Source organism: Biomphalaria glabrata, chromosome 15, assembly GCF_947242115.1.
Source record: "Biomphalaria glabrata chromosome 15, xgBioGlab47.1, whole genome shotgun sequence".
Lineage (NCBI taxonomy): Eukaryota > Metazoa > Mollusca > Gastropoda > Planorbidae > Biomphalaria > Biomphalaria glabrata.
In genome coordinates, this window is record NC_074725.1 from 4,241,436 (window position 1) to 4,313,211 (window position 71,776).

The window sequence follows — 71,776 nt, forward strand, 5'->3', positions numbered from 1 at the left end:
TTTATAAACAAGCATTTTACTATCTATCTCTCTATCTATCTATCTATCTATCTATCTATCTATCTATCTATCTATCTATCTATCTATCTATCTATCTATCTATCTGTCTATCTATCTATCTATCGATTATTCAAGGCTTTCAAAAAGAAATACATTACCCATAGCGCATGAAGATTTGTGACTTTTTTTTAGCGGCCCCCGAGAGGGGGGAAAGGGGGGCACTGGGCATAAAGGGGTAAAAAAGAAACTTGAGGTGCACTGAACAAAAGAAATTTTTAAAAATTCTTCAAAATTAAAACTGGCAAACTACGTAGAGACAGGTTCTAGTTAGCTGGCTTCTAATTTAAGAACAGAAAACGACGTTAGAAAATTGAGTTCGGGAATCCCATTTTCTATTTTTAAATTCTTACTCTTTAGCTGTAGCTTTATCTTTTTTTTAAACAAAAAAAACATTGACAAATTGTTGTTACGACAACTCGCTGGTATGTAATGTCATAGTGTTAAGAGTGTTAGTGAATTGCCACTAGATAAAAAGTATTCCTATGTTCTACATTGAATGACTGCATTTTAAGATGAGGTTATATGAAACCAAGTCGGCTTCACGAACATATAGCAATATCCAAAAAATAATTTAAGAATATTCATGAACAATTATAAAAATCTACAATTAAAACACTATATTTAAAAAAAAACTGCAAAGCAGAATATGTTTTAGTGGCTTCTTAGAAAAATGCATAGCTTTTTTTTAAAGTCTTATGATATTGTTTGAAAAGTGATTAAAACTAAAAGTATTATTTTTTAAACATATGTTACACAAAAAAGACTTTTTTTCTGCTAGTGATGAAATTTTATTTCAAAATTGTCTAGTTATGTAGCTTATAAAGACATATAGGGAACCATCAGTGGTTAGTCAATGGCTACATAAGTAGGCCTAATATAAGTGTTTTTCTTATAAGGGGGGGGGGGGGGGCGCTGGCGGATTTTTTTTAAAGAAAAAATACGAAAAGGGGGCGGTAGGCCAAAAAAGGTTGAAGACCACTGGTATAAGTGATTAATAGAAAAGGGGGAAAGTACTCAAGATCAGGGCCAGTAAAATTAAACCATTATAACTTATATTACAGGTTTCCCGCGGCCTTCTGAAAAATAGACAGGATTGTCATATTGGGGTGTCATTTAATTACTTGAGGTCAACAATTCAGGAAGATAGATTGATCAATTTGGCAAAACTTGCTATTGCTTTTGAGCGTGGTCTATGTAGAGAAAAGTTTTGAGGATATACTGTATGATTTCGCTACACACAAGGCTCGTAAAGTTAATTTGATCGTGATATTGTACTTATTAAAGTATGAATAAAATGCAAAGACGAATTTATTTTATAATACAAAATCTTAATTTTCACATATTATATCCTTATCCCTACCCAGACTGAGCCCCGCGCAATCCGTTTCGCATAAAGCCCCGCAATTGTTAGGACAGGCCATGCTCAAGATATTCATTCTTTTCTTTTGCATTATCATTTACATACTGTTGTAGACCCGGGGTTGCTCCGATTGCCTAACTCAACGATGGCTGGGTCCAATAGATAGTCTAAGTTGTTCTATTGTAAAACTAATGCCTACAATGATCTAAACTATATAAGTATGCATTTCTTATTCAAGCCGTATTCAAACTAAGTTACTTAAAATTTGTTGGTCACTGAAATAAGCATTTTATATGATGTAAAGATGAAATCTACAAGAACGAGATAACATATAATCGCAAATCTATATAAGGCCCTATATGTTGAAGATAAAAACACAAAAAAACAACAGAACAATCTTTACACTTGAAAATGTATTATTCTTTAAAGACAAGAAAAAATAAATCACAGATTAAATCATTGTTCCATATAGACATCCCCAAAACATGTTTTGTAAATAATATAAAATACTAACGATAAATATAAATAGATTGCTATGCTCTATCACAATTTCTGCCAAAGTCTATCCAAGTTGAAATACCAGAACACATGACCATGTATTTACATTAAAGCTAGTCTTAAGTTTAACTAGATACATATATAAAATAATAATAATATCATTTTTATTTACCAATAGATACATTTGGCTCAAATTGTGTGCATCACACACAACAACAATTATAATAATAGCAAACAAAACATTCAGTACATGTTCACTCCAACATTGTGTGTGATGATTACATCTGGGTTGTATATAATGATTGGATTGCTAATGGAAACAAAAGGAGTTCTTCCGTTGCTTGTATTTGTGAGATCGGTATCTCGAATCCTTTATGCGATGAGACAGTGTTCAATCTATTTGATTATTTAAGCCAACAGCTAAATTCTACACCAACACATGAGTCTGACCCTCAAACCAACATCAGGGCTGACTCCTCTCGACTGCAACTCCCCATGCTATCACTTAATGACCACTGACTCCTCTCGACTGCAACTCCCCATGCTATCACTTAATGACCACTGACTCCTCTCGACTGCAACTCCCCATGCTATCACTTAATGACCACTGACTCCTCTCGACTGCAACTCCCCATGCTATCACTTAATGACCACTGACTCCTCTCGACTGCAACTCCCCATGCTATCACTTAATGACCACTGACTCCTCTCGACTGCAACTCCCCATGCTATCACTTAATGACCACTGACTCCTCTCGACTGCAACTCCCCATGCTATCACTTAATGACCACTGACTCCTCTCGACTGCAACTCCCCATGCTATCACTTAATGACCACTGATTCCTCTCGACTGCAACTCCCCATGCTATCACTTAATGACCACTGACTCCTCTCGACTGCAACTCCCCATGCTATCACTTAATGACCACTGACTCCTCTCGACTGCAACTCCCCATGCTATCACTTAATGACTACTGACTCCTCTCGACTGCAACTCCCCATGCTATCACTTAATATTGTTTGTTCATTCGAAACCAATATTTATAGTAGGCCTCAACACTAATCTAAGACTTAGCAACCTGTGAATACCAATAGCTTGTTGCCACGTAGTAAAGACATGTGTCGTGGCAACGAGCTATTGGTCTACACTGTCCACAGGTTTCGACGTTGCAGGTCGGTGTTCAGGCCTCCTATGACGATGGTCTCGGTTAATCTCGTAGAACACTGTCCATTTCACTGTCTAGCCCTACATTCACATATAACGCGTAGTCGAGTGGCTAAGAACGCCTGAACTTGGCTTGGCTACCTACGAAAGGGGAAAGAGGTTCAACACCCGACTCGAGCAGAGTTGTGTTCACTGAGCGCCTTGTAGACCCCTTGGCATGTTTTTCTGGCTTTCGGTAGACCCCCTACTTAACTTGTATTGAATTTTTGCAAATTCATCAAAACATTTTTAAAACAAATTTCTAACTGCAGTGAGTTAAAGAGTGAAAAAATAATTTAAAGCAACAAATAGGGCTATAGAGATCTGTCTATTTTTTTTTATTGACAAAATTCAAATTTAATCTAATTAAAAATAACAATTTATATTTATTACTGGAATCACCAAACACATTGGAAATGGGTTTTTTTTTCTTGTTTTTTTGTTTTGCACATCTATTATCCGTTGCTAGGATATTATGTTTCATGTAGGAATTTGTAGTCCTCAAACATTAAATAGTAATCAATCAATTAATTAATTAGCCTTATGTATCATTGTCAAAGTTTTCGCAAAGAGCAGTTTCTCTTGTATGTCTTGATCTTTCACGTGTGGCTCAAATTTTGGGTGCGCAGAACTGTTTTCACTAACAGGAGAAAGGGTGAAGGTGAGTACCTAAACCAGTCAGCTTTGGGCAGGAAGGGCTCATTAGACTTGGCTTGCAGCCCACCTAGCAGAAGGAAAACTGAATTCAAACTGTGCTGCCTTGCAGCTATACCCAAACATGGGAAAGGTTTCGTGGGTCAACCCTGTTAAAAATTAGGAGCCGGCGACCTTTAGGCAGTTTGCAGCACACAGGGCTACACCCTGTCGGAGCCTGTTCGCCGCTGATCCTAAACTGTATATATGTCGTTTTGAAAGAATTACAAAAGAAACTTTTAATTTTATAACTCATGCCACAAATGTGACCTTGAACTGTAGTGTTGCTTAAAGAAATTCGTTTAATAATGTCAGATGTAGATTTGTGTAAAACAGTTATTTAAAACTACAACGGCGGGTAAAATCAATGTTGTACCTTTAGCATTTTTCTTTTTTTGCTATATGTAAAGAGATTTTGTAAGACGCTCACAAACTATTATCTTCTCTGTATGGTTTAGAAGAGAGATATTATGGGTCTAGTCTGAGTGTTTGAACGTTTTTCAAATCTTTATGTATTTTGTCAGGGTGCAGGCATGGTCTCAAATGATCCTCCAGCATAATTGATTTCAAATCGGTATAAAAAGGCACTTATGGCAACCACTAGTATTACAAGGAAGGAATAAATACCAATTTTAAATAATCAGGCTCTGTACAGTCTACAATTTTTTTTAAACATTGGTTGCATGTCGCATAAAATGAAGCTAGTTAAATAAGTATTTAAATTAGATACAACAATATTTCGTTTTAATAGCAGGATAAATATTTAAAGGATTAACTCGGGTACAAATCATATATTAGTGTATGAAAGAATTACAATAATTTGAAGTTAAAATTAAAGTCACGACCTGCTTAAATGAAATCTATTATCGTAGACCCCCGTGGACATCTCATAGACCCCCAATGTATGTTTTCCCTTTCGTAGACCCCCTTGGAAGTCTTCGTAGACCCCTGTGGGTCTATATGGACCACTTTGGGAATCACTGGTCTAGATAAACTTTTTGTTTTAGTGGGATGAATAGTACCGTTATCTTTACTTTCACATAGAGCTACCATTTCCGGTTGCGATTGTGAGTGTAATTCTCTGGCTTGTGTGTTGGGTGTACGAATTGAAGTAAACAATATTGTCTTGTTATTGCTCATAGATTTCGTTGTGTTATTTTTAGTCTTTGGTGATGGTCTATTCTCAAATAAAACAACGTGTGTGCCTGAATCTTGAGAAAAGTCTTGACTGCAAGAATCATCTGTACTATCAAGATCATCTTCATGAGATGAAGAAGAAGAACTGTGTGTCTCAGACATAGATGTTTCATAATCTTTATGATCCCTCACAAGCTTTCTTCTAGATCGCTCTGGTACTGATAATACAGGACTATTAAAAAGCATACCTCCACTTTCTATGATTGTATCCAAAGAAATTCCATCAGTACAAGAGCTTTGGTAATCCTCTTCTTTTCCAAGGTTGTTATCTGTTTCAATTGAAGACAATTGTTCATAATCTTCATCATCTCTCACAATATTTCTAGATTGCTGTAGTACTGGACTCGTAAAAAGCATAGCTCCACTTTTAATGACTGTATTCAAAGAAATTCCATCTGCACAAGAGCTTTGGCGATCGTCTTCCTGTTCAAGTGTATTACCTGTATCAATAGAAGTAAAGTGTTCAGCCAAGTCTCCATAGCTATGTTTATTCATTGTAGAATCTAACTGCTGAATATCTGATGGTGGTAAATCCGTATCAGAAATAGATGAATGACTTACTTTAGATTTGTTCTTTACATGAAAGTTATCAAATGCAGTTTTGGGCATTTTCAATGAGGATATAATGGGACTCTCAAAGAGTTTATCGCCATGAGCGGTATCTGAACGTGACGATAATTGTTTAGGCAAGTCTCCACGGCTTTGTTTATTTATTGCAGAATCTTGCTGCTGAATTTCTGTTAATTGTAAATTCGTATCAGCAATAGATGAATGATTTTCTGTGGGAATTTTCAATGAGGACATTATTGAGCTTTTGAAGTATCGTTCTTGTGTTGATGAGGATTTAGCCATGGCATGTTCTCGCTGAGGCGATGTAGTTTTGACATTTGCTTGCGGTTTCATGGCAACCAGCAAATTATCTTGCTGTGTTTCTGTGGTCATGACATTTCCTGGTATTGTTGGTGTAGGTACCACAGTTCCGTTCTGAGTGGGTGTGGCCATGACATTTCCTGGTATTGTTGGTGTAGGTACCACAGTTCCGTTCTGAGTGGGTGTGGCCATGACATTTCCTGGTATTGTTGGTGTAGGTACCACAGTTCCGTTCTGAGTGGGTGTGGCCATGACATTTCCTGGTATTGTTGGTGTAGGTACCACAGTTCCGTTCTGAGTGGGTGTGGCCATGACATTTCCTGGTATTGTTGGTGTAGGTACCACAGTTCCGTTCTGAGTGGGTGTGGCCATGACATTTCCTGGTATTGTTGGTGTAGGTACCACAGTTCCGTTCTGAGTGGGTGTGGCCATGACATTAGGTTGTTGAGTTTGTGATTCTAAATAATGGGTCCTCAGTGTCTGTAATGCTTCCTAGAAATGTACAAACAAAATAGTAACTGGCTATTTGGTAATAATGAGAAAGGTATATTGGACTATTTGTCTTTGTACGTGTCTTTCGTATGTGAATGTTGTTCGTATGTGCATCTATATTGTTATTGTATTTGTACAGTAGTTACGCTGATGTTGTCAATTGTAGTCAAACTGAATTTCCGTTTGATTGGATCAATAAAAGTTATCTTATCTTATCTTATCTTATTTGAAAGGTTAGTCTGTTTTTTTTTTATATTAAACCTATTTTGAAAAAACAATGGTGATTCTTGTCAGATGAATACTCATAGGCATTTTAAAGGCTACGTTTGAGTTCAATCCAAATTAGGATTAGGATCTGAGAGAAACTTAAACGTAAATTCATTTTGCCTGAGACGAACCAAAACGTAAAAGATTTACATTTTTTAAAACAATTAAATTTAGAGAAACATCTGATTCAAACAAACAAAATAAAAACGTATTTACATGCAATTCAATGAGTGTTGCTCTGTTTTCTCCAAAACATTCCTGAAATAGGAATTAGAAAACAAGCAAAATATTTTTTAAAATACTTTTCATAAAAAAACAAAGCTTATATAAGGGGAAAAAAACATTTCTAACAATACTGCAAGATTTATTTCCCTTAATTAATAAACACTACTGTATTAACTAATTGGTCAATTTTTATTGATCCCTGTCTTGTCATCGACAATGAGTAATTGAGAGACGTTTCAATGGGAAGTGAGAAGGAAAAGGTGTTAAAGAATCCTGCAAGACAGACGGACAGACAGACAGACAGACTGAGTGCGTTAATGTAAGCTTCTAAGCATCGTAATGAAAATATGTGTAATCTAGTTTTCACTTCATACGATGTGTAGCATCAAATTACAAACTTATTAAATCGTTGAACACAATCTAACTTACTGTTGTAAATTTCACATGTAATGTTAACTAGAAACTGGGATATGAATGTATATTTGGTGTGTGCTATCGTACCAATTGTTTACTCTAATTATGTACTGTTTTTATGTGTGTGTGTGTGTGATGCACAATCGACACAAGGAGCTGGGAATAAGTGACACGGTTAGATCCCCGTGGAGAGCGAACATTAAAGAAAAGGTCCCGGATTGCAGTTGCCATACACAACAGTTGTAGAAAGAAGGTTGAAAGTGCAATGCCGCCTGGTATTTACATACGCCCAACCTGTGACTGCAGGTGTGTATCAAGGATTGGCCTCTTTAGTCACACAAGAAGTTGCAAAGGGAGAAATTCCTTCTACCGAGACGTTAAATGAAACAGCTGAAGAGCCATTCTCCTCACGAACAATAAACGATTATTATTATTATTATTAGAAGTAGTAGTAGTATAATCTGAAGGAAAAGGAATGATTGTGTGATCGAAATAGTTGATTCAAATATAGAGCAATAATATTTTAAAAACTCAAATTAATAGTAACCCTAACCCTAGCTATTAACAAACATCATCACTTACATAGTAATTAACAAACAAAATTGTTTTTTTTTTCGGCTTTGATATTTTTCAAGTTAATAAGAGAATGTATTGGTATGGAAAAACTTCAGAATTACACATTATCATTTTTTCAGAAGTGGAGCTACTTACTCTTTTAACTCTACCCTTCTCTTGGCCACCTGAGAAGAGCTGAACTAAAGTCAAGGGACCATTAGAGTTGGGTGGATTCAGACCGAAAAATCTCAAAATGTAAAATCCAAGTCTACACTGAGATTCTAACCTAGGACCCCCAGGTTGGAAAGCCAAGCTCTTAACCGCTCAGCCATCCCACATATAAATGCTTCTACCTTTAAAGCCTCCATTGCTTGTGTATTCTCCGAGAGAACATAGGTCAACAGTCTCCTGCTCTGTCTCAGCTCATCAAAGATCTGTTCGCTGCTAGCTTTCAAACGATTATTTTGGTCAGTAAATTTGCTCAGGAACATCCTTAGGCTCTGTTGGTCCTTCCTCTGGCTGTCCCCCATCTTGCTGTCCACCATGCTTCTCTGCAGCTGAAAGCAGTTAAAGCTAAATTGTCGGATCTGTACAGCAAGATGCTCAGTTGAAGGCTGGACACTGCTACGTTCAAGGCCATGTCTCTCCATGTTTCTACCAGAACTATCATCTGACTTTAATTTAAAAAAAAAAAAACACGTACAGAATCTTTTTTTTTTTTTTTTTTTTTTTTTTTGCGAAAAAAAAAAATTGAAATGAATTTAAATGGAAAAAAATTAGGTTTTATTAAAAGTTCGATTTAGTTCGATTGTGGTAGCCATTTAATCATTGAATACAATCCAACGTTTTGAGATTAACTTCACCATATCAAAGCCACTCGGTGATCGGAAAACATGAACAGGACCAAGATGCCTGTGTGTAGTCGCTGAATGAACTCTTTATGTTGTGTCTGTTGTATTTATGTATATGTTTCTAATGTGTTGTCTTTATATGAGAAAAGAGTCCTTGTAATCACAACAAATTTCCGTAAGAATCAATAAAGCAGTCTTAGTCTTAGTCTTAGTCTTCGTCTTCATATGTAATGTTTACATGAAACTGTGGCATAAACATTATAAACATTCATAAGCTATACTCTGTATGCTTCTAATGTATTGTTATCTTTATAATTTAATCGAAAGAGGTATTTTCTCAAGGATGACTATTATTACCATTATTATGATATAATATGATGATGAAGTAGTTTTGTTTTTCAAAAAATGACACAAGGTTTGTTTGAGTTGTTTGAAGCTAGTACGTGGCAAAAAATTATAACCAATAGTTTTTTCTTTCACAAACTCCCTGCTTTCACTGTAATAAACTAGCCTACTATGCTATTATTGGTGCCTTTAATAACTATTATAATAATTATAATAACAAGAAAGCGTAATTTTAAGTATTTTAGTATATAAATGTTTTACCAATGCAGGGATGTTCTTAAAAAAATATTCTTTCTAGCACCTCCATTTCTGTCAGTCTCGAGAGCAGTGGCGTAGCTAGGGTGGGGGGATGGGGGAGATTTTGAAGATCCACCCGGGCCCCCACTTGAGGGGGCCCCTCAAATGAGTGTCCGATTTTTGTTTCTAAATACATAAATTAATATATTTGATTGACAAATAGTGTCAAAGGGAGTCTTTTTTCAACATTTATGGATTAAGTTTAGAACAAAGACTAAACCTAGATCTAGGTTTATCAGTAAGTTGACTTGGTTGACATTTTAAAAATATTGTTGCCCACAGAAATCAATTTTTTAAAGTTAGTTTTAAATTTTAAAACGCAAATCTTTAAAAGATTTGTTGCCGATTTATTTTCCTCTCAAAAGAGATCAAACATGTGCTTGCAGCAAGAACTAAGAATATTTCTCTCTTTGTTACTAATACAAGATTTAAATGGCGAGTATTTTAGGGTTACGCTAATTAATCTTGAAGAAAAATGTACAGAATCGGGTATAACAGATCCAATAGTTATTCTTAATAATGGTAGAATTGTCCATTATTCGGGTTTGGCTTGTATAATTTCAGAATTAAACTTCACATTCGAGTTATTACCCCTGTATTAATTGTTCCTCAATCCAATGGAAACATGCTTTTCAAAATTAAAAAAAAACAACTGTTCTTACAGAGTGATAGAAGAGTGAATTGCAAGGGTGGGAAAATGAATCAAAAAACCTAAATGTATGTTTCTTCGTCAGAGGAAATTTCACAATCATGGCATATTTTTTACTTGTGAAATTAAAAGAATGTTATTCTTTCAATGGGAACTTCCATCATGCCGTGTTGACCAGAGTGAGGCTACAAAACAGCGAGCCGCAGAGGTTAAACCACAATGAGTGGGCGTATGTCTGGCCTGCGGATACGTACGTCTGTTAGACATAAATTCAAAGCCAACATTTCTGAACTGTGATAATCACTCTCTCAACCTAGCAACTTTTCATTCTATTGAGATAGATCCAACAACTGTCACCTTTTTAGGAGGTATACATGAATTGTTCAACTTTTTTTTCAAATTAACTTTAGAGATAGGCCAAACTGAAAGAAGATGAAGCCGGCGGGAGTTTAAAAAAAATGAGTAATACAAGAGAAGAAGCTACGTCTGCAGTTTCCTTGCATCTCGACAAAATCATCATACTGTTGGAGAACCTTTCTGAACCAAGAACTGAAAGAATGGACACTAGAAGTAGTACACAAAATCTTCTTCATGGAGTGGAAAATTAAGAATTTTTTACCTATCTGGAATTCTGGTCAAAGCTCCTGCGCCTAATTAATATAGTTCAGAAGAAACTACAAAAGTCTGGACTGCACATACGGGAAGCTGCTGAAGAAATTAGTACCCTTTCATGATGAGAAACTGACAAAAATCCAATCCATCGAAAAAGCAAAAGGTAGTGAATGCTATGGATTCCTTGTAATCAAAACAACCAGAAGAAAGAAAAGACTTGATGGGGAGTTGAGTTCTAATGAAGGACTGTCAATATAACTGCAATTTCAAACGTGTTGCGACAGAAGTGCTGGACAGATTTCATATGGAGATGAAGGGCAGATTCCAAAGGCTGGAAAGAAAATGGACACCTTTAGGTTTCTTCTTGAACCAAGACACCTGTTGGATGATGACAAACGTTTTTTCCTGATGAAATGATGAACTAAAGGCAAATCGATTGTTAAATGATGTCATTGATACACGAGCACTTTTCATCAACAAACCAGTGATTCAATCACAATTGTACTCAGAGGCGTCGTGAGCAAAACCTGTGCCAGGGGCAAATTACTTTATTGGCGCTCCCCCTCCCCATTTGCCATGAACATCACATAGAAATATATATTGCGTGTGGCGCTCAAAAATTAAACATTTCTTACCCTGCCCCAGTCCCTGCTCCCCACGTAAAAAAAATCCTGTTTAATCGTATGTATAAATCTACTCGAAGTCTTGAGTACATGGAACTTGCATGACCTCCTATAATTTATTTCTTCTTCTTCGTGTATATTACAGACAACAAAGAAGAAAATTACATTTCATGTGTCAATCTAGTCATGCATGTCAATCAATGACTTAAACCAGTGATGCTCAACCTTATTCTCCGGCGGGCCATTTTAGTCTTCAACACTCGTGTCGCGGGCCACATCAAAAAAAAAAGGAAAAAAAAAGGGAAATTATTTGGGAAATAGACAATAAACCCTGTTTATTAGAAACACATGAGTCTAGTATTTACATTAATTTATTAGAACTTTATTCTAAACAACTTTTAAATATTAGGCTGCGTAGATGAGACACTAAGTCGAAGCAATGTATAGAGATGTTCGCCCATGAGGCGATAACGCATCATAGAATTCGAACGATTCATCACTGAAAAGGTTTGTGTCCAAACTAATAATTGCTTGTAATTACTGTGATCATCCGTGAAGCTTGTTTTCGGAGATTTAGAAAAGTTATTATCAAGCAACACGGATTGTCTGCATCATTTGAAATTTGTCAAGCAGGTATGTTCTAGTTTTGTAAGCTCTGTCTGTGCATTTAATACATTGTTCGCAGATGGATTTTAGAAACAACGAATCAGTTCTGTCTGAATATTATCTTCAGATGGTCCAGACTGAACATCTTGCCACATTGATTTTGTAGGTGAACGAAACCACAGAAGATCGGTTCCATTTGACCTGACAAATTCTCTATTTTCTAATAACTTTTGCTGTCAACCATACATAAGCACCATCAGTAGTCCCTCCCATTAATTTCCAAAAGGGAGGAAGAGTCTCGGTGATGGTTGAAGCTTCTTTGACAGTGTTTCGCCACAGATGATCCGATGCTCCTAATAGCTAAAACTACACTGATTTCAATACTATTGCATTTATCTCGAATAAATACAAAGATTTTGAGAGTTATCAGATATGTCCTGAGACTCGTCAGCGGTTACAGAAAATAGACTTACAACCGAGTCATTTTGTTCTCTTTTATGTAAATATTATCAATTCTTAAGTCTAGGTCACTCTAGGTGTCATTTTACAATCTTGTCAGAAACCAAGAATGCCGCATCATTTTTTTGTGCGATTTCATAAATCTGTTAAATTTTATGTTTTTTAAAACAAAAATGGTACCAACCCATCTACCTTAACTCTTTTTCTCCGTAATTATTTACCACATTCTGGTGGAATCAACGCTGGTATCGTCAGTTAGGAGAGAAAGAGTTAACGTAGGGTACGATATTTGTTAACGTTTTGTTTTTTGTGGACAGTGGATTTTATACACTTTGTGCCGACGTTTCGGCGGGCCGGATAGAACCACGTCGCGGGGCGGATGTGGCCCGCGGGCCGTATTTAGGGCATCACTGACTTAAACTCTTAAGTTGTTGATTTTCCTGGCCGATTCAGGCTACCCATTCCGTTCTCTAATGGTACGATTTGTATACGCGTTGTCTCTCGCACACCCAATTCACGAGTCAAGTTAAAATTTTAAAGTTATTTAGTGTAGCTAAAACAGCATGAATCAATTTAAAAAATAAACCAAATAGTTAATTAATTATTGGTATTTAATTTTTTTGTTTGGTATATAAAAAAAAATGAAAACATATGTTACTTATTGAGAGATGTGGCTGTATATGTGGAGTTATTTCCCTAATTCCGTTTTCTACATGTTTTAAACAATTGGTTGACCTTAACATCATCTGCCCTATAGATTGCAAGGTCTGAAAGGGGAGCTTTACTTTTACTTATAATGGACGTTTTGTGAGAAGATATGCATTCAATAAATATAAATGAAGTCATTATTTGTCGTTGCACAGCGAGGAGACCTGACAACAGGAAATAAATTACTGTGTTGGGGATTTTCATAATAAAAACATAACAATGTCAAGGTCGCTAAAATGAATATTGATAACAAAATAATGTAAAGTTGAGCTACAAATGGGAGAATTTAATTTTGACGTGCTAAAAATAGTTGGAAAAATTAGTTTATTTATAACTTTAAAAAAACAAAACCTTATCAACACTTTCTTCACTACAAAGCTGTCTGGCCAAAAGTTTGTACACCTTATTCTCACCTAATCGCGGATCAAGCTGAAACTTTGCACGATTTTACCTTACAACACAAGAATCAATAATAATTTTAAAAAATTAATTATTGGTAATAAATTACTTTGTTTGGTATATCAAACAAGGGAATGAAATAGTACTTGACTGACGTGGTGGTATAAACTGAATTAGTCCCCTTTACATTAGTCTACCCGTCTCAGGCTTAGCGACCACAAACATGAAATAGAAACATTAGATAAACTATACAATGTTCATAGACACTTCGCTAGCAGAGTGGTTAACACGTTAGCCTGAGAAGGCTTTAGCTCTCGAATTCATGTAGTTCCCTTTTTATTTATTTTTAATAAAAAGTTTTTATATCGTTAGTCTAGATGTATTATAAATTTAATTAAATGACTGATCCCGAACTACTTAATACAAGTACGCTTAATACAAGCTTTGCTTTTTGTTTTTAAGTATTTTATTTGTTGTTTTCGCCATAGAATAAAATCTCTTATATTACAAAAAAAAAACAGTTAATGTTTAGGGCTTCGAATTTCCAAGCATATGTTTTCCTTTTTTTTTTCTCTATTTTTCAATTTCAGTGCCTAAGAAAAATCGAAAAAATCTTGGAAGACAACGGCCACCCGCTCCATCAGAACTACGCCAGGTCGTCGCGAAGTGGGCGACTGCTGTCAATCAAAACAAGAACGGAGCGGTACAAAAACTCGTTCGTACCTCACTCGGTCAGACTCTATCACCGCCACTCATTGATCAGGGAACATGAAATGCACCAAGATACCTGTGTCTAGTCGCTGAATGAACTCTTTATGTTGTGTTGTATTTATGTGTATTTTTCTGTTGTGTTTTCTTTATATGAGAAACGAGTCCTTGTAATCACAACAAATTTCCGTAAGGATCAATAAAGCAGTCTTAGTCTTAGTTTTGTTTAATGATGTAAGATAGTGGTTTCGCGATAAAAATTGTAGATTTTTTTTCTTTTTTTGTCAATAAATAGTAAATCTGATAAATTACAATTCACCGCCTTGTCAGTTAAAATAGGCCATAGGTAGTAAGGTTGTCTATTCTCAGTCAGAACTCGTGTCAAGGCCATGTGTTGATGGATTAGTTTCGCAACCCACAAAAGCAGATTATGTATTAACTCAGGGTTATGGTGACCTACATCGAAACCATTCGTTACAGAAGTCCTGCAACGTCACAACCTGAGGGCAGTTTAGACCAATAGCTCGTTGACACGTCGTAGAGTCCAAGTTTACAAGCTATGGGCTTCAAGGTTCCGGGAGGTTATCATTGCCGGAAATGGTAATGTATATAAGCACTCCACTACGGTACCTATAAAATTCTTCTCAATGACATGGGTCTAATAGCCTCTGACAACCAGGCCTGTTCTTGGCCTTCACATGTGTCTCAAATACTGAGCCTGGCGGACCTGTTTTCACTAAGGGGCGAAGGCGAGTAACTGGTGCCTGAACCAGTAAGCTTAGGGCAGGAGGGGCTCTTTAGCCAAGCATGGGCATCCGCAGGGGGGTGCAAGGTAGTACATTTGCACCCCCTTGGATTCTGAGTAGCCAAATTATAGCATTTTTTTGCACCATCAGATCAATTAAAATCTAAGTAGCAACTGAACAAGTAGTGCTTCCACTGGTGAATGAAGTACAGTTGTAGCAGACTAGTCTAGGCATATGATGAATTACAAAGGTTGGCAAAGATTCGTGAAAAATATCCAAAAGCAGACCTTGTCCGTTGCGCGTCCCACAGACTTAAACTTGTTATCATTGACCTGAATGACGTTTCATTTATACGTAATGCTATTGGTGTCATCAAGAAGACCATCTTTTTTTCTCATAACAGTTCCAAGCGGGAGCGTTGATTCTAAATTTACATCTTTTGTGTTAGACACGAAGGATTGAGAAATACACATTCGTTCAGGCCTTAGCATAAAGCATAAGTGGGCCCTTAACAGCACATCACCAGTCAAGTTCATGACATCATCAAAAAAACAACTTGACCATGCCGAGAAACACTTCAAGGATGGTATCCTGAATAAGGCGACAATGCTGGCAAACTAACCTGGTATTGAGTTGGTGCTACCGAGAGTTTGCAGTCGACAGACTAACCTGGTATTGAGTTGGTGCTACCGAGAGTTTGCAGTCAACAAACTAACCTGGTATTGAGTTGGTGCTACCGAGACTTTGCAGTCAACAAACTAACCTGGTATTGAGTTGGTGCTACCGAGAGTTTGCAGTCAACAAACTAACCTGGTATTGAGTTGGTGCTACCGAGAGTTTGCAGTCAACAAACTAACCTGGTATTGAGTTGGTGCTACCGAGACTTTGCAGTCAACAAACTAACCTGGTATTGAGTTGGTGCTACCGAGAGTTTGCAGTCAACAAACTAACCTGGTATTGAGTTGGTGCTACCGAGACTTTGCAGTCAACAAACTAACCTGGTATTGAGTTGGTGCTACCGAGAGTTTGCAGTCAACAAACTAACCTGGTATTGAGTTGGTGCTACCGAGAGTTTGCAGTCAACAAACTAACCTGGTATTGAGTTGCTGCTACCGAGAGTTTGCAGTCAACAAACTAACCTGGTATTGAGTTGGTGCTACCGAGAGTTTGCAGTCAACAAACTAACCTGGTATTGAGTTGGTGCTACCGAGAGTTTGCAGTCAACAAACTAACCTGGTATTGAGTTGGTGCTACCGAGACTTTGCAGTCGACAGATACACCGAACAAAAACCACATGTTGGATTTGGTGATTATTACAGAACACGGCTTTACATTCCGTATCTCGATTCGTTAGTTTCTTCATTAACGCCTCGCTTTTCAAGCAGTAGTACTGCTCAGTTTAACTTGTTTTGTCTACATCCTAAAATGATGCAAGAGCTGCAACGTAAAGAAAATATCAGAACTGCCAGATAAGCGTTCGTCGCCGGCTTATATGTATTAAATGTATTAAAAAAAACATTTTAGTAAATCGTTAGCAGCTTGTATAGTAGAAAACATTTAATTTATTGATAAAATATTTTAAAAACATTTTATAAGATACTTTAAAAAAAAAAGGGTAGGGTCAAGATGGCTAAGTGGTCAAGCGATGGGTCCCAGATTGGCCTGGATTTTAAATTTCGGGATATTTTGTACGGTCAAGCCAACTATAATGGGTATTTGGGTTAAATAGCGGAAGTAAAGGAGGTTGGTCATTGTGCTGGCCAGATGACACTCTCCTTAGCCGCCGACCATAGAAACAGATGCCGTTTATATCCTCTGCCGTATAGATCGCCAGCTCGGAACTGGAAACTTTACTTCTATTTTAGAAAATTCCATTTCAGTGGATAAGTAGTGGATAAGTAGTGGATAAGTAGTGGATAAGTAGTGGATAAGTAGTGGATAAGTAGTGGATAAGTAGTGGATAAGTAGAAATCTTGTCACCATGACTTTGCAAATTATGATAAATGGAAGTTTCAATCTCATTTATAGTTTTTTAAAACATAGATGGGACGAATGAACGGACAGACAGACCACACAAAATCAACAGCGGCTTTTCCCCTTTTTGTTATGCTTAAAAATTCTCAATGTTCAAATGAAATAGGGACGTGTGGCTGATTGGCTCTATCGCTTGGCCACCTATCAAGGGGTCTTAAGTACGAGATGAGTTGAGTTTGTTAAGCTCTTCTCCAAGAGATACCCCCTTTCCCCAATTTACGATCCACAAAAGATATTAAATCATTGGATCACTGCGCATTGAGCATACTATAACATGAAATATACACTACACAAATTAAAGAAATAAATCTTTAAACGGAACCAAATTGAAAACAAAAACTATAATGTATATCTAAGTGTATTGTAACTATAGCATTACCTCCCACTCTGCTCAACAATTTCCAGCCAGTCTCTAACATTTAAATCGCCTGACTTTGACATTTAAACTACTTTTAACTGTTCGATACGTGACCACGTCACTGCCATCGATAACCTATGAATCTATGTACTGCAAGCTGTGTCCTGAAAATAAAATGGAAATGAAAGAGTTTTAGGCTACGCTGAAGTTCAAACTGAAACTGAAAATGTGAAATGCATGTGCAGGTATATTTATGAACACATAGGCTTTCTATGCAGAATTGGTGAGTAGGATCAAAATCATTGAATTGAAAATCTTAAGAAGGATTTAATGTATCCACTACTAAGACCGCACAACAAATGAGGAAATTCAATTCAGGATCACAAAGGCCTTTGGCTCCTCTATAACCTACTATTTTTACCGTTTCAAAAAAAAAAAAACGCAAGCTAAGACTGTTCGGCTATATCACAAGATCCACAGAGCTTGCAAAGACCTTTCTGTAGGGAACAGATCCAGGAGAAAGAAGGAGTAATGTTCCTTTGATAAGACTTTATTGTTTTCGGAATGTTCGATTCGCAAGCGCCGCATCCTCTAAAGAGTCTAACTAGTTCAGAGATCATCTCGATAGTTGATACCATTAGTAGGCTATGTACGTAATCATCATCACTGTGTATGATAGGCGGATATCTATGTGGAGATTATCACTGTGTATGATAGCGGATATCTATGTGGAGATTATCACTGTGTATGATAGCGGATATCTATGTGGAGATTATCACTGTGTTTGATAGGCGGATATCTATGTGGAGATTATCACTATGTTTGATAGCGGATATCTATGTGGAGATTATCACTATGTATGATAGGCGGATATCTATGTGGAGATTATCACTGTGTTTGATAGGCGGATATCTATGTGGAGATTATCACTGTATTTGATAGGCGGATATCTATGTGGAGATTATCACTGTGTTTGATAGGCGGATATCTATGTGGAGATTATCACTATGTTTGATAGCGGATATCTATGTGGAGATTATCACTATGTATGATAGGCGGATATCTATGTGGAGATTATCACTATGTTTGATAGCGGATATCTATGTGGAGATTATCACTATGTATGATAGGCGGATATCTATGTGGAGATTATCACTATGTATGATAGGCGGATATCTATGTGGAGATTATCACTATGTTTGATAGCGGATATCTATGTGGAGATTATCACTATGTATGATAGGCGGATATCTATGTGGAGATTATCACTATGTTTGATAGCGGATATCTATGTGGAGATTATCACTTTGTATGATAGGCGGATATCTATGTGGAGATTATCACTATGTTTGATAGCGGATATCTATGTGGAGATTATCACTATGTATGATAGGCGGATATCTATGTGGAGATTATCACTATGTATGATAGGCGGATATCTATGTGGAGATTATCACTATGTTTGATAGCGGATATCTATGTGGAGATTATCACTATGTATGATAGGCGGATATCTATGTGGAGATTATCACTATGTATGATAGGCGGATATCTATGTGGAGATTATCACTATGTATGATAGGCGGATATCTATGTGGAGATTATCATTATGTATGATAGGCGGGTATCTATGTGGATATTATCATTATATATGATAGGCGGATATCTATGTGGAGATTATCACTGTGTATGATAGCGGATATCTATGTGGTGATTATCACTGTGTATGATAGCGGATATCTATGTGGAGATTATCACTGTGTATGATAGCGGATATCTATGTGAAGATTATCACTATGTTTGATATCAGGTTATGACCGTAGAGATCATCCACTGATGTAGTTCAGTTGTAGATAACTAATAGCGTACCTTGAAGTCAACCCAATAATCTGTTCAGCTTTTAGAGTGTTTTTTTTTAGTATACAAACAGATATAAGTGACAGACATACAGACTTGATGACTTTTAGTTCACGTGTCATGTTGAAGAGAAACTGATGTATGAACGTATATCTTGTGTGCTATCGTACACATTGTTTGCTCTAATTATGTATTGTTTTTTGTAACGCACAATTGTATTGTAAAACAAATTTTCTCACGGAAAATAAAGATTATTATTATGTTAGAAACGAACGAGTATTCATTCTCTGGCACTGCCAGGGTCGAGTTTCGTTAAAGACAGGCAAACGAGGATGTTCCTAGGAATGTTAAGGGCCTTGAAAGTATCTGTGAGGTCAGTTGTTATTATCCCCTCGGTTGGTATAACAATGGGGTAGATTGTTATTTTAGATAACTTCCATACAAATGTAAAGGAAGGGGAGACTTTTTTTCCTTGAGGCTTTGAATATGAGATTGACCCTTTACAGAACAATAAAATCAATTAGAAAATCATTATACGACATTAGTTAGGTCAGGTTCACATCTAACTTTACATTCACTTTCACCTATCTCTTGGTCTGCTGGACCGTTGGGGCACCATACAAGATCTGTCAACCTTCTTTCTCCATTCTTTTGTCAATTGCTTACGATAGAATTTCATTCTGATATTTTTTTCTCATAATATTAAAACCTATCTTTTTACCTACCTGAGTGGACCACTTCGGGGGCGGATTTCGAGTTAGTGTTTCCACACAAACTGTCTTTGTAACCTTGTTGTCCTAATTACTCTGTACTGTGTTGCTGTAACAAAGCCTTCAGTTTCAGGGTAGAGATGACCTGATTTGAGCCATGCTAAGGAAGCCGCCTGATGGTGTCAGTCCATTTGAGGATACCGGAAGTCTAGAGGAGCACTGGGACGGCCCAGCTATTTATTACAGTGATGAGGTTACTGCCAGACAGTTTGGTGTTGAGAATTTTATTTACTCTTTACTCTTTTATGTCGTTAAAAAATATAAATGGCTAGCTTTTGGTATATCCGGAGTACATAATGAAAGTTAGTGTTAATAAGCCTTTAAAACAAAATATGATCATTGATATTTGTTTTGTTTAGCATGAAAGCCTAGTTGAAAGCCGTGTGGTAGGCGCTCTGGACTGTCGTCTTGATGGACCAGGCAGGGCCGTCTTTGGATGATTGGAGGCCCTAGGCCAGGGGTTCTCAGCCTGTGTGTCGCGACCCCTTCGGGGGTTGAATTACTGTTTGTCAGGTGTCGCCTAAGACCATAGTAAGTTGTATAATTTGCATTATCATCAACTTTTTATTTTGTCAATTCTAACAAATATACTAATACCATAGTTGGTATTAAGAATATACATTATTATTTTGATGTGGCTGAGCTAATAGACCTTACTCATATTGGATTTATTCTTATAAATTATGAAACAATGTTGAGCTTTTATTTAATAAAATAGAAAGTGAGGGGGACATACTGAAGAAGAGAGATATTGTACCAGAGGATTAAAAAATAAACTTTGAGTTAATGAGTGTAACACCATTGTTTAAAGGTCATTGTTTAAAGGTCATGTTTTTTTCCATTGATAGTTACAACTTTTGATGAACAACAAAGTTGGATGCGTTTAACGCGTTCCGCTAGTTCACACTGATGTCCACGTAGTTCTCCAGATGCAAAGTTCTAAATTTTTAAAAATTGTAATCTTCGAGAAGTTTTTTTTTAAAACCAGAAATAAAAATACAGAAAATAGCCGACCTGGTAGACATCTTTGTCACCTTGAAAAATTAGATGTTTCGTTGTAAGTATCAAATACATTGTGCCTCGATTTGTTTGAAAATATCCGTTCGTCCAATTTTAAATTTCAACTTTGGCAAAAAAATATGGATGAAATTAAAACATATTTTGCCAACTTTATCTGCTTTCTATGGGGAAAAAGAGCATTGACTCTGACAGACCGACTACAATGGTAATTTATGGCAAAGAACATTTGCAAAAGCGTGTAAACTTCCAAATCTACATGACATCCTGTTAACATTTTTTAAAAGTCAAAGTTGAAGATGTTCCAGAGACATCTCAAGAAGAGTTTATTGAGGTCATCAAAAGCGATGCAGCTAAAAAATGATTGGTTTTCAATGGCAGTGACACAAGTCTGGATCACGTGTTTGTCTCATTTTGAGATTGTGTTGCGCCTTCTGCGTCCATTTCTAACAGAAGACTTATATCATTGAGAAGCAAGGTTTTCCAGCCTGTTATTAAGTCTAAATAAAAGAAGTAGACTTGATGATGAAGATGACATTCATTGTGCTCTTACAAAGACTCCCACAAGAATCCAACCTCCCCACTAACGTTGGCGTATTTACAAATGTGTCGCAATGCAGTTGACTTGATTCTATCATCCTTCTTGTTTCGCCATACTTTAGAATTGTCACACAAGTCTGTGCACAGGAATAGGGCGAATACGCAATAGAAAAGTTAATATATGCAAGTCATAAAGATAAACTTTTTGTTAGAAATTTAATTAAAAACACATTTATTTTTACACTAATTACAATTGCATAAAGCTTTTGCTATTTTCAAATTCAAACAATGAAAATGCATGTCTCATAAATCAGATATATACATTACGATAACGACTTTATAACATTAGCAAATTTCCATATATCTATTTTCCAAAAACAAAAATACTGTTGCAGGTCGCTGCCTAGTGGGGAATCGTATTAGGGGGTCGCGGCACTAAAAAGATTGAGAACTGCTGTCCTAGCCGAAGTGAATTTGGTGCCCCCCAGATGAAATTAAAAAAAAAAAGAAAGAGTGAAAAAATAAAATTACGCAATTTATTAAATACCTGCTCGTATAAATCTAAATAGACAAAAAAAATGCCATTCATATATCGCAGAATTGGACTAGGAAACTAGGCATAGTGCTGGCATAGTGCTGGCATAGTGCTCTACCGAGTTTGAGATCTAATCCGAGTTTTGCAATTTTTAGTTTAAATTTTCTTGCTTTCCTACAATGACCTAAACAGCATAAGTATTCATTTTTATTCAAGCCGTACTGAAAGTAAGTTACTTAAAATTTGTTGGTCACTGAAATGAGCATTTTATATGATGAAGCAGTGAAATCTACAAGCACGAGATAACATATAATCGCAAATCTATGTAAGGCCCTATATGTTATAGATAAAAACACAAAAACAACAGAACAATTTTTACACATATTTATTCTTTAAAGACAAGAAAAATAAATCACAGATTAAATCATTGTTCGTTATAGAAATCCCCAAAACATGTTTTGTAAATAATATAAAATACTAACGATAAATATAAATAGATTGCTATGCTCTATCACAATTTTGGTCCAACTCTATCCGGTTGATATACAAGAATACATTACCATTAAAGCTAGTCTAAAGCTAAACTAGAAACATATATAAAATAATAATAATATCATTATTACCCATGAGGGTATTTGCTCCACAATTTGTGTATCACACACAACAATAATTATAATAATAGCAAACAAAACATTCAGTACAGTTTCACTTCAACATTGTGTGTGATAATAATAATAATTTTATTTATAAAGCGCTGTTAAAAAACAAAATGTAGGCTCAAGGCACTGTGATAACATTGCAAACACAAACACTAGAGCTAAAATGACTAACTAATCTAAATACGTTTTTAACAGGTAGGTCTTAGTGTTCTTCTTGAAAGTGGTGTAGCATGTTGTCTGTCTGAGATCAATGGGGAGTGAGTTCCAAACCTTTGGTTCGAGCACTGAAAAAGCCCGCAGGCCCTAGCTTTTGAGGGAGAAACGTGGCACGACTAAAAGCGTTGAGTCCATTGAGCTCAGGGCTTTCTGAAGGACATTTGGAGTGATCAGTTCGCTAAGGTACAAGGGCCTTTCTTTGCTAATGGAAATAAAAGGACTTCTTGCGTTTGCTTGTTTTTGTGAGATCGGTATCTGGAATCATTTATGCGATGATGCATTGCTATAAGTCTACACTGCCCACATGTTGTGACGTTGCAGGTAGGTGTTCAGGCCTTCTCTAACGACTGGTGTCGGTTCCTCTCGTAGAACAGTGCCTGTTTCACCGTAGAGCCCTATTCTCGAGATACATTCACATATAACGCAGGTTTAATGTGGCTTTCGCTTTGTTCTGAAGAAGCCAGCCATTTTTCGTTTGGTACGCTTTTCTTCCAGAGGCGTATACGTACTTCATTAGCATCGCTCTCCCCATATTGACCAGCTGGTAAATACCTACAGACATTTAACTCAAGTATAGTCTAGTCATTTATACTAATATTTTTAAAATAAATTATTGTATTGACGTTGACACTTCAGTGTCTCAAGCCTAACTTTGTGTTCATCTTATCCTTCATGTTTACCGGAGACTTTAACATTTCTATGTTCAAATGGCACTAATTGAAACGGTTCTTATGAGTTTACTTTTCATCTGAATAAAAAAAAATCATTTCAATTCTGAATGCGACATTCATAAATTGTATAAAAAGCATTGCTTTGAAATTTTAAATGAACAAAAAAGATACACAAAATATATGCTAAGGTACTCAATACTTAATCAATTAGTGATAAAAATACTAAATACAAATACTTCAAATACTAACTCTTCAAATTAGCGGGCTACAATGATTTTTGTTTCCTTTAACCAAAACCAATCTCAATTTAAGAAATTATGAGCGAATGTTTTTATAGTGTATATATGTGTTTAAGCTTAAACAAGAAATGGGAATAAAAATGGTAGCCTACTATTTGTAAATATGAGAAACTAAATGGAGATAGAAAACAAATAAATACTTTACAGCTTTAAATTACAAATATGAAACCCAAAACATACATAGATATGCAACTAATACAAGTAAAAAGGACCACAAAATGTAGTCAGATGCTTTATTTTGGTTTTTATGTCCGAAGCTCTGATTCTTTTTGTTTGCCAAATCCATACCGGCTGTAAGTCTCTCTTTAGTATCTTTATTATAAGCAGTACTCTCTTCAGTTTCTTTAACAACTGAAGAGATATCTTTATTTTCACTAATATCTTCAGTCTTCTCTTTATTTTCTTTATGATCCGCATTTTCTTCATTTTCTCTCATTTTTTCAGTCTTCTCTTCACTTTCAATCTTCTCTTCACTTTCATTCATCTCTTCATTTTCAATCTTCTCTTCATTTTCAATCTTCTCTTCATTTTCAATCTTCTCTTCACTTTCAATCTTCTCTTCACTTTCAATCTTCTCTTCATTTTCAATCTTCTCTTCATTTTCAATCTTCTCTTCACTTTCAATCTTCTCTTCATTTTCAATCTTCTCTTCATTTTCAATCTTCTCTTCACTTTCAATCTTCTCTTCATTTTCAGTCTTCTCTTCACTTTCAGTCTTCTCTTCACTTTCAGTCTTCTCTTCACTTTCAATCTTCTCTTCATTTTCAATCTTCTCTTCACTTTCAATCTTCTCTTCACTTTCAATCTTCTCTTCACTTTCAATCTTCTCTTCACTTTCATTCTTCTCTTCACTTTCAATCTTCTCTTCATTTTCAATCTTCTCTTCACTTTCAATCTTCTCTTCACTTTCAATCTTCTCTTCACTTTCAATCTTCTCTTCATTTTCAATCTTCTCTTCACTTTCAATCTTCTCTTCATTTTCAATCTTCTCTTCACTTTCAGTTTTCTCTTTGTTTTCTCTAGTTTCTTCAGTCTTCTCTTTAATTTCTCTAGTTTCTTCAGTCGTCTCTTTAATTTCTCTAGTTTCTTTATTCCTCTCTTTAATTTCTCTAGTTTCTTTATTCCTCTCTTTCTTTTCTTTAGTTTTCTCTTTGTTTTCTCTAGCTTCTTCAGTCTTCTCTTTGTTTTCTCTAGCTTCTACAGTCTTCGATTTATTTTCTCTACTAAAATTAGTTTTTTCTTCACTTTCCGTACTTTCTTCAGCCTTCTTTTCACTTTCTTTACTTTCTCCTTCTTTCTTTTTACTTTCTCTACTTTCTTCATCCTTCTTTTCACTTTCTTTACTTTCTTTAGCCTTCTCTTTATTTTCATTAATTTCTTCACTTTCTCTTCTTTCTTCAGCTTTCTCTTTACTTTCTCTTTCTTTTCTTTCTTCAGCTTTCTCTTTACTTTCTCTTTCTCTACTTTCTTCATCCTTCTTTTCACTTTCTCTACTTTCTTTATCTTTTTTTTTACTTTCTCTACTTTCTCCTTCTTTCTTTTTACTTTCTCTACTTTCTTCATCCTTCTTTTCACTTTCTCTACTTTCTTCATCCTTCTTTTCACTTTCTCTACTTTCTCCTTCTTTCTTTTTACTTTCTCTACTTTCTTCATCCTTCTTTTTACTTTCTCTACTTTCTTCATCCTTCTTTACACTTTCTCTACTTTCTTCATCCTTCTTTTCACTTTCTCTACTTTCTTCATCCTTCTTTTCACTTTCTCTACTTTGTTCATCCTTCTTTTCACTTTCTCTACTTTCTCCTTCTTTCTTTTTACTTTCTCTACTTTCTCCTTCTTTCTTTTCACTTTCTCTACTTTCTTCATCCTTCTTTTTACTTTCTCTACTTTCTTCATCCTTCTTTTCACTTTCTCTACTTTCTCCTTCTTTCTTTTTACTTTCTCTACTTTCTTCATTTTTCTTTTCACTTTCTCTACTTTCTTCATCCTTCTTTTTACTTTCTCTACTTTCTTCATCTTTCTTTTCACTTTCTCTACTTTGTTCATCCTTCTTTTCACTTTCTCTACTTTCTCCTTCTTTCTTTTTACTTTCTCTACTTTCTTCATCCTTCTTTTTACTTTCTCTACTTTCTCCTTCTTTCTTTTCACTTTCTCTACTTTCTTCATCCTTCTTTTCACTTTCTCTACTTTCTTCATCCTTCTTTACACTTTCTCTACTTTCTTCATCCTTCTTTTCACTTTCTCTACTTTCTTCATCCTTCTTTTTACTTTCTCTACTTTCTTCATCCTTCTTTTTACTTTCTCTACTTTCTTCATCCTTCTTTTTACTTTCTCTACTTTCTTCATCTTTCTGTTCACTTTCTCTACTTTCTTCATCCTTCTTTTTACTTTCTCTACTTTCTTCATCCTTCTTTTTACTTTCTCTACTTTCTTCATCCTTCTTTTTACTTTCTCTACTTTCTTCATCCTTCTTTTTACTTTCTCTACTTTCTTCATCTTTCTGTTCACTTTCTCTACTTTCTTCATCTTTCTGTTCACTTTCTCTACTTTCTTCATCTTTCTTTTTACTTTCTCTACTTTCTTCATCTTTCTGTTCACTTTCTCTACTTTCTTCATCTTTCTGTTCACTTTCTCTACTTTCTTCATCTTTCTGTTCACTTTCTCTACTTTCTTCATCTTTCTTTTTACTTTCTCTACTTTGTTCATCTTTCTTTTCACTTTCTCTACTTTCTTCATCCTTCTTTTTACTTTCTCTACTTTCTTCATCCTTCTTTACACTTTCTCTACTTTCTTCATCTTTCTGTTCACTTTCTCTACTTTCTTCATCCTTCTTTTCACTTTCTCTACTTTCTTCATCATTCTTTTCACTTTCTCTACTTTCTTCATCCTTCTTTACACTTTCTCTACTTTCTTCATCTTTCTTTTCACTTTCTCTACTTTCTTCATCCTTCTTTTCACTTTCTCTACTTTCTTCATCCTTCTTTTTACTTTCTCTACTTTCTTCATCCTTCTTTTTACTTTCTCTACTTTCTTCATCCTTCTTTACACTTTCTCTACTTTCTTCATCTTTCTGTTCACTTTCTCTACTTTCTTCATCCTTCTTAACACTTTCTCTACTTTCTTCATCTTTCTGTTCACTTTCTCTACTTTCTTCATCATTCTGTTCACTTTCTCTACTTTCTTCATCATTCTTTACACTTTCTCTACTTTCTTCATCTTTCTGTTCACTTTCTCTACTTTCTTCATCCTTCTTTACACTTTCTCTACTTTCTTCATCTTTCTGTTCACTTTCTCTACTTTCTTCATCATTCTTTTCACTTTCTCTACTTTCTTCATCCTTCTTTACACTTTCTCTACTTTCTTCATCTTTCTGTTCACTTTCTCTACTTTCTTCATCTTTTTTTACACTTTCTCTACTTTCTTCATATTTCTTTTCACTTTCTCTACTTTCTTCATCCTTCTTTTTACTTTCTCTACTTTCTTCATCCTTCTTTTTACTTTCTCTACTTTCTTCATCTTTCTGTTCACTTTCTCTACTTTCTTCATCCTTCTTTTCACTTTCTCTACTTTCTTCATCCTTCTTTTTACTTTCTCTACTTTCTTCATCATTCTTTTTACTTTCTCTACTTTCTTCCTCCTTCTTTACACTTTCTCTACTTTCTTCCTCCTTCTTTTTACTTTCTCTACTTTCTTCATCTTTTTTTACACTTTCTCTACTTTCTTCATCTTTCTTTTCACTTTCTCTATTTTCTTCATCCTTCTTTTCACTTTCTCTACTTTCTTCATCCTTCTTTTTACTTTCTCTACTTTCTTCATCTTTTTTTACACTTTCTCTACTTTCTTCATCTTTCTTTTCACTTTCTCTACTTTCTTCATCCTTCTTTTTACTTTCTCTACTTTCTTCCTCCTTCTTTTTACTTTCTCTACTTTCTTCATCCTTCTTTTTACTTTCTCTACTTTCTTCATCCTTCTTTTTATTTTCTCTACTTTCTTCTTCCTTCTTTTCACGTTCTCTTTCTGCATGATTTACTGGTGACATGGTTTTCTTATTATTATCCTTTTGACTATTTCTAGATGTTTCGTTTCGTTTTTTTCTAGCCTTTTTTATTATACGACCTTCAACTTGTCTTGTTTGTGTCGTCTGCTTTCTTTCATTTCGTTCATCGTCGTCTTCTATTTTAACGTCTCCAGCTGATGCTCCAAATTCATTAGAGTGCTGGGCTGGTGGAACAAAGAGTTTTGGACCACATGAGGTTCCTATTAATGGGCTTGTTACATTGCTCTCGTGAACTAATGGTCTAGTTACATTGCTCTGATGAGCTAATGGGCTAGTTACATTGCTCTGATGAGCTAATGGGCTAGTTACATTGCTCTGATGAGCTAATGGGCTAGTTACATTGCTCTGATGACCTAACGGTCTAGTTACATTGTTCTGATGAACTGATGGTCTAGTTACATTGCTCTCGTGAACTAATGGGCTAGTTACATTGCTCTGATGAGCTAATTGTCTAGTTACATTGCTCTGTTGAGCTAATGGGCTAGTTACATTACTCTGATCAATAAATGGGCTAGTTACATTTCTCTGATGAACTAATTGGCTAGTTACATTGCTCTGATGACCTAACGGTCTAGTTACATTGCTCTGATGACCTAACGGTCTAGTTACATTGCTCTGATCAATAAATGGGCTAGTTACATTGCTCTGGGGAGCTAATGGTGTAGTTACATTGCTCTGTTGACTTAATGGGCTAGTTACATTGCTCTGATCAATAAATGGGCTAGTTACATTGCTCTGATGACCTAATGGTCTAGTTACATTACTCTGATCAATAAATGGGCTAGTTACATTACTCTGATCAATAAATGGTCTAGTTACATTGCTCTGATGACCTAATGGTCTAGTTACATTACTCTGATCAATAAATGGGCTAGTTACATTACTCTGATCAATAAATGGGCTAGTTACATTACTCTGATCAATAAATGGGCTAGTTACATTGCTCTGATCAATAAATGGGCTAGTTACATTGCTCTGATGACCGAATGGTCTAGTTACATTACTCTGATCAATAAATGGGCTAGTTACATTACTCTGATCAATAAATGGTCTAGTTACATTACTCTGATCAATAAATGGGCTAGTTACATTGCTCTGATCAATAAATGGGCTAGTTACATTGCTCTGATGACCGAATGGTCTAGTTACATTACTCTGATCAATAAATGGGCTAGTTACATTACTCTGATCAATAAATGGTCTAGTTACATTACTCTGATCAATAAATGGGCTAGTTACATTGCTCTGATGACCTAATGGTCTAGTTACATTACTCTGATCAAGAAATGGGCTAGTTACATTGCTCTGGGGAGCTAATGGTCTAGTTACATTTCTCTGATCAATAAATGGGCTAGTTACATTGCTCTGATGACCTAATGGTCTAGTTACATTGCTCTGATCAATAAATGGGCTAGTTACATTGCTCTGGGGAGCTATTGGTCTAGTTACATTTCTCTGATCAATAAATGGGCTAGTTACATTGCTCTGATGACCTAATGGTCTAGTTACATTGCTCTGATCAATAAATGGGCTAGTTACATTGCTCTGGGGAGCTATTGGTCTAGTTACATTTCTCTGATCAATAAATGGGCTAGTTACATTGCTCTGATGACCTAATGGTCTAGTTACATTGCTCTGATCAATAAATGGGCTAGTTACATTGCTCTGGGGAGCTAATGGTCTAGTTACATTTCTCTGATCAATAAATGGGCTAGTTACATTGCTCTGATGACCTAATGGTCTAGTTACATTGCTCTGATCAATAAATGGGCTAGTTACATTGCTCTGGGGAGCTAATGGTCTAGTAACATTTCTCTGATTAATAAATGGGCTAGTTACATTACTCTGGGGAGCTAATGGTCTAGTTACATTGCTCTGATGACCTAACGGTCTAATTACATTGCTCTGATGAACTAATTGGCTAGATACATTGCTCTTGTGAACTACCATTTCCGTTTGCGATTGTGAGTGTAATTCTTTGGCTTGTGTGTTGGGTGTAAACAATATTGTCTTGTTATTGCTCATAGATTTCGTTGTGTTATTTTTAGTCTTTGGTGATGGTCTATTCTCAAATAAAATATCGTGTTTGTCTGAATCTTGAGAAAAGTCTTGACTGCAAGAATCATCTGTACTATCAAGATCATCTTCATGAGATGAAGAAGAAGAACTGTGTGTCTCAGACATAGATGTTTCATAATCTTTACGATCCCTCACAAGCTTTCTTCTAGATTGCTCTGGTACTGATAATACAGGGCTATTAAAAAGCATACCTCCACTTTCTATGACTGTATCCAAAGAAATTCCATCAGTACAAGAGCTTTGGTATTCCTCTTCTTGTCCAAGGGTGTTATCTGTTTCAACTGAAGACAATTGTTCATAATCTTCATCATCTCTCACAATATTTCTAGATTGCGCTAGTACTGGACTCGTAAAAAGCATAGCTCCACTTTTAATGACTGTATTCAAAGAAATTCCTTCTGTACAAGAGCTTTGGCGATCACCTTCCTCTTCAAGTGTATTATCTGTATCAATTGAAGTAAAGTGTTCAGCCAAGTTTCCATAGCTATGTTTATTCATTGTAGAATCTAACTGCTGAATATCTGATGGTGGTAAATCCGTATCAGAAATAGATGAAGGACTTACTTTAGATTTGTTCTTTACATCAAAGTTATCAAATTCAGTTTTGGGCATTTTCAATGAGGATATAATGGGGCTCTCAAAGAGTTTATCGCCATGAGCGGTATCTGAACGTGACGATAATTGTTTAGGCAAGTCTCCACGGCTTTGTTTATTTATTGCAGAATCTTGCTGCTGAATTTCCTCTAATGGTATATCTGTATCAGCAATAGATGAAGGATTTTCTGTGGAGTCTACATCATCAATTACACATTTGGGAAATTTTAAAGACGACATTCTTGGACTCTCAAAGAATGTATCGCCATGAGCGGTATCTGAACGTGACGATAATTGTTTAGGCAAGTCTCCACGGCTTTGTTTATTTATTGCAGAATCTTGCTGCTGAATTTCTGCTAATGGTATATCTGTATCAGCCATAGATGAAGGATTTTCTGTGGACTCATTCTCAGCATCAATATGATTAAATACATATTTGGAAATTTTTAATGAGGACACACTTAGACTCTCAAAGAGCTTAGAGCCATGAGGGGTATCTGTACCTGGAGTGAATTGTTGAGCCAAGCCTCCAGAGCTTTGTTTATTTATTGTAGAATCTAATTGTTGAATTTTTGGTGATGGCATTTTACCATTAGGAGTTTGTCGGTTTTGGTTTTCAGTTACGAATGACAAGTAGTGTCTACTAGTTTCACTTCTCAGCGAGTCAACCAAAGGTGGACTTATTTCGGTTGGTGGAAAAGAATGATGTCCTTGCTGAGTTTGTGTCTGGTTAATTTTGAGATTTCGTTCTTGTGTTGATGATTGTTCAGCCATGACATGTTCTCGCTGAGGCGATGTAGTTTTGACATTTCCTTGTAGTGTTGGTGTAGCTAGTACAGTTCCGTTCTGAGTGGGTGTGGTCATGACATTAGCTTCTTGAGATGGTGTAGCCATAACATTATTTACTTCCTGGGATCGGGTTGCCATTACATTTTCTTGCCGCGATGGTGTAGCCATGACATTTCTTGGCTCAATTGATGTAGCCTTTTGATTTCTTTGATGAGTTGGTGTAGCTTTTAAATTTCGTGGCTGTGATGATGAAATCATGACATTTTCATGCTGAAATGTTTTAGCCATTACATTATCTGTAGCCAATAAATGTCCTTGTTGAGTTGGCGTAGAGATGAAATTTCCTTGTTGAATCGGTGTAAAACTGAAATTTCCTGACTGCGATTCGGTAGCTACATTTCCTTGCTGTAATGGTGTAGCCATAGTATTTCCTCGCTGAACCGAAGTAGTCAATGTATGTCCTTGGTTTGATGGTTTAGTTATTACATTTCTTTGCTGAAATGATGTTGGTATTAAATGTTCTTGCCGTGATTGTGTAGCCATGAAATGTTCTTGCTGCAATGGTGTAGCCATTATATGCCCTTGCTGTGTTGGCATAGCCATGACATCTCTTTGCTGAGTTGTTGTAGCAATGAAATTTCCTTGCTGCGATGGTGTAGCCATTATATGCCCTTGCTGTGTTGGTATAGCAATGACATCTCTTTGCTGAGTTGTTGTAGCATTGAAATGTTCTTGCTGCAATGGTGTAGCCATTATATGCCCTTGCTGTGTTGGTATAGCCATGACATCTCTTTGCTGAGTTGTTGTAGCATTGAAATGTTCTTGCTGCAATGGTGTAGCCATTATATGCCCTTGCTGTGTTGGCATAGCCATGACATCTCTTTGCTGAGTTGTTGTTGCAATGAATTTTCCTTTCTGCAATGGTGTAGCCATTATATGCCCTTGCTGTGTTGGTATAGCCATGACATCTCTTTGCTGAGTTGTAGCTAAGAAATTTCCTTGCTGATTTGGTGTAGCCATTAAATGTCCTTGAGTTGGTGTAGCCATTAAATGGCGTTGAGTTGGTGTAGCCATTAAATGGCCTTGAGTTGGTGTAGCCATAAAATGTCCTTGAGTTTGTGTAGCCATTGAAAGTTCTTGCTGTGATGGTATTGGCATGACATTTCCTTGTGGAGTTTCTGGAATACTCTGGAAATGTCCACCAGCAAAATGTAGTGTTGGGCGTGAAAACTGTCCCTGTTGATGTGCTAGTGTTTCTTGGGTATGTTCCTGTTGCTGTTCTGATCGATGAGGGATATGTCCTTGTGGAACTGTGTAGTGCATCTGTTGTAATGTAGGCCTATCTGGCAAAAGTTCATGCTGTGGTGTAGCTGGCAACCTTTGTCCAATTCTCTGTAAATTAGATGTGTCCATGATTACAGCATTTCCTAACTCTCCCTGTGGCTCTTCATCAATATGAGATTGATGTCGAGGTTCTGCCCTCCTTTGGTCAATCTGTTGCCTAGCAAACTGAAAATTAGTTGAATAAAGGGATGCATGAGCAAAGTGTTCGTCCAATGTAGACTCGTTGTGTCCAGTTTGTGTAAAGTTCAATTCTGATTGTGATGTATGTCTATCGCAGTTTCTCGAAAGATGATTGCCACTGGGTGACCTTATTGGCTCAGTTTGTGATTCTAAATAATAGGTCCTCAGTGCCTTTAATGCTTCCTAAAAATGTACACACAAAAAATAGTAACTGACCATTTTGTAATAATGAGAATGGTATATTGGACTATTGGAAAGGTTAAATTTTTTTTATTAAACATATTTTATTTTTTATGTTAAACATATTTGATCTGAAGAAACAAGTGCGATTCTTATCAGATGAATACTCAAAACAAATAAGTTTGGATTCAATCCAAATGATTATTCAATTAAGATCTGAGAGAAACATTAAAGTAAATACTATATCATTTTTAAAAAAGCATTCGTTATACCCGAGACAAACCCAAAAGTGAATGCTATACAGTTTTAAAGCCATTTAAGTTTAGAGAAATAGATAAAACACACAAAATAAAAACGTATTTACATGCAATTCAATGACTGATGCTCTGTTTTCTCCAAGACATTCCTAAAATAGGAATTAGAAAACAAGCAAAATATTTTAAAAAATACTTTTCATAAAAAAACAAAGCTTATATCAGGGGAAAAAAACATTTCTAACAATACTGCAAGATTTATTTCACTTTTCTATATAAAAAATTAATAAACAGAGATTTATTAAGTAATTGGTTAATTTGTTTATTGAACCATGTCTCGTCATCGACAATAATTGTGGGGCGTTGCAAATGGATCCGAGAGTGGGAAGTGAGATGGAAAACGTGGCTTAGAATACTGCCAGACAGACGGACAAACAGACAGACAGACTGACTGAGTACGTTAATATAAGCTTCTAAGCTTCTAAGCATCGTAATGAAAATAGTGTAATCTAGTTTTCACTTCATACAATGTGTAGCATCAAATAACAAACTTATTAAATCATCATCAGTAAGATACTATTGTAAATTTCACATGTAATGTTAACTAGAAGCTGGGATATGAATGTATATTTGGTGTGTGCTATCGTACCAATTGTTTGCTCTAATTATGTACAGTACTGTTTTGTGTGTGTGTAATGCCTAATCAAAAGAAACAGCTGGGAAAAGTGGCACTGGGTAGATCCACATGGAAAGAGAACATAAATGAAGGATCCAGGATTGCAGATGCCATACACAACAGCAGCAGAAAGAAAGGTGAAAGTGCAACGGCGCCTGGTGATCACATATGTCCAACCTGTGACCGCAGCTATGTATCAAGGATTGGCCTCTTTAGTCACACAAGAAGTTGCAAAGGCAATAGATCGTCTCACGAGACGTAAAATGCCACAACTGAAGAGCCAATGTCCTCACGGATAATAAAAGAGTATTAATATTATTAGAAGTAGTAGTATAATCTAAAGGAAAAGGAATGACTGTGATCGAAATAGTTGATTCGAATATACAGCAAAAGTTTTTTTTACAAAAAAACTTAAATTAATAGTAAACCTGACCCTAGCCCAAACCCTAGCTATTAGCAAACATCATCATCTACATCAGGGGTTCTCAACCTGTGGGTCGCGACCCCCTTGGGGGTCGATTGACGATTTGCCAGGGGTCGCCTAAGACCATCGAAAATATGGATTATTAATATTATTAGAAGTAGTAGTATAATCTGAAGGAAAAGGAATGGTTATGATCGAAATAGTTGATTCGAATATACAGCAAAAGTTTTTTTTACAAAAAACTTAAATTAATAGTAAACCTGACACTAGCCCAAACCCTAGCTATTAGCAAACATCATCATCTACATCAGGGGTTCTCAACCTGTGGGTCGCGACCCCCTTGGGGGTCGATTGACGATTTGCCAGGGGTCGCCTAAGACCATCGAAAATATGGATTGTTATTGTCTATTCTTCTATTGCTGAATGTGTGTGTGTGGGGGGGGGGGGTCGCGGCAGACTGGGGTATTGTAAAAACGGGTCGCCGGGCATAAAAGGTTGAGAACCGCTGATCTAAATTGTAATAAACAAACATTAAGTTACTGTTTTTATCGGCTTTGATAGTTTTCACATTGTCATTTTTTTGTTTTCAGAAGTGGAGCGTCCTACATTTTTAGCTCTACCCTTCACTTGACCTTCTGAGAAGAGCTGAACAGAAGGAAAGATACCAGTGGTATAGCTATGTAAACTCTTGAGCTTTATTAAACATTATGAAAGCGAACTTAAATAATGTATATATATAAGTAAACTTCCCCTTTTAGATCTTGGTGGTGTCATGTGGCCAGCACAACGACCAACCGCCTTTTTTTTTACCTTGCACCAACTAAGTCAAGTACCCATTAGAGTTCGGTGGATTCAGAGGCGACCTAAAAATCTCGAAATCTAAAATCCCAATCTTCACTGAGATTCGAACCCAGGACCCCCCCAGGTTCGAAAGCCAAGCTCTTAACCGCTCAGCCATCCCACATATAAATGATTCTACCTTTAAAGCCCCCATTGCTTGTGTATTCTCCGAGAGAACATAGGTCAACAGTCTCCTACTCTGTCTCAGCTCATCAAAGATCTGTTCGCTGCTAGCTTTCAAACGATTATTTTGGTCAGTAAATTTGCTCAGGAACATCCTTAGGCTCTGGCTGTCCCCCATCTGGCTGTCCCCCATGCTTCTCTGCAGCTGAGAGCAGTTAGAGCTTAATTGTCGGATCTGTACAGCAAGATGCTCAGTTGAAGGCTGGACACTGCTACGTTCAAGGCCATGTCTCTCCAGGTTTCTAACAGAACTCTCATCTGACTTTAATTAAAAAGAAAACAAAACAGGCACATATTTTTTAAATTTTTTTTTTGGTGAAAAAAAAATTGAAATGAATTTAAATGATAACAAATTTGGTTTTATTAAAATAAAAAAAAATGTCAGCGCGACATGCTTTAGTTCGATTGGGGTAGCCATTAAATCATTGAATACAATCCAACGTTTTGATATTAACTTCACTATATCAAAGCCACTCGGTGATCGGAAAACATGAAAAGGACCAAGATGCCTGTGTGTAGTCTTTGAATGAACTCTTTATGTTGTTTCTGTTCTATTTGTGTGAATGTTTCTGTTGTGTTGTCTTTATATGAGAAAAAGAGTCCTTGTAATCACAACAAAATTCTATAGGAATCAATAAAGCAGTCTTAGTCTTAGTCTTCACATGTAATGTTGAATTTTAACTGTGGCATAAACATTATAAACATTCATAAGCTATACTCTGTATGCTTCTAATGTATTGTTATCTTTATACTTTAATCGAAAGAGGCATCTTCTCAAGGATAATTATTATTATCGTTATTATGATATACTATGATGAAGAAGTCATCTTGTTTTTCAAAACATGACACATGGTTAGTTTGAGGTGTTTGAAGCTAGTACGTGGCAAAAAATTCCAACCAATAGTTTGTTTCTTTCATAGACTCCCTGCTTTCCCTGTAATAAATTACTATGCTATTATTGGTGTCTATAATAACTATTATAATAATTATGTATAACAAGAAAGAGTAAGTTTAACTATTTAAGTATAGAAAACCTTTACCGATGCGGGTGATGTTCTTACAAAAATCTTTTTTCTCGCTCCTCCATTTCTGTCAGTCTCGAAATCCTCTTTTTCCATTCTTGATCTATTTTCTGAGACACCAAAAGTACACGAGTTATTAGTTTTGTATAATATTTTTGTAGCTACTTGTTAAATCTTGTAGATACATATTTTTTTTTTGGCTAAGTGCAGTGAAATGTTTAGTTTCAGAAATTTGGTTTGGAACAATAGTAATTTTTGTAGAATTGATTTCAGTTAAAATCTGGCACTTTTGAATGTATTGAGCTTTTTTTTTTTCATTAAGGTCATAATGTCAAACACTATCACAGCATTTAAAATAAAATAAGAAACTTTATAAGAGAGAGAGACAGAGAGAGAGAGAGAGAGAGAGAGAGACAGACAGAGAGAGAGAGAGAGACAGAGACAGACAGACAGAGAGAAAGAGAGAGACAGACAGAGACAGACAGACAGAGACAGAGACAGACAGAGAGAGAGACAGACAGAGAGAGAGTGAGAGAGACAGAGAGACAGAGAGAGACAGAGAGACGAATGCTCCATTATGGAGCTGGTGATTGTTTCGGGACAAATTACTTTATTGGCGCCCCCCCCTTTACCCATATTCTGTGCACATCACATAGAAATATAGGCTGCGTGTGACGCCCACCTGAGGTTGGCGCCCGGGGCACCTTCCCCCCCTTTGCCCCCTCCCCTCACTATGCCTATGGTTTGTACTGGTAATAAATAATAATAACAAAAATGGAACGTTTCTAGCCCCGCCCACTTCCTGCTCCCCAGGAAAACAAAAAGTCCTGGTTAATCGTATGTATAAATCTACTCAAGGTCTGAGTACATGGAACTTGCATGAAACACCGGTTACCTCCCATAATTTATTTCCTCTTCTTCTTCTTGTAAATTACAGACAACAACGAAGAAAATTACATTTCATGTGTCAATCTAGTCATGCATGACTTAAACTCTGCTAAGCCATTGATTTTCCTGGCTGATTCGCGAATCGAGTTGAAATTTGAAACAATTATTAATTTACCTAAAACAACAAGGAATCCATTTGAAACATAAACCAATTAGTTAATTAATTATTGGTATTTAATTATTTTGTTTGGTATTTTAAAAAATGAAAACACATGCTACTTATTGAGAGATGTGGCTGTATATGTGGAGTACTTCACATAAGTACGTTTTCTAGACGTTGCAAACATTGGTTAATCAATTAGTGGTAATAAATTATTTATTTTCTTTTTATAGAAAAAAAGAATGAGCTTATTTGTGCAGCATTGAGATATACGGCAGCTACTCAGCGCTTCTTTCTTTTGTATAAGTTTTGTTTTTGTCCTTATACCTACCTATAGTCAGTCGTGGGACAGTTAATAACACTTTCGTTGAAATAACTAGATACTTTCATTCTATTTAATATTTGAATCCAAAACGACAATGAAATAGATATGCATCATATCATGCTTACACTTTCCAGAGAGGGCAAATCAAAATGTCTCTAACCTTAGGAGCAAACGTTCAAAACATGACGTTTCATTAGTGCTTCCTTAATGCTTTTCTCCACCTTATTTCTTATAACTCTATAATTAAGAAAAAAAAAAGGATACAGATTTAAAACTGAAAATCATATGCTTGTCATTATGTATATACAATTTGAGGAAATGTATTACTCAAGCTTAAATAGCTCTGATCTGTCTGCATTTATTATCTGACATACTGCGTTTTTCTAAATTAGGCAAATAGTGTTTCTTAGAACTGTTTAGCTCGCTGTCAGTGGCATATCGTCTACTCTGAGATATAAACTGAAAATGAAAATGGGATTGTAGGTTACATCTTTAAGCTTTCATCTTATTCGTTTTGCCACAGAAGCAGATGACCTTAACATCATCTGCCCTATAGATCGCAAGGTTGAAAGAGGAGCTTTACTTTACTTTTATTTAAAGCTTTCTGAGAAGATATACATTCAATAAATATGAATGAAGTCATTATGCTTCGTTGCACAGCGAGGAGGCTTGCCAACAGGAAATAAAATTACTGTGTTTGGGATTTTCATGAAAAAAAACAACAAACCAACAAAAAAAACAACAACTATGTCAATGTCGCTAAAATGCCCTTTAATAGTGACAATAAATTGACGTAAAGTTGAAATACAAAGGGGAAGAACTTCGAGAATTTGATTTTCATGTGTTAAATATAGTTTGAAAAACTAGCATATAACTTTAAAAACAACAAAACTTATCAACACTTCCATTATTACAAAGCTGTCTGTCTGTGTTTCTGTCTGTCTGGCCAAAAGTTTGTACACGTTCTGTGACGTTATTTCTCTGACACCCAATCTCGGATCAAGCTGAAATTTTGCACAATTTTACCTGACAACACAAGAATCAATAATAATAATAAAAAATTAACCTATCAGTTAATTAACTATTGGTAATAAATTACTTTGTTTGGTATCTCAAACAAGGGAATTAAATGGTACTTGACTGACGTGGCGGTATAAACTGAATTAATCCCTTTTCTATAAACAATAGATATTTATACAATTTTCGCCAGCAGAGTGGCTACCACGTTAGCCCGAGAAGGCTAAAGCTCACTAGTTCAAATTCATGTCGTTGCCTTTTTATTTATTTTTTTTTAATGCTTTTTTTTATATTTTTAATCTAGATCTATTACAAATTTAATTAAATGACTGATCCAAATTTATTGATACAAGTACGCTTAACCAAAATTTTGTGGGTTTTTTTTATAAAGCATTTGTATGTTTTTCTTGTTCCTTACACCGGATGTACCAAAACGCCAACTATTATAGTTGTTGGTTTCGACATAGAACAAAATCTCTTATATTACAAAAAAACAGGTAATGTTTAGGGCTTCGAATTTCCAAGCTTAGATTTTCAACTTTTTTTTTCTCTTTTTTTTTTTTTTAAATTATCAGTTGATTTTTGTTGTTGTTGGATGGCTGCCTGGTCGTGCGGTTTGCGCGCTGGACTGTCGTTCAGATTCATCGATGGCCCCGGGTTCAAACCCTGCCCGCTCCCATCCCCGGTCGTCCTGCGGGAGGTGTGGACTAGGAAGTAATTATCTTCAACTCTGAAGGAACATCCGAAACATGTAAAACATTTTACAAACATTTTTACAAACGAAAGTGGTTACGCGATAAATATTACAGATTGTTTTCTTTTTTTGTCAATAAATAGTAAATCTGATCAATTAAAATCCTCCGTCTTGTCAGTTAAAATAGGCTATAGGTAAAAAGGTGGTCTTAAGGCCATGTGTTGATGGATTAGTTTCGCAACTAGGTTACGGCGACCCACATAAGCAGATGATATATTCGATTAACTCAGGGTTATGGTGACCTACACATCGAAACTATTCGTTACAGAAGACCCGAACACTGACCTGCCACGTCACAGCCTGAGGGCAGTTTAGACCAATAGCTCGCTGCCATGCCGTAGAGTCCAAGTTTACAAGCTATGGACTATGGATTACAAAGTTACAAACATAGGATGAATAATGAGCTGTAGATGTCAGGGGAATGCGTTTCTGCAGTGAAAAATGCAAGAAAACGCTAAAAGCGCTCCCCCAGACCCCTAGAGAAAGGCCTCAACATGACTTTTTAAATTCTCATATACATATATAAATATATAAATATATATATATATATATATATATATATATATATATATATATATCGGTACGTGACGTTTTGGCGCCGCCGTTTTGGCCCCGCCGTTTTGGCGACGGTGCTTTTTGGCGCGAGATAATTTAATAAGCACGTAACTTTTATAATAATGTTTATTTCACTCTACCATAATATTGTATGTATAGTATGAATTCTAACACCGTTCAGCGAATTGTTTTTTTTTTAATTATAAAGGTTTTGCTTATTTCATGAATATAGGCCTATAATATGTCAGATTCATGAATGGTAATGACATGCTATATGTGAGTTCTGCTAATCGCACTGGATGATATTTTTGGATTTCTTTCCAAAAGATTTTGTTTTTTATTTGACATTAGTGTAATATACGAACTAGCTAAGTGTCACACTGTAATATAACAAAAACCATGTTAACATCTAAAGCTCTATTACGCTGAATGACGACAATAACTCCACACATAGTAAAGATCAAGACACGGAATGTGGTCAGTACAAACTCTAACGTGAATCCACAAATATAAACAAACACTAGGGGCGACAATAGATAGAAACAAATTCACGACACTAAGATACTTTGAAAAGATATATTTTGAGAAATTGGGTAGGGGTGATTTGGGTGACACATCTCGCATTGACGCAGGTAGAGTTAAACAAATGAAGACAAGACCAGCACCGAGCACTGGTCGTTGGCGTCATGCGTCCGGCGATCATCTCCTTGGGAATGGTCATTACATGTGACACCTATCCCGCCCCCTCTCTTCTGCTCACATTTCACTCCTTGTATATACTCTTTCCTCCACCCCTCCCCTCTCTCACGCGTAAGACGATAATCTGTTTCTAGCACTCCACTTGAACTCCCTAGGTGCGAATTTATAATCCTTAATCTTTAATTCCGAGAGCGGTCCAAAGTCTACCCCTTTCTCTCAATCTCTTCGCCCCTACGTCTTTACAAGCTCGCGTAGTTTGGACCATTCACTAATCATTTTATCCAGTACGCAGACAGACTAGAAAAACTTTCGCCATTTCATTCTATTATATTTCTAACTGAAAACCTGGTGGCAGTCTATATAAACAATGGGAAAAGTCCAGTCGAAGCGAGGAAAAGACAAAATTTCGCATGAAGGATATCTCTATGTTTTCGATAAGTTTAGTGCAGACCACTCTAAGAAGTTCTGGCGTTGTGAACTTAAAAATGAATGTAGAGCTCGTCTACACACAGATGCTGTAAACAAAGACCTTGTTCTAAATCAACTAGGCCAGCACAGCCATGGAAGTGTTGCTGCACAACTTCAGGCTGCCTCTATTTTAACAACAATTAAAAAGAAGGCTGCTTCTTCCACAGAGATCCCATCTTGTATCATAAACAGCTCTCTACAGTCAACATATCCGTTATGTGCAATACATGGCTGCTTGTTTCATCTGACAAAAAAATATGTGAAAGAAATTGACAGATGAAAATCTTCTTCCAATGTACAACAATGATCCAGAATTTGCTTTGGCAGCTAGAATGATAGTTGCATTAGCATTTGTTCCCATCGAGGGCTTGGATATGGCTGTTGAAACTCTGGCAAATGAGCTGCCTTGACATCTTACTCCGATAATCAACTGGTTTGAGGACACTTATATTGGACGCAGTAGAAATCGACGATGTGCTCTGTTTCCTCCTCCTATGTGGTCTGTCTATCAGAGAACACTCAATGGGGATAATCGAACAAACAATTTTGCGGAAGCAGCACATCGGCGACTACAAGCCGAGTTTGGAATGAGCCACCCAACCAAATGGAAATTCATTGATGGAATACGAGCTGTCCAGAAAGGCCGTGACCTTATATAAGAACAATATATCCGGAGAGACCAGCCGCTTTCTAAACGAAAAAAGTATATTGACACAGACAAGAGAATCAATGTAATTGTACAAACTTATCAACAGAGGAACATCATTGAATACCTCAAGGGACTTGCACACAACTTTTTAATGAACCCTTGAATTCCAGCGACTTAGGCAAATAACCATGGTGTCTATGTATACTTAACTTATAGTCTTTTGAGAAACATGATACATGTATTATATTTTTACTAATTATTAGCAAGTGTTTGGTATGTATAGCTGGAGATACCATACAGTCATTAAATAAACCAATGTTAATGTAAACAAATAATTGCATCAATTTTTAGTCTATCATCGTTTCATTTTTTTTTTCTTTTTTTTTTTAAATTTTAAAGTAATATCTTAAAAAAACTTTTTGAAAATAAAAGTGTGCCTCTTAATAAACACACATACACAAGCCAAAATGTTTATTAAAGAAAATGATGTGAAACACAAACACACATTTACATTTAGTACGTGAAAAATATGTCTTAACACAAACACTCATGCAAAACATAGATATGAATAATTCTTTTAAAAGAAATAATACAATAAACGTACATAATGTATATCGCGCCAAAACGTCCCCTCGCCAAAACGGCTGGCGCCAAAACGACCTTCGCGCCAAAACGGCGGGGCCAAAACGGCGTCGCCAAAACGTCCTGCTTCGATATACATATATATATATGCTGTACGCACGTTTATGCATACGGTTAGGATTTACTGGGCGTTAGGGTTAGGGTTTGGAAAAAAATCGCCCCCCCCCAACACTCCAAAGTTCTGTATCCGCTAGTGGACACGATGGACTGAGACATTAACAATCATTCAGGCCTTAGCATAAAGCATAAGTGGGCCCTTAACAGCACATCACCAGTCAAGTTCATGACATAATCAAAAAAAAAAACAACTTGACCATGCCGAGAAACACTTCAAGGATGGCATCCTGAATAAGGCGACAATGCTGGCAAACTAACTTGGTATTGAGTTGGTGCTACCGAGAGTTTGCAGTCAACAAACTAACCTGGTATTGAGTTGGTGCTACCGAGAGTTTGCAGTCAACAAACTAACCTGGTATTGAGTTGGTGCTACCGAGAGTATGCAGTCAACAAACTAACCTGGTATTGAGTTGGTGCTACCGAGAGTTTGCAGTCAACAAACTAACCGAGCAAAAACCGCATGTTGGATTTGGGGATTATTACAGAACACGGTTTTACACTCCGTATCTCGATTCGTTAGTTTCTTCATTAACGCCTCGCTTTTTAAGCAGTAATAATGCTCAGTTCAACCTGTTGTGTCTACATCCTAAAATGAAGCAAGAGCTGCAACGTAAAGAAAATATCAGAACTGCCAGATAAGCGTTCGTCTACGGCTTGTTTGTATTAAATAATTTTTTAAACAAAAAAAAAATATTTTTTTTGTAAATCGTTAGTAGATTGTATAGCAGAAAACATTTAATTTATTGATAAAATATTTTAAAACATTTTATAAGATACTTTTTAAATAAAAAAAAAAGGGGGGGGGGGCATGGTGGCTAAATGGTAAGGCGATGAATCCCGGGTTGACCTGGAATTGAAATTGCGGGACTTTTGGACGTCCAGTCAACTTTAAAGGGTATTTGAGATTAACTGGGGAAGTAGAGGAGGTTAGTCATTGTGCTCTGCCGTATAGATCGCCAGGTCAGAATAGGGAACTTTACTTTTATTTTAAAACATTCCAATTCCATTTGAGATGATAAGAATAAATCTTTTCACCAGGACATTGCAAGTTGCAAATTATGATAAATGGAATTTTCAATCTCATTTATAGTTTTTGAGATCTAAATGGGACGGATGAACGGACAGACAGACCACACAAAATCAATAGCGGCTTTTCCCATTTTGGAAGCCGATAGAAATGTGTCGACTAATGACTAATTTGTTAGCCTCCCATGTGTACGTCTCGTTGTTATACTTTGAAATTATCAATGTTGAAATGAAAAAGGGACATTGGGGAAATACAGCCTGGTACCCCTTTCAAGGGGTCTCAAGTACGAGCTGATTGGGGAAATACAGCCTGGCTACCTTTCAAGGGGTCTCAAGTACGAGATGACTGGCAAATACAGCCTGGCTACCTTTCAAGGGGTCTCAAGTACGAGCTGATTGGGGAAATACAGCCTTGGCTACCTTTCAAGGGGTCCCAAGTACGAGATGACTGGCAAATACAGCCTGGCTACCTTTCAAGGGGTCTCAAGTACGAGCTGATTGGGGAAATACAGCCTGGCTACCTTTCAAGGGGTCTCAAGTAGGAGCTGATTGGGGAAATACAGACAGGCTACCTTTCAAGGGGTCTCAAGTACGAGCTGATTGGGGAAATACAGCCTGGCTACCTTTCAAGGGGTCTCAAGTACGAGATGACTGGCAAATACAGCAACGCTAGCTTTCAAGGGGTCTCAAGTACGAGCTGATTGGGGAAATACAGCCTGGCTACCTTTCAAGGGGTCTCAAGTACGAGCTGATTGGGGAAATACAGACAGGCTACCTTTCAAGGGGTCTCAAGTACGAGCTGATTGGGGAAATACAGCCTGGCTACCTTTCAAGGGGTCTCAAGTACGAGATGACTGGCAAATACAGCCTGGCTACCTTTCAAGGGGTCTCAAGTACGAGCTGATTGGGGAAATACAGCCTGGCTACCTTTCAAGGGGTCTCAAGTACGAGCTGATTGGGGAAATAGAGACAGGCTACCTTTCAAGGGGTCTCAAGTACGAGATGACTGGCAAATACAGCCACGCTACCTTTCAAGGGGTCTCAAGTACGAGCTGATTGGGGAAATACAGCCTTGGCTACCTTTCAAGGGGTCTCAAGTACGAGATGACTGGCAAATACAGCCACGCTACCTTTCAAGGGGTCTCAAGTACGAGCTGATTGGGGAAATACAGACAGGCTACCTTTCAAGGGGTCTCAAGTACGAGCTGATTGGGGAAATACAGCCTGGCTACCTTTCAAGGGGTCTCAAGTACGAGATGACTGGCAAATACAGCCTGGTTACCTTTCAAGGGGTCTCAAGTACGAGCTGATTGGGGAAATACAGCCTTGGCTACCTTTCAAGGGGTCTCAAGTACGAGATGACTGGCAAATACAGCCTGGCTACCTTTCAAGGGGTCTCAAGTACGAGCTGATAGGCAATACAGCCTGGCTACCTTTCAAGTGGTCTCAAGTACTAGCTGATAGGCAAATACAGCCAGGCTAACTTTCAAGGGGTCTCAAGTATTAGCTGATAGGCAAATACAGCCAGGCTAACTTTCAAGGGGTCTCAAGTACGAGCTGATAGGCAAATACAGCCTGGCTACCTTTCAAGGGGTTCGAATCCTGGTGAAGACTAGGATTTTTAATTTCGGCATCTTCGGGCGCCTCTGAGTCCAGCCAGCTCTAATGGGTACTTGACATTAGTTAGGGAAAAGTAAAGGCGGTTGGTCGTTGTGCTGGCCACCCATGTTAACCGTAAGCCACAGAAACAGATGACCTTTACAACATCTGCCCAATAGACCACAAGGTCTGAAAGGGGAACTTTACTTTTTTTTTTTTACTACAAGTACGAGCTGAGTTGTGTTTGCTAAGCCCTTCTCCAAGATTCCCCCCTCCCAATTTAAGATCCACAAAAGATATCAAATCATTGAACCACAGCGCATTGAGCATACTATAACATGAAATAAACACTACACACAAATTAAAGAAATAAATCTTTAAACGGAACCAAATTGAAAACATAAACTATAATGTATATCTAAGTGTATTATAGAAATAACATTACCTGCCGACACCTGCTGTTACATAATCTCTAGCCTGTATCTAACATTTAAATCCCTTGACTTTGACTACTTTTAACAGTTCGGTACGTGACCTCGTCACTGCCATCGATAACCAATGAATCTATGTACTGCAAGCTGTGTCCTGAAAATAAAGTGGAAATGAAAGAGTTTTAGGCTACGCTGAAGTTCAAACTGAAACTGAAAATGTGATATGCATGGGCAGGTATATTTATGAGGACATATGCTTATTATACAGGGCCGGTCCTACAGATTGCGGGGCCCTATGCGAAACGGATTGCCTTTTTTGGGGTGTGATAAGGATAATAAGTGAAAATTAAGATTTTGTTTTTGTAAATAAATTCGTCTTTGCATTTTATACATACTTTGCTAAGTACAAAATCACTGGCAAATTAGCTTTACGAGCCATCTACAGAAGATTATAGTTTTTCAACAAAAAGCCGATAAACATTCAGATCTGCCTTTTAGATTTACTATCGACTACCAAAATATCGTGTTTTTTTTTTAAAGAGGTTGAGATAGATTTACATCTATATTTATATGCCAGTGACTATTAAAGTAAATTAAGAATTTGAACTTATTTACATTTGTATTAAATGAAAGCTGACAATGCCGTTTTTTTTTTTTTTTTTTTGCTTGTTGGATTGGCGTTTTCCATATTGAATGACACCCAGAAATGACAATTTTGTCTGTTTTTAAGGAGATTTTCGTCAGTTTTCAGAAGATTTTAAGAATTTCATGAGATTTTCATGACTTTTTCGTATATTTTACAATTTCGGGAGAATTCCAGAAACCCTTTAGTATTAAATTAAAATGTTTTGTTTTCATAATTTACACCTAGAATTCGCGCGGGGCCTATGAAAGTGCGGGGCCCACTGCGGCCGCATAGGTTGCAGTGGCCTAAGACCGGCCTTGTGCTTATATGCAGAATTGGTGAGGAGGATCAAAATCATGGAATCGAAAATCTTAAGAAGGATTTAATGTATCCACTACTAAGACCGCACAACAAATGAGGAAATTCAATTCAGGATCACAAAGGCTTTTGAGACCCTCTATAATCAAGTGTACTTACCGTTTAAAAAAAAAACGTAAGCTAAGACTGTTCGGCTATATCACAAGATCCACAGAGCTTGCAAAGACCTTTCTGCAGGGAACAGATCCAGGAGAAAGAAGGAGTAATGTTGTTGTTTTTTTCCTTTGCTAAGACTTTATTGTTTCCGGAATGTTCGATTCGCAAGCGCCGCATCCTCTAAAGAGTCTAACTAGTTCAGAGATCATCTCGATAGTTGATACCATTAGTAGGCTATGTACGTAATCATCATCACTGTGTATGATAGCGGATATCTATGTGGAGATTATCACTGTGTATGATATCAGGTTATGACCGTAGAGATCATCCACTAATGTAGTCCAGTTGTAGATAACTAATAGCGTACCTTGAAGTCAACCCAATAATCTGTTGAGCTATTAGAGTTTTTTTTTAGTATACAAACAGATATAATTGACATACAGACTTTATGACTTTTATTTCACGTGTCATGTTGAAGAGAAACGGGTGTATGAACGTATATCTTGTGTGCTATCGTACACAGTGTTTGCTCTAATTATGTATTGTTTTTTATAATGCACAATTTTATTGTAAAACAAATTTCCTCACGGAAAATAAAGTTTATTATTATGTTAGAAACGAACGAGTATTCATTCTCTGGCGCTGCCAGGGTCGAGTTTCGCTAAAGACAGGCAAACGAGGATGTTCCTATAAAGGGAGGCAGAGTTCAATTCCTCGATGCCTTCAAATGCAATGTTAGTGTTGGCTGCTTTGCCCTTTTATGACACCACGCTTATCCAAGCCAAAAGACATGCAGATATCGTCACTAATGTTGTGTATATTGTCCTGCCCATTAGCAATCCAGTTGTGAGTTTTTGATATAGCCGCTGAGACTTCCTCGGCTGTGAAATCCTCATCAGGCATTTTTGGTAGTAGGTTGTTTGTAGTTGATTTCCTCGATCCAGTCAGCCTGTACGTTGTAATGTAGTGGGTCAGACCAAAGCGCTGCCCAATAGTCAATGAACGCGCCGTGTTTAGTGCTATCAATGTTTTAAATTTTGTCAGCATCATTATCAGCTAGTTTACGGAAGCACTGTTTTCTTTGATGCTGAGCATTGTGCTCTTTCCTGTTAGTGGTTTCGTCGTAGCGCTTTAACCTAGCTCCCTTTAGTTTAACTTTCTGTCTCAGCGTATCTATCAAACATAAGAGTCGTGTGTGGCTATCACAGTCCGTCAGTTTGATTCCAGCTGTTCTTAATATAGTCTTCATTTCGTTAAGAAGTTTCGCAGCATGGTTGTTTCCTAGATATTGTCCAATTGTATCCATATGGCATTATTATTGTTATTATTATAAGCATTTGTTTGAATTTGATTTGTAGGTTTAAAGTTGAAAACAACAAAATCACAGTTAGTATTTTTGTAAGATTTCTTTTTACAAATCCTCTATTCAGCTTACAAATTCATGGGTGGGACGGATATTGAAAACGGCTCTAACGATTTTCGTATAAATTTGACAGTTTATCTTTGATAAAGGATTACTAGCTAATTGGCGACACGGGTAAAATGTCGTCAGCGACTTTTCCCGCATGTATTAAAGACATTCATCTTGGGCACCGTCCACTAAGTCTGGGTGGATCTATATGCCAATCATAAACTCTGAGTAGATTTATACATTCGCTTAACCATCTTATTAGGGGGAGGATTAGGGCGGGGTTAAAAAATTCCCTTTTTTTTACAATTCCTCTATTCAAGTCAGATCTTCATAAAACCTGTAAAAAAACAACTTGGATCCAGGAACCTGGGCAGGAAGTAAATTATCTTCAACTCTGAAGGAACATCCGAAACATGTAAAACATTTCATAAACATTTTAAAGTTGATTCAATTTTATTAAAGTTTATAAACGTTACTTATAGTTTTACGTAAATCTAATAGAGATGACATCTAGATTCTAGATCTATGAGTAGATCTAGACTAGATCTTAAGAGTTCTAAATCAGAACTTTAGATGTCCGTATTATGAAGATATCAATAAATAATCATAAATGTAAACCTTTCTCAATGGCCGAATAAGAAAATGCGTAAGTTCTAGCAACTGACGGTGTTACGGGTTCGATACACGAATTGATCCAACATTTTTTCAAATTATTTTATTGTATTTGAATTAGAATAATAAAGGTATTGTCTTTTTAAAACATATCTATATTAAAAAATTTTTCTTGTTTTGTTCTATTTGCACTAGTTTTTCTTTTCTGGCGATGATGACCTCTCTTTCGACAGGCATTGGTGTGAAAATGTTACCCTTTCATTCTCATGCTTATTTCCATACCACATTATCCAGTAATCTAACTCAATGCTTCGTATCGTGTGGTTTCAACATCGAAACTCACTTCAAAAGAAACGTGTGACCCAGAGCTCCTCAAGATGAAATGTTTAGCTCCGCAGAAATTTGGTTTTGCATTTCCGAACATAAAGCTAAGTTTGAAAAAGTTTTTTTGTTCAACTCACAGAGGACAAAAGATCAGAAAACTAGACAGTCCTTTGAATCTGTGAGAAGTATTGTCACCCAAAGTACAATCTGAAGAAATAAACGGACCGAATTTTAATGATCCTCCTGACCTACTGTTTAGCCCTTGAAATAATGTATCTGTGAGAATGAAATTCACCGTACTGGTCTCTGTCCCCCCCCCCCTCTCTCTCTCTTTCTTTCCTCTCTCTCTTTCCTCACTCTCTCTCTGCGCTCTCTCTCTCTTTCCTCTCTCTCTCCTTCCTCTCTCTTTTTCTCTGTCCCCTCTCTCTCTCTTTCCTCTTTCGCTCTCTGGATCCTCCATTTTGTTTTTTTAAGAACCATAATTTCTCCGATATAGACTTTTGACTCATTTGGTAAGATGCGTACACATGCTTTTTTTCTCGTGAGTTCTAGTATCACTTATACTTATCCGCTCCCGAAAATAAAATAGGGCCTACAAAAGTTTGATAGAAAGCTTGCGGTTTTTCGCGAAATGCGGTGGTCAGGTGAAAACCGGTTCTTAGTGAGGGCCTAGGAACATACGTAAGAAATATGATGCAGATCTGTACTTATGAGATCAATCAGTGAGTGGTAACTTGAAAATATATAGTAGATTATAGCCGATTGTCGAAACAAGACGAGCGGGCAAGGGACAATCCGTGTTATCTTGAATTACTTTTCCTTGATTAATCATTTTTGTTGCCTTTGCATAGTAAAATGTTCAAGTTACCTTCTAAAAATTGCGACAAACATTCTGAAGATTCGTTCTGGCGTATCTCAGCGAAAACAAAATGAGAACTGAACAAAATGCTCGAGAACTGAACAAAATGCTCGAGAAATGAACAAAATGCTCGAGAAATGAACAAAATGCTCGAGAAATGAACAAAATGCTCGAGAAATGAACAAAATGCTCGAGAAATGAAATGCTTAAAGACACAAAAGCGATGGTTTTGACACTTGTTGATATAAAATTAAATATAAATGTTTCTAAGCATTTAAATGAAATTTTTTTACTATTACAACTTTTTACGCAGAATGTAAATATGTCAATAACTCAAAACCATAAGAGTTTCCCTTTAAAACACATTTTCAATTTGAGATGTGATTATCCAATTATCTTACATTTATTTCTTTAAAAAAAAAAAAGAATCTTATCTAGTATAGATCTAACGAGTTCTTTCAATAGAAAGACGCCTTAATCCCGTTGGAGGAGCTGGTGGCTGAGCGGTAAAGCGCTAGGCTACCGAACCGGGAGTCCCGGGTTCGGGTGGTGAAGGTCTGAAAGTGGTACTTTTACTTAATCTCGTTAATAAAAAATGAAGTACACATTTATTTACAAATTTATTTCATTACAGATTTTTTTTTAAGCAAATAAAGTTTTTGTTTCATTGACAGAGATCAGTTGAATTATGCTGCTTGGATTTTCCCCACCATTTTATTCGCAATAAAAATATTCTGTTCTAGGGCTACCGTAATATGATTCGCTTTCAAATACATTTTTGACGATCTTTTCAACTTGCAAAATCTCATGTAGTGAAAGAGTCACAAGCAGCCATTATAGATTTTCATTTATGTCTTAAAAACTATAAATAGCTAGCTTTCGGTGTATCCGGTGTACAGAATTAGATTTAATAAGCTTTTCCTAAAACTCTTATATGATCATTGCTATTGTTTTGTTCAACATGAAAACCTAGATTGCTGCCTGGCAATGCGGTATGCGCTCTGGACTGTCGTCTTGATGGACCAGGCGGAGCCGTCTATGGATGATTGGAGGCCCTAGGCGAAGTGAATTTGGCGGCCCCCAAATGAAATGTAAAAAAAAAAAAAAAAGAAAGAGTGAAAAAATAAAATTACGCAATTTATTAAATACCTGCTTGTGTATATCTAAATCGACCAAAAAATGTCATTCAAATAAAGCAAAGTTAGACTGGGAAACATAAGAGTCATAGTGCTCTACCGAGTTTGAGATCTAATCCAAGTTTTGCAATTTTTAGTCTATAATTTTTTCGTTCAGGGCAAGGCCCCAACCCATTAGAGGCCCTAGGCGTACCGGTATGCCTAGTTTGCCTATGCCCAAGGCTGGCCATGGACCCGGATTCGAGCAGAAGTTATGGGCTAGGATGTAGTCATCTTTTTATTTCTAAACAAAAACTCCGAAGCGTCTAAAGCTGAAAATCCCTAATATAGTGTGCATTTAAGAGCACCATATAGGCGATCCAGGACCACTTTTTTTTTTTTACCAGCATTTCAAAATGGCCTAACCCGAGATTTTATTAACAGCATTTGTTACACATTATTTATGTGACAAAAGTGAAGGATGGTGATCGTTGTGCTGGCCACATGACGCCCTCGTTAACTGTGGACCACAGAAACATATGACCTTTACATCATCTGTCCTATAGATTCAATCGAAAAGTTTGAAAGGGGAACTTTTTAGTTCAGACATGTGTGTAACATGCTTACACCCGTATACTTAGGGGCCTAATATATTTTATAGTAACATATTTAAAGTTGTAAATTATGAGATCTGTTCTAATTGGGTTCGTAGGGGAAGTCATGCCATAGTATATTGGGATGACTGCAAATAATTTTGAACCTAAAATATTAATGTAGCGAATAGCGATATGTAATTTGGCTGTGGGATTTTGTTGTTGCTGGTGGATTTTACCTGGTTTAACTGAATGAGAATTAATGAATGTCAAATACCTATATTGTACTGTGGCTTACAATTTTCATTTGATATTTGAATGACGTTCGATGCATATTAAACTTAGCAAACACAGGGGAGGGGTTACGGTCGTAGCGCAGCATGGCGTGAATGATAAATGGTGCGAATTTGGGTATTGAATGGAAGGAATGTGAAAAAATAAGAAGCCGGAAAATATGGACGTGAACAGAGTTTCAAATATTAAGATCACATTATTTAGGAGAGTGTCTGCTTAACTCTTTCTCTCCGTAATTATTTACCACATTCTAGTGGAATCAACGTTGGTGTCGTCAGTTAGGAGAGAAAGAGTTAATGTTGAGGAGTCTTGTGTCTTTAAGTGTTAAGGTCCAATGTACTTCCGGTAAGAGACCGAGAAGAGAAAGTGATATGTAGACTTTCGGGGATCGATATAGTCAAAAGAAACCAGATATTTTCAATGAGGAATTTCATTATTTTGCAAACTATTCAAAGCTAAACAAACAAATAAAGAATGTTTATTATACTTTATAGTATCTATATACAAATTTTGAATATTGAGAAACATTCTAAGAGAGCATTCAAAAGTACTGCTCGAATATACAAAGCTCAATTAGTATAATAATAATAATAATAATAATAATAATACCGTAATAACAATAATAATAAACTGAAATGGAAAAACAAAGAAAATATGGAAACCTTAGCTTAGAGATTAAGCAGTTATGGAAGTTGTCTAAAATAATAATATACTCTGTTGCTATATCATCTAAGGGGATAATGACAACTCGCAGGTACCTTCAAGGCCCTTATCAGAGGGTGGTATCGCTGCAGACCTGCCACATCACTAGAAAATTCCAGAGGGGACACTATTAAAGGCACTAAAATGAATTTTATTTCTCTCTAACGAAACTCGAACCTGGCAGTGCCAGAGAATGAATATTAGTTCGTTCGCAACATAAATAACTATATTTCTATGAAGATTTTCATCCCTTGTCAGAAAACTTTATGGCTGCAAACTTGACATATCACAAGAAAAATGTATCTTATAGTGACAATATGAAATAAGTTTTGTAAAAATAATAGTAACAATAAACTCACAGCATTAAAAGACAACACCAATTGTAAACAAAAAGAATAAATGGAAAAAAAAAACTACACTTTAAGACTAAGAGACAATGAATATTGAATGTTGTCAATGACTAAGTGGTACTGCTGCTTCACTACCACAGCATAAGAAAATTTCTCAGAGGACATTGTTAAGGAGGCAACATTGAATTTTGTTTCCCTCTAACAAATCTTTATACTAGAAAAATGAGAATTAGCTATTAAAATTAATTAATACTAATAAACACTTAAAATGCATCTTGAGTAGTAAATGTCAACATTAATGAATAAGCAAAACGCAATGTTTATATACAATATAGCTATTCAACAATCAAAAATGGAATTGACAAATAACAAATACTTAAAGGAAACATTTTAAATTATATTAAAACAATATTTTTAAACATTTAAAGATATAAATATAACGAAAGCATTTTTTAAATGCAAGATATGTAGTGTACACTCACAATGCAATCTGAGTATGCTAGGTTTCATTCACTTAATTACAAACCTCTTTTAAAATAAGTGGAAATTTATAGAAAGGTTTGAATTTGACATGAACAAAATGAGGATCAACTATAACATGCTTTTAATATTCAATCAATAGTGAACTTTAGTTGTTATTTCTCTGTCAATTGGTAGTAACAAAATTTAGATCTTGTTTTTGGTATCTAAACACTGTGCACTCTTGTAAGATTCTTACAATTTATTTTTATTTCTGTTTTTTCTTCCTTCAAGTCACCAGCAACAGCTCCTGTTTCTTCTCTTACACTGGCTGCTGAGTTGACTTCGATGGCATGACTGATGACTGCACCCTCACTGTTCATGCTTATTTTCGCGCGCTCATCTCTCTTCTCATTGAGGCCAGCCCTTTCTTTCTCTCTGTAACCGTCTTCAGAGTCTATTGTTTTATTAGCTTGCTTTCTCTTATTTCTGACACTCATTTCTTCTCTCTTCCCCATTGCTTCAAGTCTCTCTTCTCTTTTCTTGGTACCAATAATTATTTCATTATTGTTACTGACATAAGTGCCCTTGTCCATTTCTTTAAAAGCGTCAGAGCTGTCATTTGTTTTGTTATTGGCACCAAGTACTGTCTTTTCTCATGTTGCTGGCTTTAAGGCTAGTTTCTGTTTTCTTAATTGCACCAGAGCTGGGTTTTTTTCTTCTGCCAGTGTCAACTATATTTCTATTATTTACACAAATATTTTTGTTCTGCAGTGTAGAAGTTTTCTTATCAGAGCATTCTTCTGTTTTCCTATTAGTGTTTATTCCTTCTTTTATAATATCACTGGAGATTTATTGTTTTAATTGCAGTTTTTTTTTGTTAAGTCAAAGCCTAATCAGTTACAGTTATTTTATATTCAACTTTCTGTTGCATTGTACATTCATCTTTAGCATTCAGTTTTGTTGTTGTATTGTGATTTATAGCATTTTTATTGTCATCTCTAGCATTCTGATTGTCATCTATTGCTTTCTGTTTTGTTGTACTGTCATCTGTAGTTTTTTTCCCTTATTGGCCTTTTTATTTGCCTGTTGTGGTTCCCTTATGTCCTTTCCCGTTGTCTGTTGTGGTCCCTTACTGTCCTTCTCAGTTGTCTGTTGTGGTGCATTACTGTCCTTTTCAGTTGTCTGTTGTGGTGCATTACTGTCCTTTTCAGTTGTCTGTTGTGGTGCATTACTGTCCTTTTCAGTTGTCTGTTTTGTTCCCTTGCTGTCCTCACCAGTTGTCTGTTGTGGTGCATTACTGTCCTCCCCAGTTTTCTGTTGTGGTGCATTACTGTCCTCCCCAGTTGTCTGTTGTGGTGCATTACTGTCCTTTTCAGTTGTCTGTTGTGGTCCCTTACTGTCCTTTTCAGTTGTCTGTTGTGGGCCCTTTCTTTCCTCTTCAGTTAAATGTTTTTTTCCCTTATTGGCCTTTTTATTTGCCTGTTGTGGTTCCCTTATGTCCTTTCCCGTTGTCTTTTGTGGTCCTTTACTGTACTTTTGAGTTGTCTTTTGTGGTCCCTTTCTGCACTTTTGAGTTGTCTGTTGTGGTCCCTTATTGTCCTTTCCCATTGTCTGTTGTGGTCCCTCACTGATGTTTTCAGTGGTTTGTTGTGGAGCCTTAATGTCCTTTTTTAATGTCTGTTGTTGACCCTTACTTTCCTTTTCAGTTGTCTGTTGTGGTGCATTAATGTACTTTTCATCTATTTGTTGTGGTGTTTTATTGTCCTTTACAGTTGTCTTTAGTGGTACCTTACATTCTTTTTCAGCTGTCTTTTGTGGTGCTCTACTTTCCATTTCAGTTTTCTGTAGTGGTGTCTTACTGTCCTTTTTAGCTGTATGTTGTTGTGCCATACTGTCCTTTTCAATTGTCTGTTTTAGTGCCTTATTGTCCTTATCAGCTGTCTGTTGTTGTGTCTTACTGTCCTTTTCAGCTGTTTGTTGTGTTGCCATACTTTCTTTTTCAGTTGTATGTTGTGGTCCCTTATGGTCCTTTTCAATAGTCTGTTGTGGTGCATTACTGTCCTTTTCAGTTGTCTGTTGTGGTGCATTACTGTCCTTTTCAATTGTCTGTTGTGGTGCATTACTGTCCTTTTCAATTGTCTGTTGTGGTGCATTACTGTCCTCACCAGTTTTCTGTTGTGGTGCATTACTGTCCTCACCAGTTGTCTGTTGTGGTGCATTACTGTCCTCACCAGTTGTCTGTTCTGGTGCATTACTGTCCTCACCAGTTGTCTGTTGTGGTGCATTACTGTCCTCACCAGTTGTCTGTTCTGGTGCATTACTGTCCTCACCAGTTGTCTGTTCTGGTGCATTACTGTCCTCACCAGTTGTTTGTTGTGGTGCATTACTGTCCTCACCAGTTGTCTGTTGTGGTGCATTACTGTCCTCACCAGTTGTCTGTTCTGGTGCATTACTGTCCTCACCAGTTGTCTGTTGTGGTGCATTACTGTCCTCACCAGTTGTCTGTTCCGGTGCATTACTGTCCTCACCAGTTGTCTGTTCTGGTGCATTACTGTCCTCACCAGTTGTCTGTTGTGGTGCATTACTGTCCTCACCAGTTGTCTGTTGTGGTCCATTACTTTCCTCAACAGTTGTATGTTCTGGTGCATTACTGTCCTCACCAGTTGTCTGTTCTGGTGCATTACTGTCCTCACCAGTTGTCTGTTGTGGTGCATTACTGTCCTCACCAGTTGTCTGTTCTGGTGCATTACTGTCCTCACCAGTTGTCTGTTGTGGTGCATTACTGTCCTCACCAGTTGTCTGTTCTGGTGCATTACTGTCCTCACCAGTTGTCTGTTGTGGTGCATTACTGTCCTCACCAGTTGTCTGTTGTGGTGCATTACTGTCCTCACCAGTTGTCTGTTCTGGTGCATTACTGTCCTTTTCAGTTGTCTGTTGTGGTGCATTACTGTCCTCACCAGTTGTCTGTTCTGGTGCATTACTGTCCTCACCAGTTGTTTGTTGTGGTGCATTACTGTCCTCACCAGTTGTCTGTTGTGGTCCATTACTATCCTCAACAGTTGTATGTTGTGGTGCCTTACTGTTCTCACCAGTTGTCTGTTGTGGTCCATTACTGTCCTCACCAGTTGTCTGTTCTGGTCCATTACTATCCTCAACAGTTGTATGTTGTGGTCCATTACTGTCCTCACCAGTTTTCTGTTGTGGTGCATTACTGTCCTTTTCAGTTGTCTGTTTTGTTCCCTTACTGTCCTCTCGTGTTGTCTGTTGTGGTGCATTACTGTCCTTTTCAGTTGTCTGTTTTGTTCCCTTACTGTCCTCACCAGTTTTCTGTTGTGGTCCATTACTGTCCTTTTCAGTTGTCTGTTGTGGTGCATTACTGTCCTCACAAGTTGTCTGTTTTATTCCCTTACTGTCCTCACCAGTTGTATGTTGTGGTGCATTACTGTCCTTTTCAGTTGTCTGTAGTGGTGCATTACTGTCCTTTTCAGTTGTCTGTAGTGGTGCATCACTGTCCTTTTCAGTTGTCTGTTGTGGTGCATTACTGTCCTCACCAGTTGTCTGTTTTGTTCCCTTACTGTCCTCACCAGTTGTATGTTGTGGTGCATTACTGTCCTTTTCAGTTTTCTGTTGTGGTGCATTACTGTCCTTTTCAGTTGTCTGTTGTGGGCCCTTTCTTTCCTCTTCAGTTAAATGTTTTTTTCCCTTATTGGCCTTTTTATTTGCCTGTTGTGGTTCCCTTATGTCCTTTCCCGTTATCTTTTGTGGTCCCTCACTGTCCTTTTCAGTTGTCTGTTGTGGGCCCTTTTTTTCCTCTTCAGTTAAATGTTTTTTTCCCTTATTGGCCTTTTTATTTGCCTGTTGTGGTTCCCTTATGTCCTTTCCCGTTGTCTTTTGTGGTCCTTTACTGTACTTTTGAGTTGTCTTTTGTGGTCCCTTTCTGCACTTTTGAGTTGTCTGTTGTGGTCCCTTATTGTCCTTTCCCATTGTCTGTTGTGGTCCCTCACTGATGTTTTCAGTGGTTTGTTGTGGAGCCTTAATGTCCTTTTTTAATGTCTGTTGTTGACCCTTACTTTCCTTTTCAGTTGTCTGTTGTGGTGCATTAATGTACTTTTCATCTATTTGTTGTGGTGTTTTATTGTCCTTTACAGTTGTCTTTAGTGGTACCTTACATTCTTTTTCAGCTGTCTTTTGTGGTGCTCTACTTTCCGTCTCAGTTTTCTGTAGTGGTGTCTTACTGTCCTTTTTAGCTGTATGTTGTTGTGCCATACTGTCCTTTTCAATTGTCTGTTTTAGTGCCTTATTGTCCTTATCAGCTGTCTGTTGTTGTGTCTTACTGTCCTTTTCAGCTGTTTGTTGTGTTGCCATACTTTCTTTTTCAGTTGTATGTTGTGGTCCCTTATGGTCCTTTTCAATAGTCTGTTGTGGTGCATTACTGTCCTTTTCAGTTGTCTGTTGTGGTGCATTACTGTCCTCACCAGTTGTCTGTTGTGGTGCATTACTGTCCTCACCAGTTGTCTGTTGTGGTGCATTACTGTCCTCACCAGTTGTCTGTTGTGGTGCATTACTGTCCTTTTCAGTTTTCTGTTGTGGTGCATTACTGTCCTTTTCAGTTGTCTGTTTTGTTCCCTTACTGTCCTCACCAGTTGTCTGTTGTGGTCCATTACTATCCTCAACAGTTGTATGTTGTGGTCCATTACTATCCTCAACAGTTGTATGTTGTGGTGCCTTACTGTTCTCACCAGTTGTCTGTTGTGGTCCATTACTGTCCTCACCAGTTGTCTGTTCTGGTCCTTTACTATCCTCAACAGTTGTATGTTGTGGTCCATTACTGTCCTCACCAGTTGTCTGTTGTGGTCCATTACTATCCTCAACAGTTGTATGTTGTGGTGCCTTACTGTTCTCACCAGTTGTCTGTTGTGGTGCATTACTGTCCTTTTCAGTTGTCTGTTTTGTTCCCTTACTGTCCTCACCAGTTGTCTGTTGTGGTCCATTACTATCCTCAACAGTTGTATGTTGTGGTCCATTACTATCCTCAACAGTTGTATGTTGTGGTGCCTTACTGTCCTCACCAGTTGTCTGTTCTGGTCCTTTACTATCCTCAACAGTTGTATGTTGTGGTCCATTACTGTCCTCACCAGTTGTCTGTTGTGGTCCATTACTGTCCTCACCAGTTGTCTGTTGTGGTCCATTACTGTCCTCACCAGTGGTATGTTGTGGTCCATTACTGTCCTCAACAGTTGTATGTTGTGGTGCCTTCCTGTTCTCACCAGTTGTCTGTTGTGGTCCATTACTTTCCTCACCAGATGTCTCTTGTGGTCCATTACTGTCCTCACCAGTTGCCTGTTGTGGTCCATTACTGTCCTTTTCATTTGTCAGTTGTTGTGCCTTACTGTCCTCACCAGTTGTCTGTTGTGGTGCATTACTGTCCTCACCAGTTGTCTGTTGTGGTGCATTACTGTCCTCACCAGTTTTCTGTTGTGGTGCATTACTGTCCTCACCAGTTGTCTGTTCTGGTGCATTACTGTCCTCACCAGTTGTCTGTTCTGGTGCATTACTGTCCTCACCAGTTGTCTGTTCTGGTGCATTACTGTCCTCACCAGTTGTCTGTTGTGGTGCATTACTGTCCTCACCAGTTGTCTGTTCTGGTGCATTACTGTCCTCACCAGTTGTCTGTTCTGGTGCATTACTGTCCTCACCAGTTGTCTGTTCTGGTGCATTACTGTCCTCACCAGTTGTCTGTTCTGGTGCATTACTGTCCTCACCAGTTGTCTGTTGTGGTGCATTACTGTCCTCACCAGTTGTCTGTTGTGGTGCATTACTGTCCTTTTCAGTTGTTTGTTTTGTTCCCTTACTGTCCTCACCAGTTGTCTGTTGTGGTCCATTACTTTCCTCAACAGTTGTATGTTGTGGTGCCTTACTGTTCTCACCAGTTGTCTGTTGTGGTCCATTACTATCCTCAACAGTTGTATGTTGTGGTGCCTTACTGTCCTCACCAGTTGTCTGTTGTGGTCCATTACTATCCTCAACAGTTGTATGTTGTGGTGCCTTACTGTTCTCACCAGTTGTCTGTTGTGGTCCATTACTGTCCTCACCAGTTGTCTGTTCTGGTCCATTACTATCCTCAACAGTTGTATGTTGTGGTCCATTACTGTCCTCACCAGTTTTCTGTTGTGGTGCATTACTGTCCTTTTCAGTTGTCTGTTTTGTTCCCTTACTGTCCTCACCAGTTTTCTGTTGTGGTCCATTACTGTCCTTTTCAGTTGTCTGTTGTGGTGCATTACTGTCCTCACAAGTTGTCTGTTTTATTCCCTTACTGTCCTCACCAGTTGTATGTTGTGGTGCATTACTGTCCTTTTCAGTTGTCTGTAGTGGTGCATTACTGTCCTTTTCAGTTGTCTGTAGTGGTGCATCACTGTCCTTTTCAGTTGTCTGTTGTGGTGCATTACTGTCCTCACCAGTTGTCTGTTTTGTTCCCTTACTGTCCTCACCAGTTGTATGTTGTGGTGCATTACTGTCCTTTTCAGTTTTCTGTTGTGGTGCATTACTGTCCTTTTCAGTTGTCTGTTGTGGGCCCTTTCTTTCCTCTTCAGTTAAATGTTTTTTTCCCTTATTGGCCTTTTTATTTGCCTGTTGTGGTTCCCTTATGTCCTTTCCCGTTATCTTTTGTGGTCCCTCACTGTCCTTTTCAGTTGTCTGTTGTGGGCCCTTTTTTTCCTCTTCAGTTAAATGTTTTTTTCCCTTATTGGCCTTTTTATTTGCCTGTTGTGGTTCCCTTATGTCCTTTCCCGTTGTCTTTTGTGGTCCTTTACTGTACTTTTGAGTTGTCTTTTGTGGTCCCTTTCTGCACTTTTGAGTTGTCTGTTGTGGTCCCTTATTGTCCTTTCCCATTGTCTGTTGTGGTCCCTCACTGATGTTTTCAGTGGTTTGTTGTGGAGCCTTAATGTCCTTTTTTAATGTCTGTTGTTGACCCTTACTTTCCTTTTCAGTTGTCTGTTGTGGTGCATTAATGTACTTTTCATCTATTTGTTGTGGTGTTTTATTGTCCTTTACAGTTGTCTTTAGTGGTACCTTACATTCTTTTTCAGCTGTCTTTTGTGGTGCTCTACTTTCCGTCTCAGTTTTCTGTAGTGGTGTCTTACTGTCCTTTTTAGCTGTATGTTGTTGTGCCATACTGTCCTTTTCAATTGTCTGTTTTAGTGCCTTATTGTCCTTATCAGCTGTCTGTTGTTGTGTCTTACTGTCCTTTTCAGCTGTTTGTTGTGTTGCCATACTTTCTTTTTCAGTTGTATGTTGTGGTCCCTTATGGTCCTTTTCAATAGTCTGTTGTGGTGCATTACTGTCCTTTTCAGTTGTCTGTTGTGGTGCATTACTGTCCTCACCAGTTGTCTGTTGTGGTGCATTACTGTCCTCACCAGTTGTCTGTTGTGGTGCATTACTGTCCTCACCAGTTGTCTGTTGTGGTGTCTTACTGTCCTTTTTAGCTGTATGTTGTTGTGCCATACTGTCCTTTTCAATTGTCTGTTTTAGTGCCTTATTGTCCTTATCAGCTGTCTGTTGTTGTGTCTTACTGTCCTTTTCAGCTGTTTGTTGTGTTGCCATACTTTCTTTTTCAGTTGTATGTTGTGGTCCCTTATGGTCCTTTTCAATAGTCTGTTGTGGTGCATTACTGTCCTTTTCAGTTGTCTGTTGTGGTGCATTACTGTCCTCACCAGTTGTCTGTTGTGGTGCATTACTGTCCTCACCAGTTGTCTGTTGTGGTGCATTACTGTCCTCACCAGTTGTCTGTTGTGGTGCATTACTGTCCTTTTCAGTTTTCTGTTGTGGTGCATTACTGTCCTTTTCAGTTGTCTGTTTTGTTCCCTTACTGTCCTCACCAGTTGTCTGTTGTGGTCCATTACTATCCTCAACAGTTGTATGTTGTGGTCCATTACTATCCTCAACAGTTGTATGTTGTGGTGCCTTACTGTTCTCACCAGTTGTCTGTTGTGGTCCATTACTGTCCTCACCAGTTGTCTGTTCTGGTCCTTTACTATCCTCAACAGTTGTATGTTGTGGTCCATTACTGTCCTCACCAGTTGTCTGTTGTGGTCCATTACTGTCCTCACCAGTTGTCTGTTGTGGTCCATTACTGTCCTCACCAGTGGTATGTTGTGGTCCATTACTGTCCTCAACAGTTGTATGTTGTGGTGCCTTCCTGTTCTCACCAGTTGTCTGTTGTGGTCCATTACTTTCCTCACCAGATGTCTCTTGTGGTCCATTACTGTCCTCACCAGTTGCCTGTTGTGGTCCATTACTGTCCTTTTCATTTGTCAGTTGTTGTGCCTTACTGTCCTCACCAGTTGTCTGTTCTGGTGCATTACTGTCCTCACCAGTTGTCTGTTGTGGTGCATTACTGTCCTCACCAGTTGTCTGTTGTGGTGCATTACTGTCCTCACCAGTTTTCTGTTGTGGTGCATTACTGTCCTCACCAGTTGTCTGTTCTGGTGCATTACTGTCCTCACCAGTTGTCTGTTCTGGTGCATTACTGTCCTCACCAGTTGTCTGTTGTGGTGCATTACTGTCCTCACCAGTTGTCTGTTGTGGTCCATTACTGTCCTCACCAGTTGTCTGTTGTGGTCCATTACTGTCCACACCAGTTGTCTGTTGTGGTCCATTACTGTCCTCACCAGTTGTCTGTTGTGGTGCATTACTGTCCTTTTCAGTTGTCTGTTTTGTTCCCTTACTGTCCTCTCCAGTTGTCTGTTGTGGTGCATCACTGTCCTTTTCAGTTGTCTTTTGTGGTGCATTACTGTCCTCACAAGTTGCCTGTTGTGGTGCATTACTGTCCTCTCCAGTTGTCTGTTGTGGTGCATTACTGTCCTTTTCAGTTGTTTGTTGTGGTGCATTACTGTCCTTTTCAGTTGTTTGTTGTGGTGCATTACTGTCCTCACCAGTTGTCTGTTGTGGTGCATTACGGTCCTCAAAAGTTGTCTGTTGTGGTGCATTACTGTCCTCAGCAGTTTTCTGTTGTGGTATATTACTGTCCTTTTCAGTTGTCTGTTTTGTTCCCTTACTGTCCTCACCAGTTGTCTGTTGTGGTGCATTACTGTCCTTTACTGTGTTCTGTTGTGGTGCATTACTGTCCTTTTCAGTTGTCTGTTTTGTTCCCTTACTGTCCTCACCAGTTTTCTGTTGTGGTGCATTACTGTCCTTTTCAGTTGTCTGTTTTGTTCCCTTTCTGTCCTCACCAGTTTTCTGTAGTGGTGCATTACTGTCCTTTTCAGTTGTCTGTTGTGGTGCATTACTGTCCTTTTCAGTTGTCTGTAGTGGTGCATTACTGTCCTTTTCAGTTGTCTGTTGTGGTGCATTACTGTCCTTTTCAGTTGTCTGTTGTGGTCCCTTACTGTCCTTTTCATTTGTCTGTTGAGGTGCCATACTTTCCTTTATAGTTGTCTGTTTTGGTGCCATACTGTCCTTTCTTGTTGTCTGTTCTAGTGCCATATTTTTCTTTTCAGTTGTCAGTTGTGTTGTTTGACTGACACGACTGTAATCATGTAACTGTTAAAGAAAGTCAACATAAAATAATGTTAGCACATAAAAGAACTGAATAAGACCAGTGAGCCATATGGGCTGCAAGTAAATGTCAAGATAAACACCATTGTAACAAATGACTATAACAAGAATGAAAATAACACTGTTACACAACCTCAACAAATCACTTCACTTAAACTTAAAAGTAGGCTACAAGATGATACTGGTTCTGAAATATCTGAGACAGAAGCTCAGAAAAAAGTCCAGACTTTCGATACATACATTAGTTTTAGACATTGACTTTCACTAGATGATACTGGTTCTGAAATATCTGAGACAGAAGCTCAGAAAAAAGTCCAGACTTTCGATACATACATTAGTTTTAGACATTGACTTTCAACGAGATCCATGACAAGAAAATATTCACTTGTGAACTTGAATAATTTAGAAGAACACTGGCCAAATAAAGGAGATACAAAAATCATGTGATTAATCTTATTAATTTGTCATCTTATTCAAATGTCAACCATTCAATCAACATAAGAAATACACCCCCCATAAACTCAAGATACAGGTTTAGGAAAATGATAGACTGGATAGCTAGCTAATAATAAAAATAACAAGGTTACAAAGACAGTTTGTGTGGAAACACAACTCAAAATTGGCCCCCGAAGTGAACCACCCAGGCAGGCTTCAATATTTTCAGAAAGAACATCTGAATGAAATTATATCAAAGACAAATGAGAGATAAGAATGGAGAAAGAAGGTTGACAGATCTTGTGTAGTGCCCCAACGGTTCAGCAGATCAAAGGATAGGTGAAAGTGAATGCAAATTTAGATGTGAACCTGGCCTAACTAGTTCCCCTTTCAGACCTTGTGATCTATAGGGCAGATAATGTAAAGTTCATCTGTTTTTGTGGCCTACGGTTAACGAGGGTGTCATGTAGACAGCACAACGATCAACCGCCTTTACTTTTCCCCAACTAATGTCAGGTACCCATTAGAGCTGGGTGGACTCAGAGGCGCCCAAAAATTCCGAAGTTGAAAATCCCAGTCTTCACCAGGATTCGAACCCGGGACCCCCGGTTCAGAAGCTGAGCGTTGTACCGCTCAGCTACCGTGCCTCTACTGGTCTAACTGAAGTCTTATAATTGATGTAGTTGTATTGCAAAGGCTCAACCTCTTATTCGATTCCATAAAAAAAAAAAAAAAAAAAAATATAATAATGATAGAAAGAAATGAAAAGAAAATGCAGTTTACAAGATTACTATTCGTTTTAAATTAGTTTTAACTTATAATGCATACTAAATAGATTTTTCTCTTTAAAAAACTGCTTGCATAACTGATTTTAAAAATTAGATTTTTCGCTTTCATAAAAAAAAAAGTAGCCGTTGCATCAGAACTTTGAATGGTCTAAAATATTGTGATGTTGGATTTTCAATATCTTTTCTAGTTTACGAGATCTAAACAGGACGGACGGACAGACATTTCACACAAAACTAATAGCGTCTTTTCCCCTTTCGGGGGCCGCTAAAAAAACAGAAATATCTCACATATTGCAACTGATCTACTGCAACACAATAAAACTTTTTTTTTAATGCACATATTTTTTAAAGTACACAGCACATTAAGTGCAGATGAACTGTAAATATGTCTTTAGTATCACCAACCAAAATTACTGAAACTGTAAGTTACTGTAATTACTGTATGTGGATAAGATGGTAGATTACATGGTAAAATGAAAAATGGTAAGGCTTATCGATGAAAGAGTGCATATGTTAAATAACTTCTAACAAATGGTTTGAAAAACAAGCAAAATAAAAAAAACACTTTTTAAAAAAGGAAGCTTATCTAATGGGAATAACTCCATCCTTATAAAATAAATTGCCAGGATAATGCCTTTATTTATGACCTGATGTCTGTTTTTTTTTTTCTAATTGTCTTATTTCAGTTCTACCTTGCAAATGAAAAGTAAGTACCTGTGATAGAAAGAAACTGTGTGTATTAAAAACAAAAAGCATCCTTGTCTAATGAGAAAGAAAAGGCCATGTATACTCAATAAGGTGATTATTGTCTATGCTTAGAAAAACAGTAAAAAAAAATTCAAACACTATTTCTATATTTAAATTTAAACTGATTCGTAATTCGAAGTAAAGTAATGAATAGCGTATATTGTTCTCTTTACAAAGGCAATCATTTTGCTGATTTCATTTCTCTGTGAAATGTTTTTATATATCAAGCAAGCATAATGGAGAAGTGAAACTAGCTGCTACAACACAATTCTCCAGGACACAAAGTGGAAGCTAGTCACAAAAGTGTAACATCACATTATGATCACATGATTGATCATGAGTGCAAGCTCTATGCAAGTGAATGAGGCCAGGCCATAAAAAGGAGGGAAATTAAAGGTCAAGTTTAAGATAGAGTGGACAATCAAGGAAGGTTCTAGAGGTTTTGGGGACGAGAGGTAGGTAGTTCGAGTTTTTATATTAGTTGGACAGAGTTAGGTCTAAATGTAGCTAGTATTAAGTAAATGGTTGGTTAATTTATTAGATCATTACTAATATTATATTATCCTGTATCTGAATTGTAATTAATTAATAAGGCTTGTCTTCGAGTCTGAAGATTAGTGAGGAATGCAGTATTTCCCGTGGATACACAGCCCCAGCTGTTACCTACATATTTTGCCGCATCCAGGTCAAGCATAAACATTGTCAACCAGTGGTCGATTAAGAGTTTTTTTTCCTCCGTCTGCATCTGTTCTAGGCAGGGGATTTTCTTTAGGTCTCAAATGTGTATCCCGCGGCCTTTGTGAGTGACCTCCAGCTGTCTGTTCTCAGGCCACGTGCAACAAGGTGCTCTCTTCTATGTCAGCTAAGGCAAGCTGGTTCCTAAGCTGGTCTTTAAAGCTTTTCTGTGGGGTACCTCTGTTACGTCGACCACTTTTAAGATCACCAAAAAAGACTGCCATAGACATACGTTCATCCCCCATACGAGATACGTGCCCCACCCAACGTAACTGTCATACTCTATCTATATTCATTGTTTCAAGTTCTAGTTTGAAAGAATGAAACTCAAGAAAGCTAGATCTACACTGTGTCATTTTATTGTATATTAGTAGTACTTGAAATATAATTACGCACTTCCAAATCGCATGCCACATGACTTTAGAGAATATAAAATGCAAGACTCTCTTCAAATAAACATCGAGATAGAGTGTAACTACCTGCTTCAACACCTTTCTCCATTCTCACTGATTAAGACATGTGAAACATGAATACTGTCACTTGGCTAACACTAAAATAATTTAAGATGACCTGTCCCAAGAAGAAAAGTGCATAGGAAAGAATATTTCAAAATTTACTAGACTCAGATCACAAGCTTGAAAAAAAACAAGAAACTCACCACAAAAACTAAAATGGAGGTCTATAAAGCATTGAAGCATTCTAATATATGGCAGCCAGTCTTAGACTGCTTACACAAAGCAAGAGCAAAATCTCGAGAATCAAAATAGCAAGATAGAGATTGCACCCACCTCAGATATATAGATTAACCAATTGGAAGATCAAAGCAGTGGACATTGTTGTTAACTACTGGGAATACATAGCCCTAGACTGTGCAGTTATAGGCCTACTATTGACCAATTTATAATCAAACATTTTTTTTTCAAGCAGATTGATATTTTTAAAACTAATTTGAGAAAAAAATGTGATGACCTGTGTGACAAGAGGGACAATAAGGGTGGCTACCTTTATTTTTTTATTAGAGTTAGCCCCCTTTATTACTTGATTTAAGTCCCTGTCAATTGTTTACGATCGCCACTCTCTCTTGAGCCTTTCAACTGCCCAGTGTATTTTGAATTAAATCTATATACTGTTTAACTCATCCTTGTGTTGTACTATTGTTGTGTTACTCAAGAGGAGTGTGCCACTGTTGTGGGAAGAGTATTTCGATAATGAGCTAAGTAGATTTTATCAATTTGTTAGTACTAAATTGATTTATGTAAATGGTATAGGCAGGTCTACTTAGTCTCTTATCCTCTTCTGTATGTTTTTTTTTTAAAGACATATTTTGTTTAGATACGAGACAGTAGTGTGTCTCATGAATGACGTCATTTCATAGTTAATGTATGTATGATATTATTGTAAACTAATGTAAACCTTCGCTTTGGTTTTTGACATAAAATGTCTCATGAATGACGTCATTTCATTGTTAATGCATGTATGGTATATTATTATTATAAACCATCTTTTTGGTTTTTCGGCATAAGACATTATTGTGCCTCTATGATGGTGGTCCTTTCATTATATTGACCCGAAGCTGTCTTGCTACTTTTGCTTAGTTTCATTATGTCATTTTCTTTTGGTGAGCCTTTATTGCCATAATTTATATTTTTCATGATCTTTTCCTTTTGTTTGTAAATAAACTCCTTTTTTTTGTTGTAACTGAAATCTCAGAATTATTATTTGTTTGTCTCTGTAGTATTATACATCTAGAGGCTATAGTTATTAGCCTAGATAATATAATTGGGACCACAAAGTACCACTGGACAAACTTGCTAGTACAGTACAGGTCACTGGTCTTACGACCTATCCTATTTTTAGGTCACAACCTGATATAATTTTTTTGTGCTATGTATAGCTATATTTATATAGCCTAAATATTTTTTAATGATTAGAACCTACCTCAGAAGTTGTACTCTTCACACTATCTGCTAAGTCACCATTAGCATCCATTCGTTTTTCAACCACTCTGTCTTTGTTGGGAACATTCATTAACGAAGTGTTGTTAAGATAACTTGTTTTATCATCTGCTGCTTCGTCATGTATACTTGAGACGACATGATGGGTGTGAACATGTTCTACAAATGATAATGCCTGTATTGGCACTGTCTCTTTTGAATTACTAGTACTTCCAATGTTTTCAATTTTTTTATCAGAGAGCTCATGATTTTGTTTGTCAACACTATGAAATATTGATTGGCTATTAAGTTGAGCGCCAAAGAAATTTTGAGCTGTAGGTCCAAATTGAAAATCACATAATTGACCTGATAGGCCCATCTCAGAGCTCTTCATACCAAAACATCTGGTTAGTGGTGTACCGGGTTTAGTTCCATGGTAACTGTTACTTTCAAAGCTAGCTTCTGGTTTACAGAGTTGAAGTCCAAAGCTACTGTTACTGGCTAAGCTAGTTTCTTGTATATTGGTTTGAGGTCCAAAGCTAAGTTGAGCTCCTGAGAAATTTTGAGCTGTAGGTCCAAATTGAAAATCACATAATTGACCATTGCCCATCTCATAGCTCTTTATACCAAAACATCTGGTTAGTGGTGTACCGGGTTTAGTTCCATGGTAACTGTTACTTTCAAAGCTAGCTTCTGGTTTATTGAGTTGATGTCCAAAGCTACTATTACTGACTAAGCTAGCTTCTGGTTTACTGAGTTGAAGTCCAAAGCTACTGATACTGACTAAGCTTGTTTCTGGTTTATTGGGTTGAAATCCAAAGCTACTGATACTGACTAAGCTTGTTTCTGGTTTATTGAGTTGAAATCCAAAGCTACTGATACTGACTAAGCTTGTTTCTGGTTTACTGAGTTGAAGTCCAAAGCTACTGTCACTGACTAAGCTTGTTTCTGGTTTACTGAGTTGAAATCCAAAGCTACTGTCACTGACTAAGCTTGTTTCTGGTTTATTGGGTTGAAATCCAAAGCTACTGATACTGACTAAGCTTGTTTCTGGTTTATTGAATTGATGTCCAAAGTTACTGTTACTGACTAAGCTAGTTTCTGGTTTATTGAGTTGATGTCCAAAGCTACTGTCACTGACTAAGCTTGTTTCTGGTTTACTGAGTTGAAGTCCAAAGCTACTGTCACTGACTAAGCTTGTTTCTGATTTACTGGGTTGAGGTCCAAAGCTACTGATATTAACTAAGCTATTCATTTTACTGTGAGTAGTTTGTTTAGCCCTAGATCCAGATAAATTACTTATGAAGCCATTGCTCAAAATCTTCTTTGTGTCTTCTCCTTTAACTGGTAATGCTTTTCTCTCAAATAAAATAATTTTATCTTGCGTGTCTGAATCCTCAGAAACATCTTCACTGCAAGAATCATCTGTACTAGAGCTAACAAGATCATCATCCTGAGATATAGTAGAATATCTGCGTGCTTCAGACATAGTAGATGTTTCATGATCTCCCACAATCTGTCTTCTAGATCTATCCTCTTTTAGTAATACTGGACTCACAAAAAACATGGCACCACTTTTTATGACTGTACCCAGAGAAATGTCATCTGTAAAAGTGCTTTGAATATCATCCTCTTGTCCAATGGTATTATCTGTTTCAGTTGAAGAAAATTGTTCATAATATTCATGATCTCTCACAATCTTTCTAGATTGTTCTGGTACTATTAATGCAGGACTCTCATAAAACATAACACCACTTTCTATGACTGTACCCAGAGAAATGTCATCTGTAAAAGTGCTTTGAATATCATCGTCTTGTCCAATGGTATTATCTGTTTCAGTTGAAGAAAATCGTTCATAATATTCATGATCTCTCACAATCTTTCTAGATTGTTCTGGTACTATTAATGCAGGACTCTCATAAAACATAGCACCACTTTCTACGACTGTACCCAGAGAAATGTCATCTGTAAAAGTGCTTTGAATATCATCGTCTTGTCCAATGGTATTATCTGTTACAGTTGAAGAAAATCGTTCATAATATTCATGATCTCTCACAATCTTTCTAGATTGTTCTGGTACTATTAATGCAGGACTCTCATAAAACATAGCACCACTTTCTACAACTGTACCCAGAGAAATGTCATCTGTACAAGAGCTTTGAATATCATCGTCTTGTCCAATGGTATTATCTGTTTCAGTTGAAGAAAATCGTTCATAATATTCATGATCTCTCACAATCTTTCTACATTGTTCTGGTACTATTAATGCAGGACTCTCATAAAACATAGCACCACTTTCTACAACTGTACCCAGAGAAATGTCATCTGTACAAGAGCTTTGAATATCATCATCTCGTCCAATGGTATTATCTGCAAAGGTAATAGATGAAGAATTCCCTATGGATTTATTCTCTACAGAATGCACAAGCACATTTTGGGGAATTTTCCAACTGGAAATCCTTGGACTCTCAAAGAAATTAGTGGCCTGAGAGGAATCTGACTGTGATGAAAACTCTTCAACTAAGTATCCACTGTTTTGTTTATTTATTGTAGAATCTAACTGCTCAATTTCAGGTGATGGTATATCCGTATCAGTAATAGATGAAGGATTTTCTGTGGACTCATTCTCTACACCAAAATGATCAAATACACATTTGGGAATTTTAAATGAGGACTTTATTGGACTCTCAAAGAGTTTAAAACTATAAGGAGTATCTGAATGTGAAGAAATCTCTTGGGCTAAGTCTCCACTGTTATGTTTATTTATCAACGAATCTAACTCCTGAGTTTTTGGTGATGGTATTTTATCATGAAGAGTTTTTTGGTTTTCATTTTCAGTCACAGATGGAACATTTTGTCCACTAATGTCACTTTGCATTGGGTCAGCCAAAGGTTGATTGTTTTGAATTAGTGAAAAAGAATGTTCTTGGTGTTGTAGGGTTTGACTAATGTCAAACACTTCTTGCTGTGTTGTTGTAGCCATGGCATTTTCTTTTTGTAATGGCCCAGCCACAGCATTCCATCCTTTTGTTGGTGTATACCTCAAATTGGCTTGCTCTAAAGGTGCATTCATATCATTCCCTTGATGTGTTGCTGTAGTGACAAAAGGTCCTTGCTGTGTTGATGTAGTAATGAAAGGTCCTTGCTGTGTTGCTGTAGTCATGAAAGGTCCTTGCTGTGTTGCTGTAGTCATGAAAGGTCCTTGCTGTATTGGTGCAGTCATGAAAGGTCCTTGTTGTGTTGCTGTAGTCATGAAAGGTCCTTGCTGTATTGGTGCAGTCATGAAAGGTCCTTGCTGTGTTGCTGTAGTCATGAAAGGTCCTTGCTGTGTTGGTGCAGTCATGAAAGGTCCTTGCTGTGTTGCTGTAGTCATGAAAGGTACTTGCTGTGTTGGTGCAGTCATGAAAGGTACTTGCTGTGTTGCTTTATCCATGAAAGGTCCTTGCTGTGTTGGTATAGCCATAAAAGATCCTTGCTGTGTTGGTATAGCCATGAAAGATCCTTGCTGTGTTGGTATAGCCATGAGAGATCCTTGCTGTGTTGGTATAGCCATGAAAGATCCTTGCTGTGTTGGTGTAGCCATGAAAGGTCCTTGCTGTGTTGGTGTAGCCATGAAAGGTCCTTGCTGTGTTGGTGTAGCCACTAAAGATCCTTGCTGTGTTGTGAACATAAGTCCTTCCTGTGCTGGAGCAAACATGACATTCCCTGGCTGTGTTGACATTCTTTGAACATGCTGTCCACCAAATAAATCTGTGTGTGGCTTTAACAAATGTTCATTTTTATAGGCCAGTGTACTATGTCTACATTCTTGTTGTGCAGACGCAGTGGGAAACAGTCCTGGTGTAATTGGGTACTGTGCTTGTTGTGATGTAACAGACATATTTTCCTTTAAACTCTCATTCTGATGTTCAGGTAAAAAATTAGACTGATGTAAATACCATTGGTTCTCTGTCATTTGGTCATAGGCCTCAGCAAACTGACCATCTCTAGGCTCCAGTGACCCACGGTCAACATGTCTTG

General features: G+C 37.1%; 3 protein-coding genes and 2 long non-coding RNA genes across 12 annotated transcripts in view; 2 read left to right on the plus strand and 3 right to left on the minus strand.

Annotated features, from left to right (window-relative positions):
* Positions 1 to 1,818: 1,818 nt before the first annotated feature.
* Positions 1,819 to 17,366, minus strand: LOC129923079 (uncharacterized). Its single transcript, XM_056012160.1, has 4 exons — positions 17,253 to 17,366; positions 8,190 to 8,510; positions 6,859 to 6,900; positions 1,819 to 6,375 (listed from the first exon to the last, which is right to left on the minus strand). The coding sequence occupies exons 2-4, from the start codon at positions 8,484 to 8,486 to the stop codon at positions 4,666 to 4,668; spliced, it is 2,049 nt and encodes a 682-aa protein (XP_055868135.1). The 5' UTR covers positions 8,487 to 8,510; positions 17,253 to 17,366; the 3' UTR covers positions 1,819 to 4,665.
* Positions 17,367 to 17,458: 92 nt separating this feature from the next.
* Positions 17,459 to 35,087, plus strand: LOC129923080 (uncharacterized). Of its 2 annotated transcripts, XR_008774988.1 has the most exons (3): positions 17,459 to 17,514; positions 20,218 to 20,389; positions 34,960 to 35,087. It is a non-coding gene; the product is annotated as an uncharacterized LOC129923080 (long non-coding RNA). The 2 variants fall into 2 exon arrangements; XR_008774987.1 differs by lacking the exon at positions 17,459 to 17,514 and having other exon boundaries at positions 18,562 to 20,389.
* Positions 22,320 to 47,032, minus strand: LOC106072188 (protein PF3D7_1417600-like). Of its 3 annotated transcripts, none has more exons than XM_056012157.1 (7): positions 46,847 to 47,032; positions 45,759 to 45,898; positions 37,948 to 38,024; positions 36,433 to 36,524; positions 35,349 to 35,654; positions 33,380 to 33,421; positions 22,320 to 33,018 (listed from the first exon to the last, which is right to left on the minus strand). In XM_056012157.1, the coding sequence occupies exons 4-7, from the start codon at positions 36,508 to 36,510 to the stop codon at positions 23,950 to 23,952; spliced, it is 9,495 nt and encodes a 3,164-aa protein (XP_055868132.1). In that variant the 5' UTR covers positions 36,511 to 36,524; positions 37,948 to 38,024; positions 45,759 to 45,898; positions 46,847 to 47,032; the 3' UTR covers positions 22,320 to 23,949. The 3 variants fall into 3 exon arrangements, with proteins under 3 accessions (XP_055868132.1, XP_055868134.1, XP_055868133.1); XM_056012159.1 differs by having other exon boundaries at positions 37,913 to 38,024; XM_056012158.1 differs by lacking the exon at positions 37,948 to 38,024.
* Positions 47,033 to 52,513: 5,481 nt separating this feature from the next.
* LOC106072194 (uncharacterized) overlaps positions 52,514 to 71,776 on the minus strand; it is a 55,091-nt gene continuing 35,828 nt past the window's right edge. For all 5 annotated transcript variants that reach the window (XM_056011702.1, XM_056011703.1, XM_056011701.1 and 2 more), the window contains exons 19-20: positions 67,761 to 71,776; positions 52,514 to 63,102 (exon numbers count right to left, since the gene is read on the minus strand). The exon at positions 67,761 to 71,776 is cut by the window's right edge and continues 157 nt beyond it. In XM_056011702.1, the coding sequence (XP_055867677.1) occupies positions 54,583 to 63,102; positions 67,761 to 71,776 (12,536 nt within the window). In that variant the 3' untranslated portion in view covers positions 52,514 to 54,582. The remainder of the gene's footprint in view (positions 63,103 to 67,760) is intronic.
* LOC129923039 (uncharacterized) overlaps positions 65,038 to 71,776 on the plus strand; it is a 10,547-nt gene continuing 3,808 nt past the window's right edge. The window contains exons 1-2 of the long non-coding RNA XR_008774960.1: positions 65,038 to 65,138; positions 65,316 to 65,542. This is a non-coding gene — a long non-coding RNA (uncharacterized LOC129923039). The remainder of the gene's footprint in view (positions 65,139 to 65,315; positions 65,543 to 71,776) is intronic.

Coding starts and splice junctions, on each gene's coding strand:
- LOC106072188 (XM_056012158.1), bottom strand. CDS start 36,510: ATGGAAAAAGAGGATTTCGAGACTGACAGAAATGGAGGAGCGAGAAAA. Junction 35,655..36,432: donor TAAGAACATCACCCGCATCG/GTAAAGGTTTTC, acceptor TTTTAATTAAAG/TCAGATGAGAGTTCTGTTAG. Junction 33,019..33,379: donor CATCAGTCATTGAATTGCAT/GTAAATACGTTT, acceptor GTACATTTTTAG/GAAGCATTAAAGGCACTGAG.
- LOC129923079 (XM_056012160.1), bottom strand. CDS start 8,486: ATGGAGAGACATGGCCTTGAACGTAGCAGTGTCCAGCCTTCAACTGAG. Junction 6,901..8,189: donor AAGCAATGGAGGCTTTAAAG/GTAGAAGCATTT, acceptor TTCCTATTTCAG/GAATGTTTTGGAGAAAACAG. Junction 6,376..6,858: donor CAACACTCATTGAATTGCAT/GTAAATACGTTT, acceptor GTACATTTCTAG/GAAGCATTACAGACACTGAG.